The sequence below is a fragment of the Ipomoea triloba genome, chromosome 4, assembly GCF_003576645.1.
Source record: "Ipomoea triloba cultivar NCNSP0323 chromosome 4, ASM357664v1".
Lineage (NCBI taxonomy): Eukaryota > Viridiplantae > Streptophyta > Magnoliopsida > Solanales > Convolvulaceae > Ipomoea > Ipomoea triloba.
In genome coordinates, this window is record NC_044919.1 from 10,142,675 (window position 1) to 10,212,273 (window position 69,599).

The window sequence follows — 69,599 nt, forward strand, 5'->3', positions numbered from 1 at the left end:
CGAATGGAAGAAAAGTGATCCGCGTGAATATTATAGAGTAGAATTTTATTTTTTTTGAATAATACGTAGAATTTAGATCAGTCATGAAAACCTAATTTTGAGCCAATATAATCACAAATATATATATACTAAGTATTAGGGCAGGGCTGGATTAGGGACCCCAAAAATTTTGGGGCCCTGTGCTGTTACACGTCTTGCACGCCCTAAAATCCGGCCCTGATGAAGTGTAAGATCGACTTTTCTCATACAATATATATTATATATGGCTGGATATTTACATTGCATCCGCCCACTACTACGAGGTTAGGTTTCTAGTAGACTTTACTCTGTATGGTTAGACTATATTTTAGATCTAACATGAAGTATTACATACAACATATATTTACATCCTAAGAGTAATGTTATTCTCATACACACACACACACATTAGCATTTTGTACGTGTAATGCTCAAAAATTCATGTCCAATATTAAAATATTACTAAATAAAAATAATTTAAACAAATTTAGTGTAAATTATATTTCACAATTTCTTAAAATGATAAATTTTAATTATCATATTTTAATAATATAAAATAAATAAAGAATTTATTTTTTTGTTTGATAATATTGGACACAATTTTCATAAATTTTATATTTACAAAAAAAAATCTATAATACTAAACTAGCACAAACATATATACATACATATATATATATACATATATATATATATACATATATATATATATATATATATGTATGTATGTATATATGTTTGTGCTAGTTATCACACGCGTGTTGCGCGATTAAACCAATGCCCAATGCGTAGTTTTAAATTAGTGTTCCTTAATTGGTTAAAGTAGTCATATAATAATGAGAATGAAAAAAAATGTTAAATTAATAAAAATCAAATAAATAGTCTCGATGCTTATATATTTTAATAAAACATAACAAAATTGTAAATAGCTAAATTACCACTAAAATAAGTAGAAGCAAATAAACCACTAACTATAGATGATTATCTATCATGATCAACCAATGGAAGAAAACAATTGGATAAAGAGTACGAATTTGAGCAGAGTACATTAATTTTTCTTAGTGCGCATTTGCTAAAACTCAGAATTATCTTCATCTTCTCTATCTCTATCTTTATAACCAACATGGTTGGCGTGGTGGTTCAACACCTTGTCCCTTAAGCATGAGGTTAGGGGTACCTTGGGAAAAAACCAAAAAAAAAAAAAAAAAAAAAAAAACTTCTCTATCTTTATGAAATTGAGTTTCCTTTTTGTTGGTTGTGTCTTTATTGCATCTTGTTTACTGGAGGTAGTGAATGAGAATGATTCGTGCAACGATGTTATGGTATAGATACCATGTTTTTGCGTTAGCTTGTTGTGTATAAGATTGATAACTCAATTGTATTATATATTCTTCATCTTGTAAGCGGTTATTGATATGTGAAATTCTTGGTTGTTAAACCCGCAACTAATAATGATAAAAATATAATAATAATAATAATAATAATAATAATAATAATAATAATAATAATAATAATAATAATAATAATAAAGGGAGAATTTTTTTTTACTATTTACTTACAGTTTCATCCTCAAGGACAATGAGCATATATTTTTTCTCATGCGTACAATAGCGTTTTTTTGGTTTGTTTTTCTTAATGACACGAACTTTACAATTCTAGCACACAGTTTGTGTGTCAATATCAATTAACTTTACTGCATTTGCCATGACTAATATCTTCGTGCCATTGAAAATATGTACATAAAGGATGTTATGAAATAATATAATGGGAACCACAACATAAATTCAAAAACCATAGATTAGAGAGTAATGAGTAACTAAAATGTATAGATTATAGAGGAATATAATGAGAACCACAACATTACATGCAAGAATACAAGTATAGATGAACAGATTATACAATAGATATATTTAAATAATGATATTGAAGTTATACGAATTAATGAGTATACCATCATTGATTTAAAAAAAAGCATCGTAATCATTATGAGTACAAATATAAACAATAGAATCAACATGATAAGATTTTGACAATCATACCTATAGAATGTCACGAAGGTTTAGTTTTGGGTGAATACCAGTGAAAAGGGGATGGATTTATATACTGTTGTTTTGGATAGAATAATGGTTTAGTTAGGAATCTATACAAAATTGTATTATAGAATCCTATTAAAACTTCAATATTCTAAATTTTAAGTTAGGAATCTATACATAATTGTATTATAGAATCCGACTTCAATATTTTTTAATGTAATTATAATTATAATAGAAAATGGATGTAATTATAATTATAATAGAAAATGGAAATTGGAAGATAATTTACAATACAAATCTATATAAGTATTCGGTTATAATTGTATATTGTGATTATTAAGAAATAAATTGTCAATTTGTTTGAAAACTGCAATAAATAAACAAATTGCCTAAAGAATTTGACGCTTCCGTTATATTTAAAGGAAAAAATTTGGTAAAATTATAAATGATTAGGATATATTAGGAATTTAATTGGAAGTTACACAATAAGAATAACACAAAGTACAATATGTTATAGCATACTATTACACCAACATTTTTTTAGTTCCAGTTAGGGGTCTAACATTATTGGCTCTTATAATAATTGTGTGTGTGTGTGTGTGTGTGTATATATATATATATATATATATAGGCTTAGGATCCAGTGCAAAGTATTCCTCTGGTGAAAAATAGGGTGAAGTAGCAGTCATAGATCTATCTTGATCCAACGACACACAGATGGAGTGTGTTTTTTATTTTTTAAAACGTCAATAAGGGCTTTATGGTCTTTTTCTTTCCATAACGGCTTATGTTAATCATCTTCTACTCAATAGAGTCTTCGCCATTGTTTTCTTTTCAAATCTCTATTTACCTTTCGGACAAATAAGTTTCGATTTTCTTCACGTATCAATTACAGATAATATGCACTTGTAGGCAGGAAAATATGTACTTATAGGCACAAAAATGTGCACTTGAAGGCTAAAAATTTTCACTCGGAGGCTAAAAATAAAAGACATTTACTTTTTCTTTTTTTTTTCTAAAAGAGTTTCTCTTTTGAATTCATAGAGTTTATCATAAAATACACATTCAATAGGTTATATAAAATCTTGTAATACATTCCAAAACAATATTATCAATTTGTTCTATGTAGTTTTGATTTATTATCAAGATAATATGCACTTGTAGGCAGAAAAATGTGCACTCAATGGCACAAAAAAGTGCACTCAAAGGTTAAAAATAAAAGGCATTGATTGTTTTTTTTTTTTTTGAAGACTTTCTCTTTTGAATTGATAGAGTTCAATATGAAATGCACATTTTGTAGGCTATATATAACATCTTGTAATACATTTCATGTCCAAAACAATATAATCAATTTGTTCCATGTAGTTTTGTTTCATTCAAGATAATATGCACTTGTAGGTAAAAAAAAAAAATGCACTCAAAGGCAAAAATAATAGGCATTGATTGCATTTTTTTTTTTTGAAGACTTTCTCTTTTAAATTGATATTCTTCATTATGAAATACACATTAGTAGCTTCTATAACATCTTGTACTACATTTTATGTCTAAAACAACATAACAAATATATTCCATGAAGATTTGTTTCATTAGCAAGATAATGGCTCTGTTTGGTAAATGATTGTTAGCTGATTGGGTTGGCTGTTTGGGTCATTAGCTGATTGTAGAAAGTTGTTTGATAAATTAGCTGTTAGCTGATAGCTGTTTTGTATAATTTCTTTTCTCAAAAAGCTAACTGAAAAGACTACTTTGAGTAGCCTTTTGAATTTTAGCATTTTGGAGTTACATAAAGCTTATTATTTACCAACTAATAGTAGTCAAATAAGCTAAAATTGGCTGATAGGCTGATTATTTACCAAACAGGGCCAATATACACTTGTTGGCACAAAAATGTGCACTTGTAGACACATTTTATGATGACTAATTTGATCCATCCATCTATAATGATCAATGGCTAAAAAATTACGGGATCAATTTTATAAATATTAGTATAAGGGAATCAACTTAGGGAATCTATATATGCATCTATTTCTTTAATGTAACTAAATTAATTTCGACCAAATCTAAGGGGCGGACAAGCAATGAAGACGAAGATAATGACGACAATCATATACAAAAGCGAATTAACAAAACTTAGAATAATTCCAATTAAAAGTAGTATCTAATACCTAATACTCTACTAACTACACAATCATATACAAAAGTGGATTAACAAAACTTATAGTAATTCCAATTAAAAGTAGTATATAATACCTAATATATATCATACCAACTACAATAAGTATTTACTGTGACTTCTCATTTGAGATAGCCATAAAAATGCTATTGAGCTACAAGTTACTTGGCATATGCACAAATTTTTAATTAGCTAATAACTTATTATTATTTGTTGATACTACATTTTCATATTAAAAGCACTTCCTACCATTTTATTGTTGTATTAAACTATTTTTTGTATTTGATTATTATGTTAGTTATTGTTATTATATATCTCTTTATTCCTTTTTTTTTAATCAAAAAGAGAAAATCCTGGGTTGATCAGCGTGCTCAGTAACAACCACTTTACGCGAAATGGAAACTCTCATCATATCCTCAGCAATGATTTCTGCCGGCTCTGGAGGAAGGGTATCGTGCTCTTTCCAGTTCATCTCCTGTAAAGCGCCAATGTTAAAACTAACTAATTCACGTATGATATAAAAAGTTTTTTTTATTTTTTTTTTTTTAAAAAAACCTTATTATCGATCTTGTCAAGAATATTAGGGAGTAATTTTATAAGGAGAAAATATTAATTTTTCTTTTGTATATTGAAAATGCCATTTACACTAAATGTCTTAACTAACATGCGATACATGTTATATTTGATTTGCATCCATGGGTTACTTATGAATTAACTAATTATATCATGAATTAATTTTATAAAGTCGTGCCAAACAATTAAAACATCAAGTTATATAACATGATCCTTTATATTTTGTATTAGACTACTTTTGATATTTTAAACTTAAAATAAACATATATTAATTATTGGTTTGTCAAATGCCAAAAATTTTATTATTATGTCTAACATGTTCATTTCTTTTTTTTTTCTTTGCATACTACGCTATTTTATGATATACAATTAATCTAGTCAAGTCTCATTCGGGGACTCAATCTCATACTTAAACAATTCAAATCTCTTTTCTTCTTTTTTTTTTCAAATGAAAATAAATAAATAAATATGCTAAAAAAATCAATGAATAGTTCCTTAAAATTGCACAATAAAATGAAACAAGATAAGGAAACAAAATATATTACATCTAGTACAGTACCAAAGTAATACTCCGTGTATACACACACACACACTAGTGAATAAAATATAATCTTCCCCATTATCTTCTTATCCATATATTTTTACAATTTATATATAGATTTTATTATGTGATTTTAAATTAACTTTATTTTTCAGATTTTCTTTAATGCAAAAAAAAAAAATTCATTTCCCTAATAATTTATGCATCTTATTTTTTGCCTAACCATATGTTTTCTCAACAGTTGATTAGAACCACACATCCAGACTACTCTTGTTAATCTTAAAACTATAACCTTAAAAAGACCCGTGAAATCTCATTCACACTCTATGGGTTGTCCACTTTAACAACTAGGAAAGCTTCTTGTTCAAAGTGAAAAAGACTCTTTATGCACAGTAAATAAATATCATCAGTTAAATTACCTTGATTTACATTCTCTTGGTTTGGAGGTGTAAGAGGCCTTGGGTTAGGTATTTAACCTTTTGTGAAGAAAGAAAGGAAAATTTGTTCTAGAATTTTCCATACTTATGAAAGTGCATTTATTAATATCTTTAATATTGATTTTGTATCCATTATATATCCAAATAACCATCAATTAATATTATTATGAGTCTAAAATTGGTTAATTACAGTAGGGTCCCGTGTGAATTAAAGCAAAACCCGGAGAAGATGGTACTGAACAAGAGTCAAGATTATTCACCTAAAACGCTTTCACCTATTAAAAGATTGTAAATTGTTATTCCCTTTTTTTCTTCATACTCGTTTTTAGTCAGAAAAATATATATAATACCCTTATATGTAATTTCCGAAATAATTTTACTTTTAATTTTGTTTGCCTTTCTTTCTTACCTTGTCTTGAGCCATCAGTTTCTTGGATTTGTTGATCTGCTTTGTTTGTGTGTAAGAAGGGTGAACTTCTGATCTTTGCTCTTCAGTTCATTTTGGGGTCGCTGCTCTGTGGGTTATGGCTAAAAATCTCAGCTTTAGTGTCACAGAGAGGTAAAATTGGGGTTTTTTTTGTCAGATGGGTTTTCTTGGAAAGGAGAAGAAGGGAAGCTGTTGGAGGTGAATGAAGGAGGGAGTAGTGATATAGGCCTTGTATGTATAGCTGAGCTTGTGGGGTGGGTGGGTTTGGCTTGATTTGTGTAGATTCGATATGGGTGGGTGTTTCCCATGCTTTGGATCATCAAACAAGGATGGGAATGGGGTGAAAGAAGTGGCTAAGAAGGAGTCTTTCAAGGATGGCTCTGCTGCACAGCCTAATCATGTCAACAAGCTTAGTGCAGGTTTGTTCTCACTTCTCCAGATTGTTTTTCTCTTTATATGTACTTAGTTTTTTTCTTCTTCTTGAGAATGCTTTGGACTGTTGAATTCTAGTACTGTGCTGAATTTTTCTGTGATGGGATGCTTTTTGGCAATTGTGTTAGTGGTTGATCTGAGTGTTTTGATCATTTGCCTCATGGGATTTGAGCTTTTGATCAAGAATTGATTTTTTCCCCCATATTTCCTTCTTTTTTTTCTGTCATTGTAGCCCTGCTATAACACTAATGTAGCTGATAGATCTGTGAAATCTTTTAGCAGTCTAAAAATTCTTTGCCCTGTAATTGTTTGAGCAATGACAAAATTCCAGTGTACTACATGAAAGGAGATGTTAATAAATCCATTGACTTCAGGGAAGGAAACCATAGAGAATGGTGACTTGGCAATTTGCACTATTAGTCTTCAAAAATAACAAAATAGCATGAGTGTACTCTTAACTAGAAAATAGTCACTTCTTGGATCATCAATAGGATTTTTGTGTGATTAGAGTTGTATTTGAGTATGGAGCAAAGTTTTTAGAAACAGATTAACAGGAGGGGCATTGCTAATTATTGGGATGGAGCTTCATTCTATGGTTTTAGAGATTTTAAAGGTTGAAATTTTACCTCAGTACCATGACACTGTTATTACTGGTATGCAAAAGACAATACTAAATATCATTAGCCATTCCAGTGATATGACTATTTTTTTTTTTTTTAATTTGTGCAGAAAAGTCCAAATCTAAGAATAGTAATGATTCCAAGAAAGAACCAGCTATTGCAAAAGATGGTTCCACAGCCAATATTGCTGCACAGACATTTACATTCCGTGAGCTTGCTGTTGCAACGAAGAACTTTAGGCCAGAGTGTTTGCTTGGTGAAGGTGGTTTTGGGCGTGTTTATAAAGGTCGGTTAGAAAGCACTGGACAGGTGGGTACCCTCTGCTGAAATTCAACTATGCAAGAACATATTAAATGGCCTTTGCAATATTTAGGTTATGGATTTTGATGTTAAGGGGTTAACTTTATGTGCTTCTCACTTGATTCTTAGGCTTAGTCTTGGAATTCTAGTGATTCTTTATCATTTGCACGTCAGTGATGTCTATTTGGGTCACAATGGTTACATGTGCAGGTAGTTGCCGTTAAACAGCTTGATCGGAATGGTCTTCAAGGGAACAGAGAGTTTTTGGTGGAGGTTTTAATGCTTAGCCTCTTACATCATCCAAATCTTGTCAACTTGATAGGTTATTGTGCAGATGGGGACCAACGGCTCCTTGTTTATGAGTTTATGCCTTTGGGTTCTCTCGAGGATCATTTGCATGGTTAGATTGTCTCCCACCTTCTGATAAATTTTTTAAAAACTTATTCTTTCATGCAACCTGTGATTATTAGTCCTTAGATGCCCATTCCTCTTAAAAAGGCTCGGGTTTTTTAAATTTCTCTCCTAGCATATAGAAGAGCTATTGTCAGTGAAATTTCCTATTTCTCCCCAAGTGATAAAAACAAAGGATAACATATGCAATATAGCCAAATTACAAATTGAAAATGCTGCATTTCGAAGTTCAGAAAGGACACAGGAAACTTTTCAAATATTCTGAATGTACTATATGTTACAAGGACCTTGACTCTTTGTTTTGTATGTGCACATGTTAACTTTTGTTAATCAGGTACACCCTTTTGTTTTAATACTAATAATTATACAATGGTTATGAAATAAAGAATTAACGAAATATATGAGATGAGTACAATTCCTTTTCTTCATATGGCTATATATCCAAACTCTGTGCACTATTATTCTATTTGGTAAATCTGTTTTTTTGACTGTTTAGTTGCTTGGAGTGTGTGATTTCTTCTAGAACTGATTTGCATATGCACAATAGAAGAGATCTCAGAGGAACCTTATGCCTGGTATAGGATGTCTAGAATCACACGCATGGTTTCCTTTGAGTTAAAATTCAATATTTCTTTTGGACTATAGGTTGTATTTTTTTTTTTTGGGTACAACTAAGGGGGTTGGGGATTGAACCATTGACACCATAATCTAAAGTGAAAGACGGTGCCACTTGGGGGCAACCCCAGCCAAGTTGGTCAGCCTGATGACTTGGTAACCACAAGGTTACAAGTTCAATTCGCCGCGAAAGCGGCCTATTGGCCTTCTTGGTTTGAGCCAGTCCGCTATAGGTAACCTAGGTTGGTTTACCTCCTTGTAATCCTTTGCCGGCTAGGGTCACAAGGTGGGTTTACTCAGTGTGCACCTTCAGGTAGTGGTTGCGGGTTTTCCTCGTCACCCAAAATAAAGATTGATGCCACTTGACCATAAGGGCTTGGGCGGACTATAGCTTGTATATGCGAAAACATTTGTCACACTGATTTGTTGATGTTTGAGCACGGCAATCATCAAAGTGTATTTATCAAAGTCAAATCTGCAAACTCTTTCGTGGTAGGATATCATCTCAATTGTATGAGATGGAAATGATATTTGCGTTTGGGATTGGAATGGGGCTTGATGCAATACCAGTTGAAATTGCAGTGATTTGAGCCAGGACCGTTGAATTTATTGCATAAATCTTGTGGCTAGTATGTCTTGTTAGCATCACTTTTTTAGGGGTTAGACGCCCTTCATTTTTGTCTATGCAGTGCATACTGCAGTTATCGGTTCCTCTCTTAATATGTTTAGGATATGAAATTCCTCTCAGACTACTCCTTTTAAGAGACTTTGCACAAATGTATTCAGCCAGACAGTATTTTCATTATCATACCATTAACTTGGAAATCATTCTTGCATTTGAATCATATTAATAGGCTATTGCAAGTTAGACCAGATCCCATTTTTTATTACAGATCTACTGAAATGTTTGCCCTCTATGACCTTACTTTATATAGTTTTCAGTTTTCACCCTTGAATACTTTCATGATATATATTCTGTCCTCGATTTGTGACCTACAATTGGTCAATTATGTTGGCGAGAAGGAGCATAGAACTGATGGAAATGGTCTAGTTTATACCCACTAACCACACAACTCTCCCAAATCCCAGCTAAATTGCCCCGGGGCTAAGAATCTTCAGTCTAAGATTGGGATTATAATAGGCCTCCTGCATTAATCATGCATTTTTGGTCCTTTTAAGGTGTGAACAGTTTTTTAGCAGTTATTCAACTTCTCACCTTATTGTCATTGTCTTGCACTTATCATTCCGGTCAATCGAACACAGATATAGCAACAAACAAAAACAAAAAATAAACTCTGAAATTAAAAAAGTGAAGAATGTTGGGGCTTGGGGATAGTTTACACTGGGCTTGGGATAGTTTACGTGGTAAATATTGGCCTAAAGGATAATTCTAGTCTTCTTATTAGCAAAATAACAACAATTACCACAGCGAGCTAGAAATGCCTTCTGAAATACACACAAATGAACAGCATAATTAACATGGAAACCAACTTTTTGGATTAAGATACTGATGTAAGGAATTGTAATTTGAGACAGCCTGAGATGGAAAGCTATATGCATGCAAAATCCCGCATTTTTTGTCATCCAACCTGTTATTTGGTTTTTACAGTTATTTTATACTTTCTAGAAGCACAATGAGGAGTTAAAGTTGGATTTTGTCCCTTTTTGTCTTTATAATAAGTATTCTTTGAACCTTCGTATTAACTCCATGTGGAACACTTGTCAGATCTTCCACCAGATAAAGAACCTTTGGACTGGAACACAAGGATGAAGATTGCTGCGGGTGCAGCTAAGGGATTGGAGTATTTGCACGACAAAGCCAACCCTCCTGTAATATATCGAGATTTAAAATCTTCCAACATACTTCTTGATGAAGGGTATCACCCGAAGTTGTCGGATTTTGGGCTTGCAAAACTAGGCCCCGTTGGTGATAAGACTCATGTCTCTACACGCGTGATGGGCACGTATGGTTACTGTGCCCCCGAGTATGCTATGACTGGTCAGCTCACTTTGAAGTCGGATGTTTATAGTTTTGGGGTTGTCTTCCTCGAACTCATTACAGGGCGCAAGGCTATTGATAACACGAGGGCTCAGGGAGAACACAATCTCGTTGCGTGGGTATGTTGTGGTTTTTTCCTAAAATGTGTAGAGAGCCATTGTTTAATAATCTTCGTTGGTGTGTATTGAAAAAGATTTAATTTTTTTCTCTGTTTTTAGGCTCGGCCACTATTCAAAGATAGGAGGAAGTTCCCGAAAATGGCTGATCCGCTACTGCAAGGCCGTTATCCTATGCGGGGACTTTACCAAGCGCTAGCTGTGGCGGCCATGTGCTTACAGGAACAAGCTGCAACGAGGCCTTTGATTGGAGACGTGGTGACCGCCTTGACATATCTAGCCTCCCAAACTTACGACCCTAATGCAGCGAGCGCGCAGAGTAACAGAGTCGGTGGTCCGTCTACCCCTCGGAGCAGGGAGGATAGACGAACCATGTCTGATGGAGTTGGAGTGCACAGCCCAGATGATCCCGGGCACGGTGGTTACCACGGCTCTCCTTCCATCCACAAGAATTCTCCTGACTACAGGAGAAGAGATTCTGGCAGGGATTACAATAATAGCGGTGCGGAGTTGAGAAGGATCGAGACGGGAGGGGGTTCGGCTCGGAAATGGGGGTTGGATGAATCAGAACGGCCTGATTCTCAAAGAGACAGTCCCATGAGTGCGGGTAGAGGGAAAGATACTCCGAGGAACCGGGACCTTGAGAGAGAACGGGCAGTTGCGTTGGCGAAAGTATGGGGGGAGAATTGGCGAGATAGGAAGAAGGGAAACAACGCGATGGGTAGTTTTGACGGTACGAATGATTGAAAGGGGGGAAGATGGAAGTGTTAGGTATTGAGAGAGATTGAGAGAGGAAGTGGTGACACAATGCATTGTTAATTGAGTGTTGATGGAAATAATATTTTATCCAACTTTCAGTGTTGTTGTGGGTTTGAAGTGGATGGTTGAGTTATGGTGAAAGAGAACACTGTAAAGTAGGAGGATATGATATGCATGATGTATTTGGGGTGGTGGGCGATTGCAGTTTGCAGACACAAAGTCAAGAATACACATATGCTCATGCATGCTTGCTAATGCTATGTATTTAGGGGTTACCAAAGGAGAAGATGGGAAGAAATCTTTTATTTTATTTTATTTTATTTTATTTTGCTTGTCTTTTATTGTTAATTGCTTTCTTTGACTCACTCCGATCCTGTCCTGTTTTAGGTTTGTTCATGGTTTTTATCTTTTTGTTGCATACAAGCATTTTACCTCTCCCCTCCCCTCCCCTCCCCAATCGCTAGTGACAGAAAATTGATCTATTCTCAAATAGGTCATTCAATGTACATCAAACTGCAATTATATTATTAAACTCAAGAAAAATGCAATTGGGTCTCTAAACAATACAAATTCATGCAATTCAACTTAAAAAAACTTCTTTAAAAGTATATTGACATGATAGTTACCGGTTATAGAGATGAAGTTGATCCATTGTTCTTATTTTTTCAATTAATTATTTTATTTAAAATTATTTTTAAAATCGTTATTTTATTTAAAATTATTTTTAAAATCGATAATCGACATGTTAACTCACTTTCAACTACTGAAACAAGTTAACCCTTATTCCAATCATCAAAACCAAAATATTTGATAAACCTTCCCTGTCTACCCATTTTGCAATACTTGATAAAACTGCCCTGTCTACCCATTTTGCAATATTTTAATATTACATGTTCTCTTAGGATATAAGTTTTAAAAAATCAAACATCTGTAATAAAATATTACTATTTGCATATATAGTCAGTTACAGTATCAGTGACAGTTAATGACAACAAAATTGGCCTTACACCAAAAATGCTACTCCGTACTAGAGAATAGGGGATGCGAGATAATTTAATTGTACCCCATTAATGTCAAGTCTTCTAAAATGTACAAAAATCATTTTAGTTTTAAAATGAAAGGCCCGCCCAAGGATCCACCACAAAGAATTTCACTTTCACCATCAATCATTTCCTCTTCCTTCCCGAGTTGACATAGTCATCCATTGATGACTGTTTCCGCTTCTTTGTTGAAGTAGGAGGGCTCTCTGTAGCCTGCCTTGCTGATGCCCGCTTTGATGGCGTATTCATCTGCGTTTTGACAAGGGAAAAACACGGACATAATAAGATAAGTAGGATCATACACAGCACAAAGTAAAGTAGTGTGTAGTGCACAATATCCAACCCAACCTTGGCAAGTTTCTTTTCCTTGCGGGCTTGCCTCTCCCTCTCATCAAATTCTTGGTTTTCCTTCTCAATCAGCCGAATAAGTGTATCACATCTCCTTGCCAGTTCCTGGGCAGTTCGAGACTTGACAAACCAATCAAACCGAAACAAAGTTGAAGTGCGGAAAGCTGCTTTCAAGTCATCCCAGTTTCCATACCCTATCTTGTGAACCATGCACACCTGGGGGTTGAGTTGGGTTGGGTGGGGGGAGGTAAACATCATCAATCAAAATTATCCAACAGTATTTCAATATAGAAATACAACATACCTCTGGGAACATAAACTTACCATAAAACGATCGCATTCCTCATTGTAAAACTTGCCCTTGTTCTGACCATATTGGATTTTTAACTCCAACCATGGGTTCTTGTAACGATCCAATTTTTTCCCAATTGCTTTCATGATCTCATCTCTCCGGGAAATTCTGGCCTCTCCTCTCTCAATGTTCTTGATGATCCTATCATAATCTGGGGGAAATATAGACATTAAATCAAGACTTGAACGAACTAGTGTGTCAGAAACACATATACTAAACCAGGATTAAACAGATTCTTTTACCATTTAATTCTTTGTATCTCTCTTTGAAAACTTTAGCATATCTTTCAACTTCCTCCTCTGTTTTCCCTTCCATTTCCGTAGCAATACTTTTTATATCATTACGGCCATATTTCTCACAGGCCCTGATGAAAGTATTGAAGTCTCTTCTGCTCCATGATGAAAATCCCTACACAAAACAAGTGTCCCAAGTCAGCTGGTGGGAACACAACTTTAATTCAATCATCAAATATGAATTCACTTGCCTGTTCCAAGAGGTGTTCTTTTTCTTCCTGTTCTTCAGCAGTCAAAGGTTCTCCCACATCTGGGCAAGAAATCATTGGTTAGGAAACAAAGGACTGGTGGTTAGCATACCTTATTTTGTTAAACATACCTTCTGCTTCCTCCATATCTATTGTGTCTTTCAATTGGTTCTTCTGATGTGTTTGCTGCAATCAACAAAAATAAATGAGTCAGGCATGGCAAAGAGGGGGTGAGGTGGGCATTAAGTAGTTAATTGAAATGGAGAGAAGAATCATGACCCACCATGAGGTAGCGAACTTCCTTCTCAAACAGCTCACTTAGTCTCTGTGTGTTAAAGAACTGGAAGTCATGCCTGCAAGACACAGAAAGTAGAAGAAAATTAAAAGGTTTAGGTACAAGTAGATAAAAAAATCTAAAATAACATATCACAGGGAGGTGCTTACAACTGAGGCATGCGAGGAATTCGAGGCTCTTTGGGTCTTGCAGGACCATTCTGTCGCATTGTTTGCTTGAAATATTCCGACTCTGAGTAACTATTGACAAAGAGAAGGGTCAAAAAATCATTCAACAAAAAGATAATTTTATTAGTCAGCTGGCAATTAGCATACTTGCGCTTTCGCTCTCTTCTTGGTGGCTCAATCCAATTTTCACTGGCAATCTTCTTAAAATCAACCTTATTTTCATCCTTAATCAGCAACAAGTAAATATCAGAAAAGGCAGCATCAGAAAAAAGAACCCCAAAAAACAAAAGATCATAGACCAACTAACCTTTTCATCATCAAAGTCATAGATATCAGCAGCTGCATAAAATGAGATCTTGATTAGCCCACAGAGAGAGAGAGGAGAGAGAGAGAGAGAGAGAGAGAGAGAGAGAGAGAGGGAAAAAAAAAAACTAAACAAAACAAAACAAAAGATAGCATACGGTCATCCATCTTAAACTTGATAGCATCTTCTGTAAACTTCTTCATCTTGGCATCAAGTTCAGCTGTAGCCTCTTCTCCTTTAGCAATGATCCTATCTATATCTTCATCTGTGATTGTGCTATCCTTGGAACTGAAAACCATCTCAGCACCAAACCTCACCATCTGCAGTAGCTCATCCTTATTTACAGCTGCAGTGAGTCAAGACAAGGATCCAAATTTAGTTATTACAGATTACAGCTATATATCAAAAATGGCAAAACCATGAGAAACCTTACCTTTTTGCTCTGCCAGCCTTCCTTGCTGGATAACCAAAGCATCAAGTGCAAGCTTCTTATAAGCTCTTTCAATCACCTTTTCCTCAATAGTATACTGCTCATAGAATTATAATTTAAAAATATTAATTTATGTCTGCTGAGTTAAAATATTAAAGATAAAACTGAACAAACCTCAGTGCAAAAACGGAACACTTGAACTTCCTTCTTCTGACCAATCCTATGAGCACGATCCTGAGCTTGCAAATCAACCTGTGGATTCCTGCAATGTTGATGAACACAATACCATCGGGTTATAAAACTAATAACATCCAGTGCCAGAAACATGAAATGTTGAATATCCTACCAATCACTGTCGTAAAGTATCACAATATCGGCAGTCGCCAGATTGATTCCGAGACCCCCAGCCCTAGTTGATAACAAGAAAGCAAATTTCTCACTTCCTGGCTTGTTAAAGGCTTCAATGGAAGCGTCACGGTCCTCCCCACCAGTATTTCCGTCAATCCGGCAATATAGATGACCACGGTACATTAAGTAGTCTTCAAGGATGTCTAAAAGTCTGGTCATCTGCATTACAAGATAAGAGGAAATTGCTCGGTCAATACCACGCCACAAACTTTACAAAAGGGAACAATAATATCATTTATAGATCTGAAGACCTGTGAAAATATTAACACCCTTGAACCACGCTCCTTTAGTTTTGGAAGCAACTTATCCAGAAGAACCATTTTGCCTACAATAAATAAAGGAAAGCAACAGCTTCAGCAATCAACTGTAAGCTCAACAGTCTACACAAATATAGATACATTGAAACATTACCAGCATTCTCTATCAGATGCTCTCCCGTAGTATAAGGAGGTCCTGGTTCAGCACCTTGGAACAGATATGGATGATTGCAGCATTTCCGCAGTTGCATGGCTATATTTAGAAGACGCTTGCGCTCTCCACCAGAATTAACAACTTCTAGATCTTTTTGCAACAAAGCTTTATAATATTGCTTCTGCATCTGGGACATACCAACCTTGAGGATAGTTTCCTTCTTGGGAGGAAGACCTTTCTCAACATCAGACTTCAGTCTCCTGAGAAGAAACGGTCGAAGGACCTTGTTTGGACAAGTCAAAACAAATTAGTAGACAGAACCAAAAATCGGTAATGCGTTAATTAATATCTTTCTATGACAAACTTGAGATAGCAAATACACTGTACAGGCACAAGCTTGTTTAGCAAGGAAAATCAGACATTTGAACTACTTAAATAAAAAGATTCTCCCCCTGATATAACAAAAAAAAAAATGACATATTATACCATGTGCCACATCCTACACAAAATACCTTGTGAAGCTGTTGAACAACCTCCTGCTGGTCATTCTCACCAGAAATTTGGAACCATTCATCAAAAGTTTCTGCAGAGCTGAAGATTTCTGGGAGCAAAAAGTTGAGAAGAGCCCATAGTTCATGAAGATTATTCTGCATATAGAATGTGTGAGATTATGAACAGTTTTAACATCCAAATTACAAGATTCATTAATTGCATTAAATAGAGGAAACAAATTGCCTTATAACAAAGTAACTAAGCTTTCTTCCCTACTTTGAACTCAACCATTTATATTATGCAATGGCATAGAAACTTTAGAATAGAAAATAAAATTTACCTGCAGAGGTGTCCCTGTGATAAGAAGTCGATAATTAGTATTATAAATCCTCATTGTCTTTGACAGGAGAGAATTCTCATTTTTGATACGATGAGCTTCATCAATTATGATGTAGCGCCAACTAAAGCGACGAAGAGCAGACTTCTCTTTAATAACCATTTCAAAACTAGTGACACACACATCAAACTTTCCAGCAACAAGTAACTCCTCACGTATATACCTCTGAAAAGTAGGAGCAATTTTATAAGAACATTGAAAAATAATAGAGGAAGATGAAGCCTAAGCAATCGTAGAGGTTACCCTTTCATCTGGGTTTCCAAGAAATTTGACAGCACGCAAAACTGGACAGAAACGTTTTATTTCATTCATCCAGTTGCCCAGTGTAGATTTTGGAGCAACAACCATATGAGGGCCAGTTATTCCTCTAAATTCATGTAGGTATCCCATTAAGGAGATTGTTTGCAATGTTTTACCAAGCCCCTGAAACATTCAAAACCGTTAAACAAAGCTGGTTATACTAAAAAGGACATTTAATAATGCATAGACCACACTGAAGTGACATTGCCCAGACCAGTTTCCAAGCTTACCATTTCATCAGCAAGTATTCCATTTATGCCATTTTCATAGAGTCGTATAAGCCAGTTCAAACCAGCAAGTTGGTAGTCACGCATCTTTCCTTGAATACCTGTAGAAACAGAGAATCAGGACTTGATATGATGGCCTTACATAGAAAACTTCAAGTATTACCTTGGATAAATATTATAAAATAAAAATAAAAAGGATTTGACTTTCCAATAAATGAACTTAGAGCTCGAGAGTACAAAGCCCCCATATACTGCCATCTCAGTAGTTTTAGGCAAGTACAAGCCTTTCACTCTTTAATCGAATAACCATAAGAGCAACATATTACATATATTTGTGCAGAAAATATAGCAAGTCAATAAAAAATATAAAGCCACTACTTCAAAATGTTTACTCCGTATATTATTTTTTAAAACATTATCCTTACAAGAGGGTTGTGTCAAAAGCCGTGTATTTCCAGAAAGCCCATCTTCTTCATCTTTGAGATACTCCTCATCTTCTTCCTCTTCAGTGACTTTAGATGCATGGCGACCCCTATGGAAAGTCATTATTGCGAGGTTTATCAGACAAAATATTTGGCAGTTTAATGCTAACTATTTATGATTTCAATAAACCCATAGTCTATTCTATCAGTGAAATAAAGTGGCCATTAAGTTTGCAAATCAGAGTAGCTATAGAGAAAAGCATTGGTAATACCTTCCTTTTGCTTTCTTCTGAGAAGGTTGATCCCCTTTTGCAAAATGAGCAAATAACTCCGTTTGCTGCAGGAGGTACTTGAGACGGCCCTTCCCTTTGTTGTTCTGCCACAGAAAGGACAAATTAATAAATCTCTACACTCAACACAACCTCACCTGCTATAGAAACAGCTGCTAAATATTACACACCATGTCAGCATCAATAGCCGCATTTTGTGCATCCAATATTTCTTGTATCTTATTTTTCTTAAGCTTCTGCATTTCTTTCAGTCTGGCCTTTTCACGTTTCCCTGTTTCATTAGCTGCATCATCATCTTCCTGCAAGAATTACATTAAATAACAAAGATTACTAGCGCTAAGCCTTACCAGTTTAGTTTACCAACAATTGCAATAAAACACTCATGAGACAAACTTGATCAGCTGTTAGGAACACAAAATGATTTACACTCTAACTATGAAAACTTAACCTGAATTTTCAGAAGCCTACAAGTTTTCCATCTACATTCCTAGAGCGTCATACGAACTAAAATGACCTAAATACAGTAAGTTCATCTAAAACTAAATGCCTATTTTTCACACAAAACTACAAGCTTCAAACTAAAAGTTCAAGTAAAGCAATCACACTTGCTAACCATGAGCATCTACCAATTTACTACGGAAATCATCAAAATAACAAACTACAAAAGCATACAGTTCGAAATTCCAAAGAACTTCTCTCAAACAACCCTAAACACTTCAGATCTACCACAGTCCACTATCCCGCAGCAACGACTGAGCATCAAAGTTAAAAGCAACGACAATACACAAGTAAACACACTCACCTCGTTCTCCTCCTCATCCTCCTCATCCTCGTCAGCGGCGGCCCCGTCATTGTCCTCTTCCCCTTCCTGATCCTCCGCTTCCGAGTCCTCCCCCGCTCTACCCACGGCCTCGAGCTCCTCCTCGTCCACTTCGTCGTTAACTTGATCGTTAACTCGCTCGTCCTCCGAACTGTCCGATAAAGGCTCCGATGACGATGATTTGGATCTGGAGTGCTTCGCCATTTTGGCAATCGAGGGTTTCGTATCCCAGACAGAGAATGCGAGAATGTGCTCTTTGTCGATGCTGTTCCTTGTGTCCAGGGGATTTGTTAGCCTCTTAGGTCTGTGGCATTTATGGATTTCGGGTTTAATCGGTGACTGGTTTACGCTTCCCGCCTTTTCGGTGAAAGATGAGATTCCCGCCATTGGGCCTGCTTTTATTGATTTGGACACTTTTGCTAACTGGGCTTTACCCTAATGGGCTTTCTGGGCCTCACTTTCAGTCAAACGAAAGGAATATTATTACATTTCTAATTTTTTTAATAAGCCAAAAACCTTGTGAATTGTGATAAAGCAGCCTTTTTAATTGTCGACTATGAACTTAGTTAATTTTAATTCTTTAATTTTCAAATTGATCAATTTTGGTCCGAAATGACTTAGATTCATCAAAATTCACCTTTCTTCATAAGCCCTTTCAAACATTTGTCAAAAGAACCAGACGTTTGTGTATATTTAATTCTCAACCCATCTGCCATTTGGGTGTAGAAATTTGTTACTCCCCTCGTCTCATTTTATATATCTGATTCAGTTAATGAGATTTAACTGAAGTTATTTTTAATCAAATTTTTTATAATATTAAATTTAGTATTAATATACAAAATTTATATATTTAAAAACTACACTAAAAGTAATTTTAAACACAAAAATTCAAATTTTGAAAATAAATAAAAAGTATTTTAAAAAATAAACAAATAATAAAGTATTGATTTGATTAATGAATAATAAATAAAACAATTAAAATGAGACAAAAAAGGTACTTTTTTTACCCATTTGTTTCTTTTCACTTCTTTTTGCACTCATATTTTGTTTTGTATTTTTACATTCAATTATTTAATACTTCAAAACTAAAATATGTATTAGTATAAACAAATTATAACATTTCAAACATCTAATTAAGATAATTAAAAACCATTGAATAGTCTCTAAGGCCACCTTCAACTGCTTGAGTTGACTCCTCAGCCGAGTTGATTAGCTCTCTTTGCAACGATTTTTAATTGTGTATTCCTAATGAACTCACGCCTCATTGGATCCATGATGGAATCCAAATTTATGCATAAGATTTTGTTTTCTACTCGTCATTCGTTCAATTTTTCTTTCTTTGCTTCAGCTCGAACTTTGTGTTGTAGTCGGTGTTCTTCCAACTTTACTTTCTTTGCTTCAGCCTGAACTTTTAACAACTGAACCTCATAATTTTTTTGGAGTAGATCATGAGTTTGTTGGAGCATTTTTTTGATTTGTTCATTTTGTGCTTTTATTGAGATAAGAAATTGATTAAATTCTTGATTGAGCAGTTTCTTCGCCTTCTTCCTCCCAATAGAATGTTCCCCTGCATTGTTTTCTCCACTACTTTGATCCTCACTCTCAAATTTGTCATTTAAATCACCAGAAAAGGAGGATGAACCTATTGACTCCACCATGTCAGCATCCATAGCTGCATTTTGTGCTTCCAATACTTCTTGTGTCTTACCTTTCTTAAGCCTCTGCATTTCTTTCAATGTTGCCTTTTCCGGTTTTGCAGTTTCATTAGCTCCATCATCGTCTTCTTCCTGCAACTATCACATTAAACAACAGATCAGAGATTACTTGGACTAAGCCTTACCAATTTGGTTTACCAACAATTGCAATAAAACACTCACGAGAAAACTTTAAACCAGAATTTTCATAAGCCTACAAGATTTCCATCATACATTTCTAGAGCTTCATGAGAACTAAAATGCCCTAAATATAGTAAGGTCATCTAATTTTCGCACAAAACTACAAATTTCAAACTAAAATTTCCTTGCAGAGCAATCACTTTTGCTAACCATGAGCATTATCCATCTACTACGAAAATCACCAAAATAGCAAACTACGAAAACATTCAGTTCGAAATTCCAAAGAACATCTCTCAAACAACCCTAAACACTTCAGATCTACCACAGTCCACCATCCCACAGCACTGAGCAGCCAAGATAGAAGTAACGACAAATACACAAGTAAACGCACGCACCTCGTTCTCCTCCTCGTCGTTGTCTTTTTCCCCGCCCTGATCCTCCGTTTCCGAGTCCTCCCCCGCTCTACTCACGGCCTCAGGCTCCTCCTCGTCTACCTCGTCGTTAACTTGATCGTTAACTCGCTCGTCCTCCGGGATGTCCGATAAGGGCTCCGGCGACGATGATTTTGATCTCGAACGCTTCGCCATTTTGGCAATTGAGGGTTTCGCATCCCAGACAGAAAAATGCGAGAATGTACTCCTTGTCGCTGCTGTTCCTTAGGTCTGTGGCTTTTATGGAATTCGGGTTTAATCGGTTCTGAATTACGCTTCCCGCCTTTTCGGTGAAAGTTGCGATTCCCGCCATTTGGCCTGCTTTTAGCGATGAACCACTTAAGGCTAGTTTGGTTCGAAAATATTTTAAAGGAAGTGGACTTAAAATTCCATGAAAAAGTAATAAGGCATAATTACTGTAGAGATGAATTTCATTATTTAGTTGGTGGGAAAAAGAAAAATTACTGAGAATACTAATTCTGTTATTTGGTTGGATTTAAAATTATAAAGACCACAAATGATAAAATAGTCCAATCATACCCATTTTTCTTTATATGGAAAACAAAATCCTTCCTGGAACCAATGATTTTGTTTTCCTCAAATTTGAAAAATGTTAAGGCATGTTTACTAACAGAAAACTGTTTTCTGCTTTCTTTTTTCTAATTTTTCAATTTTCATTCTCTGTTTTCTGTTTAGAAAACTTGTTTACTAACACTTATTTTTTTCAAAATTTTTTAGATTAACTTTATAAAATTAACAATACGTTTAATTTCAAGTGATTTGTAGACTATATATTTAAAATATTTTAAAATATATTTGATTTAAATATAATAAATACAATTTTTACTTCTAAGTCCAATATATGTAAATTTTTTACATTTGATATCCGAACCAAATTTAATTTATATATGTATATAACATAAATAAAAATATATCCGAACCAATAACCTATTAAGTTCACATAAAATTTAGTTTAGATAATATTAATATTCTTTTGAGCTAATATAAAACGTGGTATATATTTCAATTTTTAATTTTGATAATGTGAATGAAGTATAATTTTAAGCATAAGCAAATAAGTTGTGTTTAAATAAGTAATGTAAGTATACAAAATAGAATATGATGATAAGTAAAAGAATAAGATAATGAATGTAATCATAGTAATGAATAAATATGTAAGTAGATAATGATTAAAATGTGGCTATAGTGATATATAGTCTAATAGATGATAGCTGATTCTGTTTTCCATTTAGAAAACAGTTTTTAATAGTGTTCTAGTTTTCTAGGAAATTGAAAAAATATTTTCTGTTTTCAAAATGGAAAACTATGCTAGTAAACATGTTTTCTGTTTTCTGTTTTCCAATTTTCTAAATTTCCAGAAAACTTGAGAAAATTTTCAGTTAGTAAACAAGCCAAATTTTCCAATGAAAATGAATTTCATTAACCAAACATCAAAACTCATTATTTTCCCCGCTTTTAAGGAAAACAAAAATCCATGGAAAAAAAAATTCACCCAACCAAACATCCCCTAATTATATTATGCACCGGGCTTAGCTTAGTTGATTTCATCACTATACTTAAAGGTTACGATTGGAGGAGGCAAATTTAGATTGAATTCTTTGCACGCACATGAATATTAAGATATTATCAGTGATTGCACGACTCACAATTTACCCCGCAATGACTCACAATATATATACTTTTTTAAAAATAAATCTATAGATATATAAAGTCATTATTTTAGTGTAATGTTTAGGCCAATCCCATTAGCCATTTGGACACAAAAATTAAGGAAAGAAACTGATCCATTGCATTTTGAACAAATGGGAAGGGGTGCTTTATTATGTGATCTTTCTCATGCAAATGGAGATTTTGCATGTAAATGATGGGCCCCACCATTTAAGGCAGCTGCGCCTCACGCGTGAGGCGCGGAATTCGCGCCCAGGCGGGCGTGTGCAGTTCACGCGCCTGCCTGGGTGTGTAATATTAATATATATTTTTTATTTTTTTTTTCAGATTTTGTTTTCTATTTTTTGTTCCTTTTCTTTTTTTCTTTCACCTCATTTTCTCTTTTCTAATCATACTTACAAAATCTCTTCAAAATCTACACCAAAATTATAACTATTGGAGAAGGCCTTGTGCACATTAATTTTGTTATTATTAACATTTATAATTAACATCCTTACTTTAAAATAAATAGAAAAATATATATGATATACATCTAATTTAATATTTATGGACATTCAAGTTTATGTTTATAAACATATAGAAGATATATATTTTGTATGAGTAAGAGTGGTTGTAAAAGGGACACTGTGACAAAATAACAATGTCAAAGCACCAAAAAAAGGTTGCTTCGATTTTTCCAAGCAATTTGGTTTGTTTAGGATATAAAAATATGAAAATGCTATTTTCTATAATATTTTCCCATTATGTGATTTATAATCATTAGGTACATAAATTGACTGATCTCACATACTTTTAATTAAATATTAAACTAACCATTTAAATAGTGACACAACATGAGAAAAAAAAAGTAGGAAGGATGCGTACAATACATTACCCTAAAAAATAAAGTTAAATTAATCTAATTTCAAATTGACGTGACATGCAGAAAGAAAAGGCCCTCACCTATGTGGTAATTTGGAAAACATGCAAGTGTAATTTTATTTTATTATTATTATTATTATTGTTATTATTATTGTAGTTTAAGGCTCTGAGTATATGGTTGAATTAGTAGTAATAGCACAATTAGTCTTTTAAACTCGTAAAAGAAGTGCAATTCGTACATTTAGTAGGTTACACGATATGTTAACCACTTGTTAATGACACTTCTATTCGTAATTATTTTCTCAAGTCAATATCGCAACTTGTTAATGACACCTCTATTCATAATTACTTTCTCAAGCCACTAAATCACAAGGTGATTAGCTATTTTTATTTAGAATAATACTAACAACAACATCAACAACAAAAATAGCAATATGTTTATTATTAATATTAGTATTACTAAAATTTATATTTATCAAGTAACTTTCAAAATTTTAATAATTCATAATAGTTTTTAAATAATAACAACAATTACTACTAAAGTACTAATATAATACTTCATATTTGCACTAATCTGATGTCAACAAACGCTAACAAACACTAATGAATGCTTAACAAACGAACACGAACAAGATTTTCAAAAACCTTAACAAACGAACACGAACACTCGAAAATCCTTAACAAACGAATACGAACATCCCCTGTTCGTTTATGTTCGGTTCGTTAAAAGCCCTAAAAATCTAGAATTATAATTGACACAAAAAATTAAGAAAAAAAAAAGAAAGAAAGAAAGAAAGAAATTTGTTTTACGAAACAAAGTAACGTAGCACCTTGCATTCTTGCCTACCATATTAAAAAATAATAATAATAAGATAAAGTTGATGTTATTAATATCCGAATAAACGAATACTACTTGGGAATATTACTTTCCTATCCTCACGCCATCGGGTCACCAACCAGTCCAATTTCCAACAAACCCCATAAAAAAACTCAAAATTACCAACCCTCGTAGAACAATCCTCCGTAAATAATTCCAACACTGGAGGGCAATTCCGGCAATCGACTTAGTGGCCCATCCTTTTCATTGGCTCTAGAAAAACCTCATTAGAATTCAAGCATGAATGAATTATTCGTCCCTTTCGAATTGATATAATTCTCGATAATCGTCGGCCGTTCTCCCCGTCGACCTTGCAACTCGCCGCCGGTGTACTGACATTTTGATAGCATCACAGTCCGGCGGCAATTGGAGAATTTCCTTCAGGTGAGTTGAGCTCCTCAACCTACAATCTTGATTTTTCGTTTTTCTTTTCTTTGAATTTTTCCGCTTAATTTGTGATGAATAATAATTTCAGGTATTAGAATTTTTGTGAATTGTATCTTCTTTGTTCAGTGTATGCAGATACATACATGGAAGGGAAAAAATGGTTAGAGGTGGTTATTTTAACATGCTTATTTGCATTCTCAACTGGTAGAGGTAATAATAATGATAATTAATTTGAACTTCTCATGTTATTTATATTTTTCTTTTGGAAAGCATTTGAATTTCAACTTCGATGCTCTGTGTTTTGGCATGAATGATCTAGGTCTATCATCTATCTTTCTCAATGCACCATCCTTGAATTATATATATTTTCCCCATGAATAAATAATGATTAGCAGCTCAACCTTTGTATAGCTATAATATTTGCAAATATCAATGTCTTTATGGCTAGAGGAGTGGGTCTAAATTAAATTTTGACAGGTAGGAATTAGGAAGTGAATGTGATGCACTTTAAAGATTTGTTACCAAGCATAATGGTTATTTCTGGTAAGAGCGAGTGATGATGATGATAGACGTAAGATTTTTACTTTGATTGTAATCTAAAGTTGGCACTTTGTACTCTTAAGCCTTAAACTAATTATATTAGTCAAGAGGGAGAGTGAAAGGTTAAGTACAAATAGCAAGAACAATAGAACATTTCAGCTGCTGATATTCCTATAAGGTGGATTTTGCTTTGAAAGGGTAAAGAAATAAGAAAAAGGGGAAAGAGTGATACAAAATTCAACATTTGCAATTCCGTTGTACTACAAGTAGAGAATAATGTTTGCAATCCAATGCTTTTGAGGATAAATAAGCATTGATTTCACTTCAGTGATGGTAATTGTCCAATGTTCCACTCAAATATTTTCTATAGAAAATGCCTTTTGCTTGCTGTTGACTTTGGTCTGAGTAGTAAAGTAACACTTATAAAGGTGAAAGGTGAAAGGTGAAAGGGGAGGGGTGGGGGTGAAGTATGGCCATAAGCTTTAAGTGTGTATGTTGGAATTCATTCATATTATTGTGTCGAATGTAAAAAAATTTCCAAGGCTAAGAAAATTTCTCCCTTTTTTTTTTCATGGTTTTATTAAGGTTGTACTTCTTTTTTTTTGTTGGATTGGTGAATATTGTGATTGATGATTTAGCTATCAAAATAAATTTATAAGTTGTTAATGACTTAACATATACTTTTGGTACAGAACTCAATGACAAAGCGAACAACAAGTATCGATCACCAGTTTACAATCACACACTAGCTACTATATTGGTGGAATATGCTTCGGCAGTAAGCATTAACTTTGATTAAATTGAAAGATACTGATTTGCAGTTTATCCATGCCAAGTTTTCCTGTCATCTACTGGCATTTTCTTTTTTCATGTTAATTTGCACCTATATCATGAATTCATAATCATGATTATATATTCCCTTTTACTTGCAGGTCTATATGAATGATGTAACAGAACTATTTACTTGGACATGCTCAAGATGTGATGGTTTAACTGAGGTATTGTATTTGATTATCATTAAGAGTATTCAGCTTACAGGTGCAAAGTTTTTGAGTTGATTAGGTATATTATGCACTTGCGGACAATAATGCCTGTTTCTTCAAGCAGGGGTTTCAAATGATAGAGCTGATTGTTGATGTGCAGCACTGTCTGCAGGTATGTGTCATATAGCATAAAGCCAACTCATAATTATAAGTCCTAGTTTAAGTTCTAACTGCTGGTATCTTGTGCAGGCATTTGTTGGAGTGGCTGAGAACCTTAATGCCATTGTTGTTGCATTCAGAGGAACTCAGGAAAACAGGTTTCACTAGTGCTGTATATACAATTCTCCTGCAGCTACATTATATATGTGGTTCATGGGGTCACCATTTCTGATTCTTTTGATTACAGCATACAGAACTGGGTTCAAGACCTATATTGGAAGCAACTTGATATAAATTATCCTGGAATGGATGATGCAATGGTGATTGCCATATCAAAATTTCTTTTATAAAATACTATATGAAAAATTTATTTGAGGATACACATATATTCATGTTCTACAATCTGTCAGGTACACCATGGTTTCTACTCTGCTTATCACAATACAAGTCTACGGCCTGAAGTGATATACGCTGTGAAAGAAGCACTAGAGTTAAATGGAGATTATCAGATTATGGTGACAGGGCATTCAATGGGAGGAGCTATGGCTGCTTTTTGTGGACTAGATCTCACTGTAATTATTATCCAGAGCTTCAGTCTTTTGAAAATTATTTGTTATATTTTCATCATCTACATATTATGGTTTTCTCCATGCCTTTTACAGTTAAATCTTCTTTTACCATGTACCATATGTATACACTATTTTGTTGATGAATTACTTTGTGATGCATCAAATACTTTCAGGTCAATTATGGTTTTGAAAATGTTCAAGTCATGACATTTGGACAACCTAGAATTGGCAATGCGGCTTTTGTTTCCTACTATAGCCAGCTTGTGCCTAATACTATTCGTGTTACACATGATCATGATATCGTGCCTCATTTGCCCCCATACTATCACTACTTTCCTAAAAAGACGTATCATCATTTCCCAAGAGAGGTAATGGGCTTGCTGGAATTGCTGACCTAAATTGTTTCTTTTATTCGTGAACAACCCACATGAAATATAGGCTGGTTAGCTATGATCCTATGAACATTAAAAATGTTGGTGCTGTATTGACAGACTTTTTATAAGGGCTTATAAAAACAGATAATTATCAAATTTACTTGAGAATGACACAAAATGATGGAGATGAAATGTTTAGTTGCTCGAGTTCTTTCTACATTCTGATCAATCTTGTTATTTCAATCAAATTTCCCAGCGTTGCATTCTTACCAGCAGTGAATTCTTATTTGAGCTGTTGACTCTGTTTGGCTCTGACATTTTCTATGCAATCACTGAAAGTTGGCTATTGTGTAGGTTATGCCTTATAGTTTGATGCCCTTGTCTCTTAGTGTCTGCCTAACATTGTTCATGAAAATTAACCTAGAGTCTTAAAGAAAATTAGCTATAATTTTTCCTTCTAATTTGTGGCATTTCTCGTTAAGCAATGAATTTTCTGATATTGTAGGTCTGGCTGTATAACATTTGTCTGGGAAGTTTAGTTTATCCAGTTGAGAAGGTTTGTGATGGTTCCGGGGAAGACTCAAGTTGCAGCAGGTAAGATTTCTATCACACGTGCTCAATTCTGTAATTTATGGGTGTTCAAGAGGAAGAAACCACATTGTAAATGCAAAACCATCATTCCCCCATAAGTACTGAACACATCGTGGAGAAAATTGGTTGCACTGAAATGTCTTTTAGGCAGAGGATAATTATTTAAACTGGTCAGATTTCTCAAGAGTGCTACTCATCATTGGAAAAACCTTTCAGGTCAGTGTCGGGGAACAGCATTTCAGATCACCTGACATACTATGGTGTTCAACTAGGATGCGAGGAATCAGCATCGTGCAAATTCTTTATGGATCCTCGTGTTTCCTCTTACGGGACTCAAGATCCTAATGGAAATATTGTTTTACATAGAGATATTTCTGCCTCTATGTTAATGATGAACTCAAAATCCACTAAACAGAGTGCATCTTTGTAGCTATAGATACAAAGTTGCCCTTATGGAAATTAGTTGTCTTTCTTTTGAGCCATGCAGTTTGAAAATGTATAATAGCCTGGGAATGATGCTGCTGAGCCCAAACTGGAAAGCAGTTAATTTATACTGTTCTTTGTATATCCACCACTATTTTTCACCATGTAAATAACATTACTTTTTTACTGTCCCATAATTGTCGAAAACATGTTTTTGGGTCTCTTTCATCTGCATTATTTGTGATTAGTGTTGTAAACACTAAAAGTTAATTATATAGCTTGATCATATAAAACCATATCATGGATATAAGTTTTGATGCAAAACTTTAAAAACAAATAGTAGAAATGTTAAATGTATAATAGTATTGTTCGAAAGAAAGCAAACCTTGTCTCGGGTTATAACGGATTTATAATTAGATTATTCTAAATATTTTGATTAGACAAATTCTTTGAGGCTAAGGCGAGATTATTTCCCGCAATCTGTATATTACAGTTTTGTTGTAAAGTATTGCATTTATTGCTATAAAGTACTGCATTTATATTGTAAACTCGTCAAAGGGTTTAAAGTATTGATTATATATGCAATTCTGTTAATAAGCTATTTTTATTTGATTCAACCCGTCACACGGATTATGAGATGCTCAGGAGACCAGACCATTTGATTAAATAATCAAACATTATGGATGAGATAAACATCTATATTTTTTTTTTGAAGTACAGCCCATAAGAATGGTGGTGGTACACAAAGTTTCATGAATCATCATATCATCTCTTAAATAGAATCACATTCCCAGATGTATAGAGAGTGAAATTCCCAGACATTTGAAAAGAATTGGGGGGAAGCCAATGTGTTTGGAATGAAAAAGGTAACAACTTCACATACTTAACTCTATAGATATGTCTTTGATCCCAAATTGGTTATGTTTATATCCATAGATAGTCAGATTTCTAAGCTTGAAATGCAGCAAGTCTTCAAAGGCTTTCTTTTTCATTAGCCCTCTCCTCTGTCACTAAGGTCTCAGGTTTTTTGTCCTGAAAATACACAAGAACCACATTTTAAAGATTTATACGTGACAGAAAACTTGGCTAGTTTAAGAAGATGCAAAAAAGGGAACTCTTTTGTGTATATATTATACCTCTTGTGGTGGAGTTGGAGTTTTGTCTTCTGGTTCTGGTTTGGCTTCAACTTCAGCTTTTGCTTCAGTAGCAGCTGGAACAGCTTTTTCTTCTATCTTCTTTCCTTCTTCATTTGTCTTGGTATCATCTTCTGTGGGTAAAAAATTAAAAAAACATAACAATTATAGAGGCAATCCCAGTCAAGTTGGTTAAATTGTTGATTTGGACGATGAGGCCTTCTTGGTCTGAGTAGATCAACTATGGGCAAAGTAGGCTGATTTACCTCAGTCCTTTGCCAACTAGGGTCAAAAGGCAGGGGTTTACCGTGCACACCCTCAAGAGGGTAATGGTTACGGATTTCCTTGTCACCCAAAGAAAAGAAAACAGAACAATTATAAGGCCAAAAGGCGGGATTGACCAATGCACGGGCAGTGACTACGGGTTTTCTCGTCACCAAAGAAAACATAACAATTCAAAGAATCCCAATTAAGGCTGCTATCAAAGCTTCAATCTTGATAGAGCAGCATATGCATAATGAGAAATTGTTGAAAGAAAGAGACACAAACCTTTTTGTGCATCTGTTTTGTTGTCTTCAACAGATGATTTCTCTGCAGGCTTTACAACCTCTTGAGTTTTGTTGATCTCTTTTTCATTCTCATCCTTAACAGGCTCAGATTCCTCTTGTTCCTTAACAGTTTCCTCCTCTTTTACATCTTCCACAGCCACCTTAACAGCCTCAGCATTATTCTTGTTTTCCTTATCCTCCTCGGCCTCGGGTTGTCCATTCTTGTTTTCTTTTCCTTGATCATCATCGTTTTCCTTCACCTCGAGGGCCTTTTCGACCTGCTTTCCATGATCATCACCACCTTTCTCTCCTTCAAGAACTTTTTCACCCTTTCCTTCTTTTACAACATTGATTTCACCCTTTCCATGGTCATCATCGCCTTTCTGTTCTTCGAGGGCTATTTGGCTCTTGCCTTCCTTTACAATATTAATTTCACCCTCTACAACAACAACCTCAAGTGGCTTCTTGGGGTCATCTTTTGCAGCTTCTTGTTCTTGTTGTTGCCCCGCCAATGATGGAGCCGAGGCACCGGCCTTCTGGGCAGGAGCGGTTTCTGAGGCTTTCTGTTCTTCAAGGGCTATTTGACTTTTGGCTTCCTTTACAATATTGATTTCACCCTCGATAACAACAGCCTCGAGTGGCTTCTTGGGGTCATCTTTTGCAGCTTCTTGTTCTTGTTGTTGTTGCCCCGCCAATGCTGGGGCCGAGGCACCAGCCTTCTGAGCAGGAGCGGTTTCCGAGGCTTTCTGTCCTTCGAGGGCTATTTGGCTTTTGGCTTCCTTTACCGTATTAATTTCACCCTCTATAACAACAGCCTCGGGTGGCTGTTGTTCTTGTTGCCCCACCAATGGTGGGGCCGAGACATCGGCCTTCTGGGCAGGAGCGGTTTCCGAGACTTTCTGTCCTTCAAGGGCTATTTGGTTTTTGGCTTCCTTTACAATATTGATTTCACCCTCCATAACAACAGCCTCGGGTGGCTTCTTGGGGTCATCTTTTGCAGCTTCTTCTTGTTGTTGCCCCGCCAATGGTGGGGCCGAGGCACCGGTCTTCTCGGCAGGAGCGGTTTCCGAGGCTTTCTCCCTCTTGGAACTGGATCTAGAAGAGGATGATCTCTTGCTTTTGCTGCTGATGGTGGAATTTTCTGTTGAAACAGCATGCTTTGATTCACCACAACCCATGATTATTGGTATTGGACCACCTAGCCTCCTCTGGGAAAATGAAAATGAAGAGGATGAATTCTCCCCTTCTCTCTCTTCCTTGTTGAAAGAGATCAGAGAAAGAGGAAGAAATTTGGGAATGGGAATGGAAATTGTCTCTCTGGCTTCTCTGTCCCTTTGGTTTCAGAAGGTTGTTTCATGTTATTAATATTTGGCTATGCAACAGTTTTTTCGGTTATTTTCTTGTGAAGGGTGTACATGTTGCCATTTGTCTTATTGTTAAAATGTTAAGTATCCCCTTAATTCCGACCTCTCATAAACATTTTCACAAAATTACAATTTCTTAAATTTAAGGGGAGTAATTTATGTAACATAAACAAGTAAAAATGTCACTTCAATTCTAATCATAGTATAAATTTAGTCTATATAATTAGCAAAGTAACGAATTTAGTTCCTAGAGTTTTTAACGAAATCTTAACTGATAGAAACCAAACTCATCATTTTTATTGCAAAGTTTAAAGACTAAATTGACACTATATATATATATATATATATATATATATATATATATATATATATATATATTATTTTTCTTGTAAAGTAAATATAAAGAGAAGATGAAGAATCCAATGCATGATAAGAAGACAAATATGAGAAAGGGTTTCTTGTTGCCGGCAAATGAGGAGGTGGGCTGTGTTTTTGTGATTGTCATTGCACTCTATGGAAACTTCGTCACTGCAGTCTCATATGTTGCTTTCAATTTTTTTTTTCTTTTGAATAACGGAAAAACTCGTAATCTTCCTAAAAAAAAAAAGAAGAGAAAAACTCGCAATCATAACTCAAAAGTATATACTTATATATTCATAGGCGCAGCCTAAAGTATCACTAAAATTAGTGGTTTAAGGTTCTAGACGGAAGGTTCTAGATGGCTGACTAGGCCGCCTGGGCCTCCATGGCGTGCTGGCACCAATTAGGCAACCTAGACACTGGCTAAACCGCCTAGTCAGCCGATTTGCTATTGTTCTCATTTTTTTAAATAAGTTTTTTACTCAAAATGACATTATTTTGAAATAAATGACACTAAATTGTTCAAATTCTAAATATTTTTAGATTAATATTTAATATTAAATAGTAATTTATAATTATTACGTCTTAAAAAAAAAAAATTTACACGGGCATCTAAGCGCTCTCCAAACGGCCGAGAAGCGCCTAACAATTTTTTCAACCATATTTGTAAATCACACAGAAAACAAATCATGAATGAAAAACTCTAAATTTTCAGTATACGACACCCACAGGCCACAACCGTTTGCAAATATCAATTGTTGGATGGCATGTGAAGGAACATAAAAAACTTGCAAGTTAAGAGTAAGGAAATGATGCCAAAACAAGTATTGTTACAATGATATAACATTCTTACAAAGATTAAAATATTTGTGTTATTGCATTACATACAATTTCCTTGTTTAAGGAAAAAATGTAATTTGGCTAGAAGAAAACAATCATCATAATACAGTAATTGGGGGTACAACAGCAGGTAATTTACACAGAGAATGAGGAAAAAGAAGGGAAAAAAAGACAACCTTTTCAGTTTGAACATGGTGATCTGCATATAGTCTGCAATCCTCTACCAAAAACAAAATCCTCCACCGACCTCTTGTTTCCTCGCCTCTAAATTCCAGGTTGAGTGTTGTTGTGTCGACCGAGAAAACGCCTCTAGACCCTTTTCCAAATTTACCAAACTTTTTCGGGTGATGTTCGTTTCACCTTGCACAGTACTAAGATTACTGGTTATAGCATGCCGGGGGCATATCACATCAATACCAGAAATTGACCATTGAACCTGCAAGAATAGAAAGGCTTCGTTTTGCCCATCTTCATAATAGGTCGTTCTCCTCCTGGTCTGCATCAGGATCCTCGACTTCATTCTCCTCGTCTTCTTCAGGGGCATCGGGATCTACTCCCTGCAGAAAATACAGTTTAAATATTCCTTCGTAATGGCATTCTTAAATATGGTTTGTCGTGTGAGAATGTATTTCATTGAGCCCAAAAAGGAGGGGTTTTTAAGAAATGGTCGGGAATTGAACCTTCATTTGTTTCTCCAAGCGTTCTAATCCTTTTTTTGCTGCTTCATTTTGGGGATTTATCCTGCAATAAATATCCAAAGAAAAATGGCGGTTACATATAACTAGAGCTAGCTAGGACCATTGATAAACAGCCCAGCAGATTCTGGAGTCGGATACTATAATACCCATCCGAAAAATGTATCTTCCAGATTTTGATATCATAATACTTAAAGACTAGCCGACTAGGAGATGAAAACAGAAAAGAGAGCCTACCTCAAAGCTGCCTGATAATGTGAAAGTGCGTCTTGCAGCATATTTGTGGCAGCAAACACCTGGGCAAGCTTAACATGCAAAGAATCATCAGCCCAATCTTTGAGATACCGCTCAAGGAGAGACACAGCATCAGCATTTCGACCTTCAATTACATGTAGCTCAGCCAAAGCTAATGCAGCACCAAGGTAACCGGGTTCCAGTCTGAGGGATGATTCATAAAATTTCTTTGCCTGTTGGAATAAAACCAAAGCCATGCTACAATGAGAACTTGGTAACTATCCTCATACAAAAATGAATCTATTATTTAAAACCATACATTGGGGGTTGTTTTCCCCTTTACAAAATACAAACTAAAGAATCCTCTTTCAACTCCACTACCTTCTCCCTGCCACTAGTGTTACTAGCGTGTACATCCCCCACCAATTTTAGAGCCTTCGCTGACTGAGGCATGGCTTTCATTGCCTCCCTTGCAGCATGCAATGCTTCTTTGGTCTTTGAAAGTGCCAAATAGGATCGAACTAAACCTGCAATTATTTCTGAATGATGAGTAGTAGGTCCTAAGATTTGTTTATAAATCAACAAAAATAATAACCATATCCAGGCACCAGACGTCAAAAAGCATCCAAACTGTCAAACTTTTAATTTTAAACCTAGTTTTTGCCTACAACGGACCTTGATACGAACGAAGATCAGGTCTCAATTCTTGTGCTCCTCTAAATGCAATGACAGCAGCTTCAGGACGATTCATTGACAAGAACAAATTTCCCTACTTGTTTGCATGAAAAGGTAACAGAAAGTTAAGAGATGGAAAAGGCAGGGAGTGGAACTTGATTTGACCTCCAAGAATAATAAGGCAACCCAGAAGAATACCTTCATTATATATCCTGGTATATGCCTCTCATCAATGCGGATGCTCTGGTGAGACAAACATAACGTCAATGGGAGTTAAAAATTCTATTACTGTCAAGTATCAACAGTAATCCCACAAATTAACAATTAAAGAGCTTAACCTTCTCCGCATAAGATAAAGCTCCCCTCTCATCTTTCCGTTCCCACAAGACTGACAAGGCCACAAAGACCTCAGGCCTAGTTGGATCAATATTTAGTAGATCATGCACTAACTTGTTCAACTTTGAAAAATCAGACTTCACTTTTAAAAGCATGGCATACTCATCCATATAAGTCATCACATATGGATCGATTGATCGAACCTGAAAGTTAAATAAATAAACAAAAGATTAAAAACTAAGTATTATATCAAGTATTCTGCTTACCCAAGTTAGTTTCATCATGGTTTTCATGCTAATATCAAAGACGTTTGAAGTTTAAGATGCAGTATGATATTAAGAAGTATTTTACTAACCTTCTCAAAATCAGTTATAGCTTCATCATCTTTACCAATAATGGCCTCAACCTAGAAAAGGAATTTACACAAAAAAATAAGCCAAAAAAAAAAAAAAACGGATAACTCTTAGGGTGCGTTTGGTTCACGTACTATGAGATTACCTTAGGTCCTCTTGAAAGGTAATGTGAAATTTTGGGAATGTAAGACTACTTTATGTGTTTGGTTTGGATTGTGGAAATATAATATTAATTTGTTGGGTTAAGGGTTATATTTTAGGTTATATGGATCAAATATATATATATATATAACATTTATTTGTATGTATGTCAATGTGTAAATATTAATAAATAAATATATAAATATACACATACATGTATGTATATTTTATTATATAAACATATATTTATTTTATGTATGTTGTTATTATTATATATATAAGGGTTAGTTAACAAGGGCAAACTTGAAATATTTCAAGGTAATCTTAGATTACCCAAGAGGAGAGAGGTAATCAAATTACCTTGAAATATGGCCGCACATTAGCTTTGGGGTAATAATGTAATATAACAAGGTAATATCATTAACTTGAACCAAACAAGGTAATATAAGATTACCAAATAAATAAACATTGCACAAAACGTAGCATGTGTATATCACGGTTGGGAGTGCTCTTATAATCAAATTCTAGTACACAGAAGAATACGAAAGATGGAAAAACATGAAAATGAATGTCCTATTGTCTTCAAAGTTAAAGGCAGATTTAGTAATGGAAAGAGCTTTCCATTTTCTACAGTTTAAGGCAGATTTAGTAATGGAAAGAGCTTTCCATTTTCTACAGTTTTCATTCTCCAATTGGAAAACAAAGTTGGAGAACTGTGAAGGTGGACTAGAAAAAAAAAATGCTGCATCCAGAAAGCCAAAAGAAGATCTGAACAGTAATTACTGTTCACCCACTTGAAAAACAAATCGAGGTTGGAAAGAAAGTACAATAGGAAAAATTGAAATTTTGTTTCCACTTTTCAGCTGGGAGAATATTTCACGTGAAAACAACTCCATTTTTCCATCTAGAAAAACGGAAGTCTCAATTTGCTGAACAGGCCACAAGGCAGAAAACAAGAAATGAAAATGTAACATATAATTATGAATCTTCTCAAATGCCATTTACTTCCATGTTTCTATCTAAAAATGGAAAAAATGAGGGGTATTTTGGTTGTATCAACATAGTTGAAAAAAGAATGGAAAAAAAGTAATATCTGACAAAAATACCCCCTTATTTCATTTTCTGGGAAAAAGGCATATAATTATACACACATTTTGTTTGTTGACAATTATCCTAACCTTAGCCATTTCTAGCAATAAGTGTACATTGTTAGGAAATCGTTGCAACAGTTCTGTAAATAGTTCCAGGCCACCTGCAAACAGAGAAGCTGGGATGTATGAGAGCATTAAATTTTAAAAAATAAAATAAAAGAACAGCATGCATGCCAAAGTTAAAAAGTGAATGCCTGATAATAACCAATATTTCCACAGTTAAAAGTAGTCCAAAGTGCCTTTTACATTTTTACATAAAACTGCAAGATGGTTTTTCCTTTTTGGCCAGTATTTCTCTGGCCTGTAAAATTACATGGAGGGTATGAGAAGTTAAAGAAAGATAATGAACCTTTGTAATCATTTGAAGCAATTAAGCATTGGGCTTCAACATAACGCTGCAAACAAGTAAAATATATTAAATAACCATTACACTGCAAATGAATTTTTACCAAAAGCACCCAATATGGTGAAACCTAAATTAGTAGGCAAAAATATACAAACAAACAGACTACATTAATGAAATCTAAAATGACCAAGAAAACTTGGTAGAATAAGTATAAACAAGTTCAAGGCTACTAGGGTGGTCTAAAATCAGATTGAGCATTATATGTATAATCAATTTTACTAAATACCAATTAGTATGGATCATTTATACTTACCATCAACCAACGACTTGAATCAAAATGATCCAAAGGAGGCCTGCCACTTCTATTTGATGTCTGAAATAGTAAGAATACATCAAATTATTATGCTATCTTGGATTAATAAAAAGCTGGACAGCTCTACAGTTAAATTGGAAAAAAGTAGTTAGACAATAATATATATTACAAGGACCCTTCAATAAGTGTGTCAGTGTGTGAGACTGTGAGTGAGAATCAATCTACCTTTGGAAGTGAAACTTTGTAACTAAAACTTCAAAATATTAAATAAGTGGCCAAAGGAATAAATTATCCATTGGTATGATTATCACAAGTGTTTTAGGACCTTTAAAATGACTAGCTACTAGCTGAGCAGAAATTTACAACCAACAACCCAAGAAGATTTTTAGATTTGGAGAGGCTTGGTTTAGGATGCAGCGCACACTCAATAAGCAGCCATTGCAACTATGATCGAAGTCTAAGACTTCCACTTTTTATTGACTCAGCTAGTTAACATTTCACAGTTATAGTTAATTCAAAAATATTAGTTAAAAAATAAGGGAATCTATTAATAAGGGAGTAATTTCAGTAACCACAAAGGCACAAACCTGAGGAAACAATGAAATAATATCCTTTGCTGCAACTCCTAATTCTGCCAATGCTGTGATGGCCTCAATAATATAAGGACAATGCCTACCAACAACAAGCACAAGTGTTATCCCAAGGATAATAGCATTTCTAGCAGTACTGATAATGATTAATGAATAATGACCATCCTTGCTAAATGAAATACAAGAAATTTTGGACAGACTAGCAGCTACAATCTAATTTAGTATCAATTCAAAACAGAAGTACAGTATGAAAATGGGTAGCACACATCAAAAGGAAAACAGTTATACCCTAAAGTTTAAGACAAATGAACAATTCAGTGTAAACAACCTTAGACACTCCTTATAACAGGTAACCGATGCACGAGTATGTCTAGAATTTCGATAAAGTTTCCCCATCATCAGATTCATCTGCAAATTCCTTACTTTGCTTGGGATTCCCTCCATCTGTAAATTAGTGTCAAAAAATGAGAAAGAAAATAGAACTTGCAGCAAAGTTTGACAAATAGAGATTGATTAACTAAGATTACAGGACACTTAGATCTCAAAACAAGCTCTTAACTAAAGACATATAAAGGAAATCATTCATTCAAATAACAAAGGTCAACCAAGGCCATAATTGCAGTAGATAAATGAAAGAAATTAGATTTTAGATTACAAGTAATGTTGACATATTTGGACCTCAAGAAGTGCTGCTCTATTCTCATTCAATGCACAATGGGATGACGCAATTTTGAACTTCACCTGCAATGAATAGAATTGAAATATCCAACAGAATTAACTACCACGCAACCACTGTCTTACAGAGGATTCAAATTATCAGAAAGGGCTATTGTAGCTCAAGGTACCTCATTTTCATTTATAGCTGAAATATTGAAAGAACTTGGGGAACCCGACCTGTTCGATGCAGATATTGAACTTCTCGTTGCCACAGTACTTTGCTTAGGGATTGTTTTATGAAATTGCAATGCTTGCTTATAAGTATGCTGCCAAAAATAGTAACAAGCATTGATTTTTGGATTTTGGGAAAAAAAATAGCAAGACTAGCTTGAAGCATGTATCATCATCTGCATTTATTTACTCACAATAGCTCTTCTGTATTCCTTTTCTCGAAACAATGCATCTCCAAGTAGCACCTGAATATCCAATTCCATCACTAATTTGGGAAAAGTTCAAAGCAAATGCTAACAAACAAAGCCAATAATGCATGTAAATTCAAAATCTCAAAAAGTAAAGAACCACAAACCAAGTTTTCAGCTTTGAGATGCGGGCTGGTTTCAGGGTTTATCGAGGACGATGAAACAAGAAAACACCCCTGTTTTAAATAAATAAACCGAAAAACGAATTCTCAGTAGAAAATCCTAGCTAAAGAACTGGAGTGCTGAAATGCAGTAATGCAAATTAGAATCCAAAAACCCTAGAGAGGGTTGAGATGAGTTGTGGGCGTTTACCAGCATCTGAGCGGAGGCGAAGAGGTTATTTTCGAGGAGAGTGGCCATTTGGTCCTTCGGCACTTCCATCGACGATTTCCGAATCGGCGACGGCGAGGAGAATGTAAGCCGCGGTGGCAGAGGAAGCGGCGGTTGGTGACGGTGGTAGAAGTGAAGGTGGAGAGAGTGAGAGAGAGAGAGAGAGAGCGTTAAACCCCGACCCGCTCTTCCTTTTGAATTTCCCTTTCGGCTTCTGATTATTCTGATCTAAAGGCCCGTTTGGTGAGAGACACCATTACAATTTGAAAATAAAATCTATCAAATAAGAAAAGAATAAGCTTAGAGGTCTTGCTTCAATATGTTAGAGAAAATATGTACGAACAATTACTATATTATAATAGAGTTAATAGTATTAAAAAAAAAAAACAAACAATTTCAAGTCTTCATTTTGATAAAATGACAAATGTTAGGATTTATTTTTCTTTTATATCATCATATTTTTAATTTGTTAAAATATAATATTAATTTGTTGGATTTCTTACATTTTTCGGGTACTACTATTAAAAAACAACACGCTTTTCCTACTATTATAAAGGATAACAACACTATTTATTGACAAATTTTGTCTTTGTCAATCCTTTTTGCATATGCACTATTTTGTATTTTGAATATTTTTTGTTGCATATTGAATTTTTGACATATGATTTATTAATTACGTATTTTTTAATGTTTGTATGTAACAATGATATATTAGAGATTTACACAAATTTATTAGAAAAGCTTAAGCGAAAACTTGTCTAGAATAGCATTAAGCATGTTAATTAATTTTTTATATGCAAGTTATTCATATCAAATACATTCATTAATTTTTTATTTTTTATTTTTACAAATTTAATGGATAGAAAGGTTCCAAATACCCTTTAAAAAATGAATAAATTTCACTTTTGGTTAAATGAAATTTTATATTTATGTGCATGACTATGTAATTTGTATCACATTTGATTATATCGTCCAATTTCTTGGTGAACTAATGCCGGAAGTGCTCATTTCGGAAAGAACATTACATTTGCTTCTTCTAGAAGGAACAATTTCAACAATAGTTGGCCAGAAAATTGAACGACAATACGAAGTGTAATACAAATTATATAATAACATTTTAATAGTTAATAATTAAATATAATTAATGTATAATAGTCAATCTAAAAAATAAGAAAGGTATCTATAACAAAAAAACATACGAAACACTCCATTTCACGATCCCAACACCATCATTTTTTGCGCAATAATGAGCTATCTCAATTGTATTGGTCGCTTCCTTTCGCCATTGTTAGGATAGTAGTACAATAGATGCCCAAGATTAAGTCCCTCATTTGCTTATTAATCTCTTCCCGTATATATGTTCTGATTATTTGTGCGAAAGAATTGTTTGACTAATTGCACTTAGCCTAGTTGAATTTTGTGCGCAAAAACTGTTTGATTGACCATTCGGTTCATTTTTTACACGTGTCATGTAGATATTGTTCTATTTCATACATCAAAGACAACTAGTTTCGGAACAATCATTTTTTACGAAGATAGTTATTTCAAAGCCACCATCACTAGCCCCATTAACTACATGCAATACACCCTCATTTAGCCGAAACTATTGCTTGTAGGGAGGCGTTATCCTGACTTAAGAACCTGAATTGCGACAAAATCTACTTACAATCTGACTACATCAATGTCATAACATCTATTTTCAAGCGTAACAGTGACATCTTCTATGCTGGACCTATCATAGACCAATGTTATTCTTTACTTAATTCTTTTTAAAATGCAACTTGTCGATTGATTCATTGTTCAGCAACACATAATGGCCTATACTCTAGTTAGGGAAATTAGTTCTCTAGGTCTTACTTGGGAGTAACCTCAGATTATCTTTTTTAGTTCTTGAATTAATCAAGTGATCTTTCATTAAAAAAATACCGTTCTTTTCAATTTCGATTTTTAGAAAAAATATTTGGAGTGTGTTTGGAAACACTTGAAAAATCCAGTCAACCGGAAAAAATGAGGCCGGGTCACAGGCTATAAATCAAATAAGTTTTATGGTTTCCGCTCCGGAAACTAGAGGGGGGGAGGTTTTTTTTTTTTTTTTTTTAAATTTTATTACTTAAAAATGTTATTTTTATCTTATAATAATAATTTTAATCTTTGAAATAAAATAATAAAAATATATAATTATACAATTTTACTCATTTTCCAAAAAAACGAACCAAACACACAAGAAAGTTTTTCAAAATACATCTAAACACGAAAAATAAATTGATTTTTTGGAAAAAGGCTCATTCTTAAGAAGTCCATTTTTCTGCTTTTCATACACTCATAGATTACAGAAAACAACTGAACTGGTTTTTAAAAATTAGTACATATGTAAACCACTGAAACCCTACCCAAAATTCATCGCCAGATGCCCAAAGTCCAAAAAATTGTTACCAAGGATAGTCTTCTTCGCAGGTTCGCCGGAAAAAATGGGACGCCCAACGCTGCGGCTGCGACTACGACCTCCTACTGCAGCTGCGGCCTCTTGCTGCTGCTGTGGCATACTATACAATTGAATGTCTACGTAGTGCTGTGAAGCCGTACTTGAAATCCCTCTTGGTCCAAGTGGTAGGATATTCGATATTTTCTCTTAATTTCATTTATATCTTTCTTCTTCTGCATGAGCGGTAGATAGGGGACCTGCAGATAGGTGGCTCAAAGCCTCAAACTGAATGTTCTTGTTTCACCTCTTGGCATTTTCTCCCTTTTTAATAATAATTTGCCATTGTTTTTAAAATTATTGGATTTAAGGTAATTGATCATAAATAGTGTTTATGGAATAAGTTGTTTTAAACTATTTGTTGGATTTCACAAATGCAATTTTCTAGTTATGATACACGATATGTCTGAGTGAACAGGATGTTGTTTTCTTTAAAGGGAATTAATAGGGGTGCCTTTTTACATGATTTAGCTTGATAATCTGGAGTTTAGGACTGTTTTGACAAGGTAACAAGAGCCAAGAGCCAAGAAGTGAGAATCCTAATAGATAGAATATTTATAGGCTTAATCTCTTAAATGCTGGTTTGTGGGATACTATACTGGTTAGGAACTTTACTATGTTTACCCAGATCAATGTGTGAAACTTGAATGATAATATAGTTTTATAGACTTATATACCAGGTATATCATATACGGAGTATAATTATATACAATGTTTTATACCAGGTATATCATATATACAATGTTATGATCCTCTTACTGTAAAATGTGCTAGTGTGGTAAAGAACTAGGAAATGTTTGGGTTCTCAAACCGAACCAAATCCAAGCCGAAACCGAACAGTGATTAAAGAATAGTATGCATAGCCTAGTGAGTCTTTGGATTCTTGGAAATAAAGTTGTCCTTTCTAAATACTAAGAACTTACATTTAAACATTAAAATATGGACATAAGACATTCAAGATGTAATGTAACTAATTGCAATATTGGAACAGAGAAGCACTTGGTGAGCTAATGTGGAGAGGGTGCATTACAACAGAGATATCGTTAAAAGGGTTGCTATTTATTTATTAAGTATATATATATATATATATTTTATTTAAATCAAACATCAAATATGTAGCTGCTTGTTGATTTTATTCACCTCAAATTTTCTCTGCAGGATGTTGGTAGCCTGCATGGTAGGTATGTTCCAAAGACTTGGCCACTCTTTCATGTCCATCACCAAACATTTTCAACAAACTAGAAATTGCATTTGGGTATCATTGAGTGGTGTTGAAAACAATATCGAAGAGATTGAATATAAACTCCATTCTTGTACTAACCTCGATATTGCTAAACGCTTGCATGCCCTTCTTATTGTATATGGAAAGGCTCAGAGTATTTATTTTGGCACTAAACTTTTAAAAGTTTATGCCTGCTTGGGTGATGTTTCTTTTTCTCGTAGTAGTTTTGAGCATATAAAGAAGAAGAATACCTATACTTGGAACACAATGATATCAGCTTATATCCATAATGGCAGATTCCATGAATCTGTACACTGTATATATGAAATGTTGTCATCGTCAGATGTTCGGCCTGACTTTTATAGCTTTCCTCCTATTTTGAAAGCTTGCCATAATATACTCGATGGAATAAGGATTCATTGCTGGGTTTCAAAACTAGGTTTGGAATGGGATGTATTTGTAGCTGCCTCTTTGGTACATATGTATTGTCGTTTCAAATCTTTCGAAGATGCTCTCATGATTTTTAATGATATGCCCTTCAGGGATATGGGCTGTTGGAATGCTTTGATTTCTGGGTTCTGCCAAAATGGAAATGCTGCAGGTGCACTGACTATGTTGGATAAGATGAGGTCAGTTGAAATTAAGATGGATAAAGTGACTGTTGCAACTGTTCTTCCCATTTGTGCACAAATGAATGATATCTTATGTGGGGTGCTAATTCATCTATATATCATCAAAAATGGGCTAGAATGGGATATCATTGTGTCCAATGCGTTGATAAACCTGTATGCCAAATTTGGTGAGTTGGGACATGCAGAGAAGGTCTTTAATCAAATGGTGATAAGAGATATAATAACTTGGAACTCGATGATTGCTGCATATGAACAAAATAACCACCCAGATAAAGCACTGGCATGCTTTTTGGCAATGCAGTTAAATGGGTTTCGGCCTGATTTGTTAACGTTAGTGAGCTTAGCTTCAAGTATTGCTCAGACTAAAAATTTTCGATATAGCATAGCTATTCACGGGTTTATCCTGAGAAGATGCTGGATATTGGATGATGTTGTGCTTGGTAATGCAGTAGTAGACATGTATGCTAAATTAGGTTATATTGATTATGCACGTGAGGTTTTCAATAAGGTCCCTTTCAAGGATGTGGTTTCGTGGAATACTATTATCACAGGTTATGCACAGAATGGTCTTGCAAGTGAGGCTATTGAAGTGTACTCCATGATGAAGGAGTGTGGGGGCATAACACCCAATCAAGGGACATGGGTGAGCATTTTGACAGCTTATGCTCATTTAGGATCCTTGCGGGAAGGGATGAGGACTCATGGACAGGTATTCAAGGTAGGTCTCCACTTAGATGTCTTTGTGGGTACTTGCCTAATTGACCTCTATGGCAAATGTGGAAGACTTGGTGATGCTATGTCTTTATTTTATGAGATTCCCAAGGAGAGTCCAGTCCCTTGGAATGCCATGATATCATGCCAGGGAGTTAACGGGCTTGGTGTAGCATCTATTCAATTATTTAGAGATATGCTGGATTGTGGGGTTAAACCAGATAATGTAACCTTCTTATCACTTCTGGCTGCCTGTAGCCATTCAGGTTTGATTGATGAGGGTAAATGGTACTTTCATGTGATGCAGCAAGAATTTGGGATAATGCCTAGTCTAAAGCACTATGGCTGTATGGTGGATTTATTTGCTAGGGCTGGGCAACTAGAAATGGCTTATAATTTCATTAAAAGAATGCCTTTACCGCCAGATGCTTCAGTTTGGGGTGCTCTTCTCAGTGCGTGTAGAGTTCATGGAAATGTTGAGTTGGGTAAATTGGCTTCAGATAACTTGTTTTTAGTCGATTCAGAAAATGTCGGGTACTATGTTTTGTTGTCAAATATGTATGCAAATTCTGGAAAATGGGAGAGGGTGGACGAAGTTAGATCATTAGCAAGAGTTAGGGGTTTAAAGAAGACTCCAGGATGGAGCTCAATTGAAATGAGAAATAAGATTGAAGTTTTCTATACAGGCAACCAGTTTCATCCTCAAAGTAAGGAGATAAATGAGGAGCTGGAAAATTTAACTGCTAAAATGAAGACCCTTGGTTATATTCCAGATTTCAGTTTTGTGTTGCAAGATGTTGAGGATGATGAGAAGGAGCGCATCCTTTCAAGTCATAGTGAAAGGCTGGCAATTGTATATGGACTTCTGAATACTCCTTCTAAAAGTTCCATATGTATTTTTAAGAATTTACGCGTTTGTGGTGACTGCCACAATTTTACCAAATTTCTATCAAGGATGACAGAGAGGGAAATTGTAGTGAGGGACTCTAATCGCTTTCACCACTTCAAGGATGGGATTTGTTCATGCGGGGATCATTGGTGACATACATCATAATTTCATGGTTCAAAATATAGAATGTCCACTGCAAGAATGATTTCACCACTCCATAATTGCTGCATAAAAGAAGCACGCTGTCCTGGTTTAGTGATTTTGAATGCAGGTAGTTTCCCTCTTATCTTTGAACATAGAGATCTGTATATTGTCTAAGATACTGATGTAGGATAATTATTTCTAATATCTTGAAGTGAAATTTGATCTCTAAGATCATCAATTGGGCACTCCTCTTTGATTCTGAATTAACTCAATTAAGAAACACTGTTCTTTAGTGAACAATACACATTTAGCAGTACTAATGCTATACAAATCTTTTATCTGTATCTGAAGTATTGAACCTTTTAATGTGAGATAGGAAAGAAATACTCACTTAAGTGATACACTGAGACTATTACAATGCTCCATCACTTTGCAAGTAATGGCTGTAGTTATTTATGTATTCATTTTTTATGACTCGTAAATAATTGTGCCCTTTTCTTGCTACAGACAATACATAATTAGAATTGCAGGACCTACCGGCCATATGCTCAAGAGTTGCATATCTCTAATAAGTAAAATTAACTGACAATTGGTGTATTGGGCTGGGTCTAGTTGCATTTGTTCTTTTTTTTTTTGCCTACCTAGTTATAATCATGTTTAGAATCTGATAATTTAAGAAACCTTGTTTGTTTCTTTAATCATTTATGAAGTGCAAAGCAAGAGGTATTAATATTTTAGGTCAAAGGTTCTTGTTTGCTTTGTGACACTTTCTTTTGCAGGGAAGTCACTTTACTTCACTTATGTTGACTGCAGTTGGATAATTTGTTGTTGATCTCTATTCTCAAGCCCACTTTGCCATGAAAAACATCCCCCCAGTACCCAGAAGTACAACAACAAGAGATTTGATCTGCAACTTTATGCTTCTGTACATCTTCGGACCCGTGAAATCTGCAGCAAGAAGATTGACTAAAGCCATGTAGATTGGAAGGCCAGCAGATGATGCATCCAGCAGCCCCACGGTGATCAGAGCACGCGGACTGTGTTCTTTGTATGTGGTTGACAGTGCTATGCGAAGCTCAATCCCAAACGGGGTTGACTGAGAAGAAAAATGCCATGATCGCGGATCGCCTTCAGTAATTTGTACTCAGCCTGGTTACATCAACAGTGGTATGAGTAGCATACACATGTTATACACTTTATACACCACACCAAATAAGCTTTATTCATCAATAGTGCTATGAGTATGAAATGCACACACATGTTATACACCACGACAAATAAGCTTTATTCATCAATTAAACTTCTCTTACCTTCCCAATTATAATTATCTCTCTACTTTCTTCGATATTCAATGCCTCTACTCCATAAAAATTTCTCTATAGCTCTATGCAACAACATTAACACTCAAATTTAGCCATTTGTCTTGGACAAGAGAACCAAAGAAATAGGGATTACATATAAATATTATGTTGATTCAACTAAAATAATGATTTCAGAGTTTACCATAATAGAAATGAAAATTTGTCAAATAGAAGAAAAGAACTTCAGACTTTTAGTTAGTGGCAAAGGAACATTCTTATATTAAATATATATAATACAGATATTGAGGTTTCATAAGAAGCTCAGTGATTCCGATTTCTACATTTTGTAAGATGAAGTTCTGTTATTTGTTACTAGTAGGTTGAAGTTTCCATATTGGTTTCAATTATTTGTATGAATGGTATTTGGATTTGTTTTGTAATTCATTTTTGGTCTACTCCTACATGTTGATTAAAGTATGTTCACTTTGCTGCTAATGGCCTTATTTATTTTTATGATTGGTAAATAGTTGTTCAGTTTTCTTGCTGCAGACAATACAGAATGAGTATTGCGAGACCTATTGCCCATATGGTAGAGCGTTGCAGAGGTATTAATGTGTATTAAAACTTTCTATGAAAAACTATTTTTATGCCTAACATAAGACTTTAATGAACTGTTCTTAGATTGCCAACACATAGCCTTATATACATTTTTTGTTCGATTTGATTGGGCTTTCTTGTGTGAAGTTTAGCTGTAAGTTTATGAAGGTATAACAATATAAACTAATCACATTGATGGCTAAAGCTCATCTTGATGATTGAAAATTGGAAGTAGAACATGTCAAGCTACTTTCAAACAAACTAATCCTTTATCATCAGATCAGCCAATATTATATTGTTCTAATGATACACTTGCACTTCTATAGCCTTTCATAAATGTGGATAGTGCCTTTTCATTTACAATATGTAGAGCAATGCAAATGTTTCTTGTCCACTTGACGTCTTTACATGTTCCAGACTATTGAACCAGGGGAGAACTTAACTCGGTGAAAGACAGAAATGGGACTCTTTTCCCAATCATTGATAAAAATAGGAATGTTATTGAAATTGAGACAAAAATAGGAAAAGATTGTTTGGGACATGCGTTTGAGGTCAGAAACGCATGTCCCATTTGTGTTTTAATATATTTTTTTTTGAAATACCGAAGCCAGACGCAGGTGGGACTTGCGTTTGACATATAATCAGACGCAAGACTCACTTGTGTTTTGACCTCAAATGCATGTCCTAAACAATCTTTTTCTATTTTTTGTCTCAATTTCAAAACATTCCTATTTTTTCAATGATTGGGAAACAAGTCCCAACTTTCACCCGAACTTAACTATACTTACCAACAAGGTAGAAGATCTATATAATTTGGTAGGGTTACCTGTATTTTTAAGGTTCCTGACAAAATATCCGCTGCTAAGAAATTACGAGTTATGGATACTTGTTGGTAGTTATGTCGGAGGTTCAAAAGTGACAAAGACAAAGTAATTGAGAAACTAATATTGGTCGTTTCTATAATCAATAAATAAAAGTCACAATACTGCTAAAGACAAATGATTGTGTAATTAGCCATATTTTGTTTTATGTTATTGTTGAACCTTCCCTAATGTTAGATATATGGCTCCTCCGCCACCCATCCACTAGCCTCCATTACCAACTCCGATCATACCGGAGAAGCAAGAAGGGACAAGGCCGGGAATTAGATGAGGCCAACAGCTCAAAATGGCATAAATTGACCATTGAAAGCCAAGAGATAGCTAGGGGACCAAACACCCTTCACAAATCACAATGCCATAAATTGACCATTGAAAATGGACACGATAAGACAAGGACATCTACAAGATTTGGTATTACTTTGTTTTGTTTGTTTGTTTGTTTTTTGTTTTTTGTTTTTTGTTTTTTTTTCTAGTGCAAGATTCAATATTATTTTTTTTGGGAAGGAGTTTAGCAAAAAAATTATTGGGTGATAATGATGATAGGGTTTTAATAGGAATAAATTTATGTTACTATAACCAGTTGTCATTTAGCTTAGAGCAAACCCATTAGTCCCAACAAGGAAAGAAATAGAGGAAGGAGAAAAAAATAAAGAAAAAGAAAAAGAGAAACATTTCAAAGGGTAAAAATGTCGTTTTTCTAAAAGAGAAAAAAAGTCAGGGTGGTTGCCAATTGACGGCTACCTTGATGCACTACTGGTTTGTGAAACATGCACCAACCAGCTAGCTATGTTGCTTTCTAATAATTAGTCAGAACAACAAAAAAACTCCATGCTTTTTAATAATTAGCCAGACCCACAAAAAAACTCCACTTTCAATTCGACAAGAACCCAAATCCTCTCTACCCTCCACCTCACTAAAAGACCCACCCAATACTACTATTGATGAAACTCTCGTACACTTGCAAAGAAAAAAAGATTAGACCCTCAAATAAATAAGTACAAACCCACAACAAAACTAACTTTCAATTAGATTTCTCTATTGTTCCTCTTTCCTTGATGAAAAGAAGACTTATAGTGATCCTAGGAAAATAATCACATCCAGTCTCCAACGTTCTCATCAAAAGCAACATCAATCTCTTCCTCCACAAAAGTCACACCATCACCGTCAGTGCCTTGAACATCCTTCTCTAAAGAACCACTTTTGTTCGCAGTCATGGTAGAGTCTTTATTTTCATGGGATTATATTTGCATGTTGCCACCCCATGATTATGCTTAGAGCATTGACTACAATAAGTAGAGATTTTCTCGTACTCAATCCGTTGCCAAACGCCTCTTCCAAATTAACATTGTTGGGCATAGGTGTACGACCCAAAGAATAATTAAAGTGAGAGGTGGACTTGACAAGGGGAATCCAATTAGAAAAGTAGAGGTGGATTTTTATTTGTATTTTTTTTTAAAGAGGGCTAATGACTTGTTTGCCTGTGCAGTATGGAGCAAAATCCAAGAAAATGAACACCAGGAAAGAGCGGTCAGCTGGCAACCCCGACGCTATAGATCTCGGTCCACATGCGAGTGGCGGACCGCCGAAGGTGGACCCTATCTATTAAAAACCATCAAACATCATTATTTGCAAAACCAACCTAGTGCTCATGCAATAAAGATACTTAAATCTACCTTAAGCTTAACATTGGCAACATTAGGTTAAGTACAATGGAGGGTGGAAGCATCCAAAGCAAGCAACCCCCAATTAACCAACAAATGTACTCTAAACTCTCAATATCTAAAAGGTGATGACACGGGAGTCACGATAATACAACCCAAACCATAATAATGAAAAAGTTTTTCATCTTTTTTTCCAGTCTAAAGACCACTGAAAGAATCTCACTAGTTTTCCACCCAACATAGACTTTCCTTGTGCAACACCATATTTCAGTCTTCTGGCATGGAGAGAACCTCACCAACACATACCTGCCATCACATCTTTCATCTTTGTATAGTTATAATTTTTTTCTTTCTAATTTTACATTTCTTTCATGTTCATGATGTTTAATTATTTCTATTTTCATTTCGATCCCCTTATAATTCTACTAGTATTTTCTATGCACAATGGGCAAAAAGCGATGCCCAATATTATTATAAATTTTTTTTTATTAAAACCTACCTTAAATTTATTTATATTTTAGATATTCATATTATTGTATAATAATAATAATAATAATAATAATAATAATAATAATGTAAACCATTTTTATAAATTTGCTATTGTCTCCGCTTTTTCCACTCATGGGTAGGAGTTGTTAGACTGTTACAATCACCCAAACTAGTAAACTACATATGTTAGATGGTTAGTTGAGTACATGGCTGGAGAAATATAGAAGAGGAGTAGTTGAGCAGGCAAAAAAAAAACCACTCGGGCACTCGGCCGAGTTGGCTTGTTGGCATCGACTCGGCCAAGTTAGGCGCCCAACTCGGTGCCTAGTCGGCCGACTAAAAATTGCCTAGGGCTGAAATTGCCTTGGCCTAGGGGCGCCTAGGTCAATTTTTACAACACTTCTTGTAACCATAATATAGTAGTCAACAACCTGACCAACTTAACTAGGGTTGTCCCAATTTACAAAATTGTTTACAACTTATATATTTGAATCCCAAACTTGTGCTTCTACTCTAAAGATTGATGGAGAAGCTAAGGTAAATCACAAAATGTGTCTCTAACTTATACTCCGTATTTAGTAACACCTGATACGGACTAATAACTCATTTCCAGTAACAATTATTACATATATTTGATTTGTTTATATGATAATTTTACTCAAGAATTAGTATATATTCAGTGGTAACTAAAGAGTAAAGACAGTCATACAGGTCGACAACACATTTTTCATATTTTTTCACTTGAAGTCTTGTATTTTTTTATTATTTTTTTATTTTTGGAGAATTGTATTTTTAGTCTATGAGTGATAAGGTAATAGTGGTCTAGTGGCATCTGATTGCACTCCCATATCTCTATAATATAGATGCCATTGCATTTAGTCTTTAGAATTGAAGTCAAAGTGGGGCTTTTAATCTTAACAATAATTTTGATGTTAAACTTATTGTTATTTTATTTCATTCTTATTTATTTTTGAAATTTTGGATGACAAGAGAAACCCAAAGTCACTACTCCAGACATAAACTAATCTAGGTTACGCATACCTGACGGACTCAAATCAAGAAATTTTAGTTGATAAAAACTAGTAATAGAATTTTACATCCAATTTCTCATCTCCCACCGAAATAATAACCTAAGCGCAACATGTGGAAGTCGCGAAGATTCGAATTCATGAGCTTTTGCATAGCTCTGATACCAAATTAAAGCATGTGTTCCATCTCAACTAAAAGCCTAAGCTGATAGTTGGACTGCACATATTATATTTATGCTCACCGGATAGATCTTGTTGATCCACTATTTGCACCTTAACTGGCCCTTGGATATATGCATGGAATATGAGGTCAAAAGGGGATAACAAATTGAAGTATGTCCATCGACTAGCCTGCACAGAATGGGAATGTATCTATATATATATATATATATATATATACCCTCCTTCATTCACTATATTCAATACATGCATTACATGACAAATACAATCAGAATCAAACTGAACCCATCCAAATGGTGATGTCTCTTCCCCCATGCTTTCTGGATATATACTGGATTTCATGAGATTGAAATAACAATATATTATATTATTATAAGAATAAAACTATATAATATAAAAGGTCTCTTAGATGTCTTTCTTATCCATCCCCCATATCAGTGGAGAAAAGATAGTGTAGAAAGCCCATACAACAAGGAATGGCCATGGAATGTCAAGAATATGAAGAATTCTACTTTTTTCTAATCCAAATAATGAATAAGATATATATATATATATATATATATATATATATATATATATATATATATATATATATATATATATATATCATTAACTTAAATTGGCAAAAGTTATATATATATGATGATACCAATTTAATAAAATCATAACTTTGAAATATCACTTATAACCAATGTTTTTGAGAAAAATGGGCAAAAAAAACATGTAGTAATTGGAGAAATTTTAACTAATTTGTCAAGAATATTGAAATGTGAAAGATATAACATGTTTTAATTTATAGGGAGAAAAATAGGGCAGCTTTGGCTGTGTTTTCAGGCTTTCTCATCAACTTATTGAAGTACAAAAGGAGCTTGAATTCATGACCTCTCATGTGAGAGAGCCACTAGACCACAAGGTCATTGGCTAGTGAGACATAGTTAATTGTTTTTCATGGTGCACGTGAATCTATCCTCTTCTTTTTTCTTTTTTTTTGTGTGTAACTTCATACAAAGATTAATATATATGCTCAACTTTAATTAATTTTTAGTTTGTAGAATCCTCAAACAATAAAGTCATGGTCTTGAATTGGATGCCCACCAAAGGGTATTCATCCTAATTGTATTAATATTCATTAAAATTCTCATCAATATTTATCATGACTAAAAGGTATTCATTATCATACAATTATAAATTAAAGTAGATGCTATATATTTTCATTCTTTTTTTAACTAAATGTTCATTAATCATATCCATGTCATAAATCACCCATCACCTTTAGTATTCAGTATAGAAGCTAGTTACTAAGCTTGGTAAGCTGGACTCCATAGGGTACCAATATAATTGGTACATGCAGATCGATATGGCTCTATATTGAGCATTGCAATTTTTTTATTTTTTATTTTTGAAATATTCACGGAGTATTTACAAGCTGGACTCCAAAGAATCTAAGCCTAAATCTATAACCACCCATTTGGAATGGTACGTAATAAAGATGTCATCATACTACATGATAGTTGGCATATCAAGCATTACATTAATAATTTAAAAAGAAAAATGCTCATTTCATCTCATGATTTTTACTTCCAAACTTTTCCCCCATGATGTGACTTTCATTTATTGAGTGCGAATGAATGTGATAACCCACCACTAACTAATAAATAATTTAACTACCAATCACATGATGACATCTCAGGAAGGAAAATTTGTAGAGAAATTTTGTAGCATTGCTCAAAAATTGAGCATAGTTTATCACCAACAAATTGACCTGAACTGGTACCCTGCAATAGTGTCTTTAATGACACATGACTCCTTTTGATTTACAGGAAAGTCCACAGTGCTATTTGAAATTGTGCTTTAGGTAAAGTCCTCTCTGTGACCACAACCAGTAAAGGATCACAGTACAAGCAAGCTAAGGGAGGTAAACCAATTTAAGTTGTCCATAACTGGTCGACTCAAAGCAAAATGACCAATAGACAATTATACATGGCTCCAATATAAGTAAATATTGAGTATTATATGTTACAAGCAATCGGCCTGTAAATTAATATAACTTAACCTACACTTCAAATAAAAAGAGTTCACCATCACATTCAAAAGTTAAAAATAAAGTAACATGCATAATATTGTTGAACATGCACTGCACTCTAATAAGATTGAGAATTTGATAGCTGGAATTTATGTGTATATATGAAGTAAAGAGGGTGTTTTTCTAAAAATTGTGTGTCAATAACAACTTTGGAACTCATAAGCACATCAATGTATATATATAATTTCTCAAACAAATGGTTGTATCAATACAATTCCAATATCTTATACACCACTTTAGAGATAATAGAACACCACTATTAGTAAAAATTAAATAAAACTTCATATATATATATCATCCCAAACCCTTTTGATCATTAGATCAAAGTTAGTAGAATTCAATTATATATAGTGGAGAAGTGGAAGCCAATCAATCTTCATCAACTACGTACACATGATGATTATATATCCCTAACTTCAAACTCGTTTCGATTCTTGACAACAATGTCGTACATGTGCATGGACCTGAACTTGTTGAAGTCCCTGGGGAGAGAAATGAGATGAACGGTGGATCTCTTGTGGTACTGCAGAAGCTCAGGCTCATCATAGTACCTCTCCCATCCCAGCGCCATAAGCTTCCTTTCTAGGACGGCGTACGAGGTAATGGCCTCGTTGGTCCGCACATGAATCAGCATTTTCCGGGCAGCTTGATACTCCCCCGGATTCTCCACCAGCCGGACCACCCCATTCTTGAACACCCAAACGCCCGACATATATCCACTTGTGAAGTGGCCGGCCGGAAATCAACTTGTACTTTGGGTTTGGGATGATGACTAGCTCAGCTCGCTTCAAAATGAGAGAAGAGAGTGCCTCTCTATATATAGAGGTTTTGTGCCTGGTTCTGCAAGGATATGATGTTGGAAGGTCTAGATTGGATCTTTTATGTGGGCAGGTGCATATAAAGACTAGGATCTAATCATGGACTAATTGCGTGACTGGCAATTTTATCATCGTAGTGCAGTGGCTCTATATATATATATAGAGGTTTTGTGCCTGATTCTGCAAGGATATGATATTGGAAGGTCTAGATTGGATCTTTTTATGCGGGTGGCGCATATAAAGACTAGGATCTGACTATTGACTAATTGCATGACTTGCAGTTTACCATCGTAGTGGCTCTATATATATAGAGGTTTTGTGCCTGATTTTGCAAGGATATGATATTGGAAGGTTTGGATTGGATCTCTTGTGCCGACGCAAATGAAGACTAGGATATGACCCTGGACTGTTTGCGTGACTTGTGGTTTACCACCGCAGTGACATTAGGGGCAGAGTCATGTGGGTTTAAAGATTATTAGTCCACAAAGTTGAGATCACTTAAGTTTAAAAAATATTACTTTTTTTTAATACAACTAACTCTATTACATTATAGTATCTGTTCAAAAAAATATTACTTTAATAACTTCTATAATTTGAAACTGAAGAACTCCATTTGTAAGAGCAACCCCATTAGTTAATAGGTTATTTGTGCATGGGTCTAGATTTTATTAAAATAAAAAATTAAAAAGAAGTTAAAAATAATAATTTTAAAAATTAGAGTGGCTGTCAGTTGATGACCGCTACAATTATATTGCTCAATAGGCATACGCCTGTTGGACAACTATCACATGCAAATCACTCATTTCTATTCTTTTTCTAAAAAATTATGAGTTCTTATATATGCACGAACCCAAGCCCACATTAGATTCTCTTTCTTCCACAATACCCAAAAACTGGCCTCCATTATTAATCGAGGTTTCCCTATAGTTTTAAATTTTGTTTCATAAATATAGTATTGAGAGTTTAGTTTTGCAAATGGAATTTAACTCCAAATTAGTTGAAATTTAAAGTAATTATTTTTTTTAACCAAGACAAACACGACGAAGAAAGTAAAGAAAGACTAAAACAAAGACCTAATCCTTAAAAATAACCTACACAAACTTGTAATAACAAAATCAATTAACAATATTTTCCTTTATCTTCAATGGTGGATACATGTCCAATTGGCAAAGGGTATGTGGCACTAACTTGCTTGTTATGCATAATATATACCGATTCTTATTCATTATTAATGGGTGACTCGGTCTTATAATCTATTGAAAACTTTATTCTTATTAGTGGTAGTGGTACACTTATAAGTATGGGTGCGCATTATTAAGTGCTTATTCCCATTGCTTTAGAACTTATAATTGTAAATCATATCTACTCATGCTTGATACACAAAATATTACACTTATATATACTCAATAATCTTCTATCGATTAATTAATAAATTAAAATTTTAATATATGAAAACACTTTTAATTTATGGATGGATTCATATTTTTTTTTCTCATTCTAATATTCTATTTTTAAATTGATATAATCTAAATGCCTTACCTTAAGCACAAACATATATTAGGCTTAAAGTTTAAAATCATGTTAGAAATGTGCAATATAATAAATAAGATAGAATAAAATGTGTATATTAGAGATGAAGCCTTAATTGCTTTTATAATGGTGGATGGGGACAGCAAATATGGGGCAATATGTCGTATCTTGAGATAGTTCAGAGCCAGCTAGCTTAGCTTAGCTTCATTATTTTGATGCATGGCATAGTGAGGGTAAGGGGAGTTTGGAGGGAATGGACCCCAAAGAATTTGTGTCCAATACCAACAATTTTACTTTTCAATTTATCATGCTATATTTTTGTACTTTATACCGCACTCATATTCATATATTATATATGGAAAAAGTAAATATGGATTGAGGAGAATCCACGTTTTCATTATCCAAAGCTACATTGAGGGATTTTTTTTTGCATTTTTTTATGCACTAGTCAAAAGCTTTTACATACTTATATTAAACTATAATTAATTTATGATGAATCATTTTTTTCCTCTTCCAATGGACCAATGCTTGACCTCCTAACATGGCATTAATTTTTGTTGATACATTAGGTTTTCGGGATATGTCAAACTAATTCGAAACTCTCAGAATTGAGAATTCTATTCAAGAATTGCTGGTGGAAGTAAATCGCGAAGTATTGCCTCCACTGAGGTTCGAACCCACCACCTCCCGTATAAAGGGAAGAGTTTGATGCCACTGGATTACAAGGTCCTTGGCAGATTATCACCCTTTGCTTGTACACTCTAAGTACATTTTTTTTTCTTTTCGTACATTAAGTTTTCCAACTTATTATTATTTGTTATTCATTGACTATTGTGAATTGACCAACCCCACCTATATATTGTTTACAAAAAATATACTTATTACTCTAATATAAAAAGAATCAATCAAATATTGACATAGAATGAGATAAAAATTAGGAGGTGAAGATAACATGATTGAGTGTTCGGTTTAATGGGATGTTTGAGGAAACGTAACATTTTTTTAGAATTATACATAATCTAAGAATGTAGGAGAATGTGATTCCCATTAAATACTACCAAAAATTAATTAAAAACAAAATTTGAGATTCTCATCACATTTTGATTGATAATTTTATAAATATATAGTCATCGCACGTGTATGAATTATGTAGTTATAACACTGTGTACGAAAGCAAGGATCGCTCCCACGAGAAATCACTCGTAATAAAAATCAAATTATTTAAATAATGTCTCATAAGCAATTGATAAAGCAAATAAAAGATGAACAATATAATTGCTCAAATTATTTTCTCAATTATATCACTCGAATCATGTGTTCATCCTTCTTTGTAGAATATTTTGAATTTTGATAACAACTTTTTAATGAACATTATTATTTCTTATTTTATATATGAAATTATATAAAAAGAGAGTTCATTTTAAATTATTGCACAATTTCTTCAATATCGACACTATCTATGGTAATCATTGTTCTGAACAGAAAATATATATCGAGTAAATACTTTAAGGTTTCTATAAATCATGTGGTTAGATAATTTCAGCTAAAATGCGGTACCAAAGAAGCGCATCTGGTGTAGTGGTATCATAGTACCCTCCCACGGTACTGACCAGGGTTCGATTCCCTGGATGCGCACTTGTTTTAAATCTTTTGATTAATTATTTATCTTGCATATTTACCCAGGGGGTCATGCATGTCCCTTGCAAATTGCAATTGCGGAAGACTCAAATTGTACTTTAAATCATTGTTAACTGTGCTAATACCGTTTAATCATGTACTGATGTACTCCTGTTACAAGTACTTATTATATTTTCATTGTACCTATGTTATTAATAATACGTAGTACTATATATCCTGATGAAAATCCATAAACCCTCTCTGTGGAAGAATTGGATCAGTTTGCCAATTCGGTTCAAAACATTTATCTAATGCTTCAAAGATTATCTAACAGAATGGGCTATGCTTTATACAAGATGATGGACCAGAATTTCTATTGGTTATTAGGTTGCACATTCTAATCACATTTACACAGCGTAACACACAAATTATACTATAGACTACTGACATAATGTAATTTTAATTTTAATATACTGAAGGTACATTATTTGTATACTGAATGTTTATTATTTGAAAATATATCATTTGAGTGCTATCAAATAATGAATCTTCGGTACACAAATAATATATATTCAATATTAAAAATATACCTTATGCAATTATGTGTAAGGTACGTGGACCATGATCCATGGTATAACGATTGACATTTGTGAAAAAAGGCCCATTGGAGAAGCTAAGGCCTGAGGGTTAGAATACAAAAATCAACAAATTATACAATGCATCTCGACATCTACCTTGCAAGGTGAACGTAAAACTAATATATGTTTATTTTAAATATATTACAAATTCATTTTTAGTGTAATATATATTATTTTTTTTTTGAGAAAATATATATTCATTTTTAGATAGTATATTTAAAATGATCCTGCAATACACTTAAAATGAACTTTCAGAAAACAAACTTATGGTACACAAAAAAATGAACTTTCAATATATGAAAAATGAATATTTATTAGTGGTCCACCTTATAATATAAACAATAATTTAGTGTAATGAGTGTTGTATTGGGATCAACTTTTAAATGAACATTATTAGTTCTTATTTTATATTTGAAATTATATAACAAGAGAGTTCAATTTAAATTATTGCACAATTTCTTCAAAGATCGACACTATCTATTGTAATCATTGTTCTGAATAGAAAATATATATGGAGTAAATATTTTACGCAGCTAAAATGCAATATCAGGGAAGCGCATCTGGTGTAGTGGTATCATAGTACCCTCCCATGGTACTGACCAGGGTTCGATTCCCTGGATGCGCACTTGTTTCTTTGATTAGTTAATGATTTATTTTCCATTTTTATTCAGGGGGTCATGTCCTTTGCAATTGTGGAAGACTCAAATTGTACTTTAAATCGTTGTTAATTCTACTAATACCGTTTAATCATGTACTCCTGTTACAAGTACTTTCTTTTTGAAAACAAGTACTCCTGTTACAAGTACTTATTAATCAATTTGCCTGGTTGTGACCTTCTCCTAAACTTTTTTTTAGAATGATGTTTTCAAACAAAACCAAATTTTTGTAATTATAATCACCTTTTTGTCATTAATTTAATTTGGTTTTGTAAAACTATATTATATAGAAATAATTAAAATATAGTGGGCAAAATGGTGGGTACACAAAAAACTAAGAAAAAATCTCAAACTAATGTGGAGAAGGGTTTGTGTGATTGAGTGAGATAGTAGATAATGAGGTGGATGTTGGGACCCACAAAAATACTTGAAAGAAAAAATCTCAACTAGTATTGATGCTCTAAGGTGGACCATGATCCATGGTATAACGATTGACATTTGTGAAAAAAGGCCCATTGGAAAAGCTAAGGCCTAAGGGTCAGAGTACGAAAATCAACAAATTATATCATGCATCTCGACATCTACCTTGCAAGGTGAACGTAAAACTAATACTCTCTCCATCTCATTTTATGTGTCTGGTTCTGTTAACGAGGCTTAACTGAAGTTATTTTTAGTTCAATTTTTCATAATATTAAGTTTATTATTAGTATACAAAATTTATATATTTAGAAACTACATTAAAAGTTAGAGAAAATAAACAAATAAGAAAGAGTTGACTTGACCTATGAATAGTAAGTATGACCAGAAAATGGGACAGAAGGAGTATATGTTTATTTTAAATATATTATAAGTTAATGCAGTCTTGATGCCTCCTTTAAAAAAAAAATATTATAAGTTCATTTTTAGTATATTATATATATCCATTTTTAGATAGTATATTTAAAATGATCCTGCAATGCACTTAAAATAAACTTTCAGAAAATAAACTTACGGTACACAAAAAATGAACTTTCAATATATGAAAAATGAATATTTATTAGTTGTACACCTTATACTATAAACAATAATGTACAGTCTAATGAGTGCTGCATTGGGATCAATCTTACTACATGAACCCTTATCCAAGGTATAAGCATTGATGGAAACCTCATTGGATGTCAAATAGAACTAGGAAATGTTGGACCAGTCCCAAGAAGCGCATCTGGTGTAGTGGTATCATAGTACCCTCCCACGGTATTGACCGGGGTTCGATTCCCCGGATGCGCACTCCTTTTGCTGATTAATGATTTATTTTCCATTTCTACCCAGGGGGTCATGTCCATTGCAATTGCGGACGACTCAAATTGTACTTTTAATCATTTTTAATTGTGTACTAATACCGTTCCTGTTAGGCCCTCCCCAATAGTCCTCTTTGGCACAGGTTTTAAGGAAAAAAACTGATAGATGAAATTTTAAAACAAATGGGGATGGTGTAATTTGGAGAAATTGTTCTCCTGCAAGAAATTGGCGTGTGTCAGGATTTTGTATAAAAAATAAAAATAAAACAAAAGTTTTGCTTGATTTATTTTCCATTTCTACCCAGGGGGTCATGTCCATTGCTGATTTATTTTCCATTTCTACCCAGGGGGTCATGTCCATTGCAATTGCGGACGACTCAAATTGTACTTTTAATCATTTTTAATTGTGTACTAATACCGTTCCTGTTAGGCCCTCCCCAATAGTCCTCTTTGGCACAGGTTTTAAGGAAAAAAACTGATAGATGAACCTCTTTGGCACAGGTTTTAAGGAAAAAAACTGATAGATGAAATTTTAAAACAAATGGGGATGGTGTAATTTGGAGAAATTGTTCTCCTGCAAGAAACTGGCGTGTGTCAGGATTTTGTATAAAAAATAAAAATAAAACAAAAGTTTTGCTTCTCTTTTTCTTTTCGTTACCTGCGTAACCTGCTTTAGTTCTCCACTTTTCCTTATTATTATTTTTTAATTATTTGTTTGTTTTTATTGTTTTATTATTTTTGTTTTAAAATTTTAATAAAATTTAAATATGTAATATAGTTTTAGAATTAAATTTTGAATGATTTAATTATAATTAAAATGAAGGGGAAATGGCATCTTTAGTCCCTGAGTTATAGGGTAGTGCCGACTCAGTCCCTATGTTATGACCGTATCCGAGTTTAGTCCCTCAGTTATTCACGAAGTGGCGAGTTTAGTCCCTGGTCATTATTTTTGACGAAAAAATTAAAAAATATTTAAAATTTGAAGGGTAAAATAGGAAATTCACATTTTATTCTTCTTCTTATATCAAAATAACTTTTAGAACATTATTTTTCACTTCTTAGCCTAATTATTTTTAAGATTCTTCAATTTTAAAAGCATTTCAATAACTTTCAAATGACTTGTTAGGAACCTGGCTCTCGTATAATACACTTAAGACTTAGCACAAACAAAGAAACACTTGATCATTGTATTTAGGTGTATGAAACACACTATCCTAACAAGTTTTGATTTTTTTTTCTAAGCAACAAATGTAATCAAACTAGAAATTTTGAGATACAAAATGATGTCAAATTTCTCAAGTTACTTTTATGACAAATTCACCAACGAAATAACTTGAGATATTTAGTATGTAAAAATTCTTTTGTATGCAGTAGTTTAATCAAATATTCTTTTGGTGAATTTCTCATAAAAGCAACCCGAGAAATTTGACATCATTTTGTATCTCAAAAGTTTGAATTTGATTACATTTGTTGAGTAAAAAAAAATCAAAACATGTTAGGATAGTGTGTTTTATACACCTAATAAATACAATGATCAAGTGTTTCATTGTTTGTGCTAAGTCTTAAGTGTGTTATACGAGAGCTAGGTCCTAACAAGCCATTTGAAAGTTATTGAAATGTTTTTAAAATTGAAGAATCTTGAAAATAATTAGGCTAAGAAATGAAAAATAATGTTGTAAAAGTGATTTTTTGATATAAGGAGAAGAATAAAATATGAATTTCTTATTTTACCCCTCAAATTTTAAATATTTTTTATTTTTTCGTCAAAATTAATGGTCAGGGACTAAACTCGCCACTTCGCGAATAACTGAGGGACTAAACTCGGATAAGGTCATAACTCAGGGATTGAGTCAGTACTACCTTTATAACTCAAGGACTAAAGATGCCATTTTCCCTAAAATAAATAGAGAAACAACAAAAATGAATTTAAATATTTGTAGTTATCTTAATTAAATGTAATTATGTTTATTTAAATTAATTTTCATTACAATTAAAATTTATAATTCAAATAAACAAAGAAATAATTAAAATATAAGATAGTTAATGGTGGGTCCACAAAAAACTGAAAAAAAAACTTAAAACTAATGGGAATATGAGTTTTTGAGATCGAGTGAGATAGTGGATGATGAGGTGGATATTTGGGCCCACAAAAAACTTGAGAAAAACCTTAAACTATTGGGGAAGGCCTTACAAGTTGTTACGAAGTATTAATTGCCTGATTGTGACCTTCTCGGTTTCTCCTAAACTTTTTTGACAATTATCTTTTCAAATAAAACCAAATTTTAGTAATTATAATCACCTTTTTGTCATTAATATGAAACCTAAGATAAATAGGCTCATGAGTTTTGGTCATGGTTATTATTATTATTATTATTATTATTATTATTATTATTATTATTATTATTATTATTATTATATAATGAATTTTGGAAAAGTCTAATTTTGTTTTATTTTATGTTTGAATGTATCTTTGATTTGTTAAAAAAAAAAGAGAGGAATATAATGAATATAATTAGAATGGCCAACCGATTATAATGAATGCATCTTTTATTTTTAAGCACGATCTATGGTTCAGATTTAATCACACAACCGCACGAAAGACACCAATCGCACGGAAACTGAATATATATATATATATATATATATATATATATATATATATATATATATATATATTAATTAGTGCAAGTTGTTTAGTTATCAGTGTTGGTATTCAAAAAAAAATGAGTGCACTGTGTACGCAGTTCACATGACTACACAGTACTAAATAATTTTTATTTTTTGGGGGTCAAATCCACCCATTTTTAATAATAATAATAATAATAATAATAATAATAATAATAATAATAGTAATAACAATAACAATAACAATAATAATAATAATAATAATAATAATAATAATAATAATAATAATAATACGGAGTAATAATTTTTATAATTTTGATGTTTGAATAAAGTTGTAGTGTGCTGTGTACTGTGTACGCATGAACCACCTAGCTTTATATATATATAGGGACGCATCTATAAAGTTATCTGAGTGAAGGCAAAGTTTAATTGATTTTAAAAATGTTAATAACAAAATATCATTAGAGGTGGGCAAGCTGAATCGGACTAGTAATACAAGTCGAACGGTTTAGTAAAAATCGAACTGAACCGAACTTTGTTAGGTTTTAATAATAATAATAATAAAAATAATAATTAATAGTAATGAAGTAAATCTAAGTCCCTTATACCTGCTCCGTCGTTTAATTTATATTCTCACTGGTATCTCTCTTAAATTTTTTATTTGACTAGTGTTTTACCCGGTGCGATGCACGGAAATAATTATTATGAATTTAAATAAAAAAGTTTTAAAATGAAAATATATTAAAATGTACAATATAATAATATAGTTGAATTTTCATATATTTGGTCAAGTATCTATTATCATAGCATACAAAATTAAAATTAAAATTAAAATTCTGTATGATTAATATAATCTCTAATCATGTACATATTTAGATAGATTTACATAATTAAATTGAATTGTTCCTAATCGTATTTCATATACTTCGTATCTTATAATTCTAACAATATGAATAATAACAAAGAAAATTTACTTCGAAATTAAAAACATGTAAATTTTAAATTTTGTAGATGTGATTTTAAACTCTGATCGGACGCATTTTCTTATATGATTGTGTAATATAGTGTATATACAAATAATATTTATTAATATGTATACCTGCTCCGTCGTTTAATTTCTATTCTCACTGGTATCTCTCTTAAATTTTTTATTTGATTTCTTTCTAGTTTGTTCTCTACTTTGCGTTTTTGTTGTTTGCTGCAATTGTTCTTTACCTCACAATTAGTACTTAGTAGTATGTTTGGAATTTGAAATTTGAATTGCTATTTTGTTATATAATGTTTAGATTTTGGATATGGATAATGTGACAGTATGTTCGAAAAATTATGAAACACTGAAATTTGGGGACTTAAACCGAATGTTTTAAACTTTTTAAAATCGAAAAACCGAAACCGAAAAAGTCGAACTGAAGTCCGAAACGCCCACCCCTATATCAAACACTCATAATAAGGTTAAAATATAAAATACATTATAAATTACAATAGAATATTTTGATAGATTACATAATAGTTAGGGATAGAGCCAAAAATATACTTGAGTGGGTGGAAATGTGAAAAAAAAATTATGACAAAATATCAAACATAATCAATTAGATAAAATAATTTGAATAGAAAAAACACTATATTCATAAATACTTTTTAATTTTAAAATTAAATTGATTCATTAAAAGTAGATTAAAAGAGCATTTAAGAGAAGATATGGTAATTGGTGGTAGTGAGATTTGAATGTGTGACATAAATAATTTAACATTAAATTTAGAGTTCAACCAACTAAGCTACACAAACTATTAATAATTTATACATAAAGATATGTTTTATATATAATTTAATGCTATATATATAAATGTATTCAAATGAGGACACATGTATTATAGAGGAAGATGAGGACAAATGGTCTGAGTTGGATTGTAATTTTGATCATTGTAAAAGTGGAGAATATTTAATAACGACTCAAGACAAAGCCAAGTGAAACACATCTTTTGAAAAAGAAATATTAAATTGGTCTCCCATACCTTTGTTTTTATTAATCAAGAGAATTGGGAGATGATGAGGTTGATTCTTGAACGCCAACCCGCGTTGGGGGGGGGGGGGGCTAGGGTTGCATGAGCCCTAGCCCACGAGTCGACTTGTGAAAGTCGACCGAAAACTAGGCCCGTGGAGGAGTGGATTGGCCTACTTTCACAGTACTAAAATATACGACTTACCTTTATTCGTAGCCCTAGTCACCGGTCCTCGTTGCTTCGGGTTTCTCTTGTTTGCATTGGCCATCGCTAGGAGCACTACTAAAGCTACGAACTTGAAGAGGGAAAATTCAGAGTTTATTGGGAGGGTTGGGGACTAAATTTAAAAAATAAAAAAATTCCTATACTAAGGGTGTGTTTGAAAATCCGGAAAATGATTTTTGAAAATGATTTTTTGAATTTTTAGTGTTTGGTAAATAGTAGAAAATGTGAGTCAAAAGAAATTGAGTGCTTGGTCAATAAAAATAACATTATTTTCTTGGAAAATGACTTCCATTCTTTTTTGGAAAGTCATTTTCCAACACTATACCACCACCACCGTCCACCGCCACACTACCACTTATTATTATTATTATTATATAACAAATAACACCACCAACGCCACACTACCATCACTATCACCACCACCACCAACACTTTAGTTAGTAATCTTTGTTACTAATTGTAGATTGTAAAACTTTGGTTATTTTGAATTGCAAGACTTTTGTTCGTTATTTTGATATCTTATGAGTTTTTTATTATTATATTTAAAATTATTATATTATTATTATTATATTATTATTATTATAGATGTTATATTCTAAACAAAAAATTTAAATGTTTAATTATACAATTCTGCTCATTTTTTGAGAAATAAACAAAACACAACAAGACAGTTTTTTGAAATGCAACCAAATACTGAAAATGAAAATATTTTGTGAAAAATGAATAATTTTTTAGAAGTCATTTTCTTACTTTCCAAAGATTAAGTTGATTATACAAATAAACCAATACATAAAATGTTTTTTAAAAAAGAATTAAATTTGTAAAATTAAAAAGATTGTACACTCAATATCTACGTAAAGCATTAAGATTACATATGTTAGTTTAATCAATGTCATGTCAAAAGTGATTAGGATCTAATTCTATTATCTTGCTGATTTAAAAAATTTAATTAAATTTAGAAAAGATTGGACCAAGGGCCTTGTGGTCCAGTGGCATCAAACCTTCCCTTTATACAAGTTATGCTTCAATAGGTTGAGAAAGTAGTTATGAACAGATACTGCACACTCCTTCCCTTTATACAAGTTATGCTTCAATAGGTTGAGAAAGTAGTTATGAACAGATACTGCATTCTGATAAAGTTAGTACTATTCGAAAAAAAAAAAAATTTAATTAAAAGATCTAATTGTAATATTTATTAGAGTTGGGATTAATTTGAAGTGTTTGATATAAAATATTCCGTGTTTAGACAACATCCCGAGAAACGTGAACCGGCTGGTCAAATTATAACGGCCCCCTTAATTAATAGTAAATTACCCCAAAACCCACCAAAAATCTCTTTTTCTCTTTCAACTTTCCCAATCCACCGTCCAATTCTTCTACTCCTCCCTCTTAATCCCTCCGGCCGCCGCCTTTGAGCGGCGTAACCGTCTCCCCCGCCGTCGAGAACCCTAGCCACGCAAGCTCATCAAACACAAACACACACGCGCGCGTGCAAAAGCGTATGCTATATTGAAAATCTGGAATTGTTAATGGCTGCTTGCGTCTTTCTCTCCCAATTGTCCTCTCTCAGGTACCATCTCCTCTACTTACAATCTCTGTATTTGTATTCATTAGTGTAGTGGATAATTTTGGAGCTGAATTGATTCGTATTCGCATTTATATATGTGATACGAAGATCAATGCTCCCTTACTAAACATTTAGTGGTTATCTAATTAAGAATTGATTGCATATGCATATATTTTATATGTATTGCTGGGGACAGTTGCTCCAAGTGTAATCTGAATGGCGGTGATTGTTCTGGCTTTTCGGAGTCAGTTGGGGCAACTAAGGATAACTTTAACTTTAAGGATGGTTTTGAAATGTGGATGCAGGTAGTAGCAGTGTAATAGGGGAGATGGAAGAGCCAGGGGAGCTGAAAAGGGCATTCGTTCATGCCACGGCTGGGGCAATCTCTGGTGCTATATCAAGGACTGTGACATCGCCACTCGATGTAATTAAGATCAGATTTCAGGTAATTAATTGTTTTTTTTTTTATGAAAACTGGTAATAATTGTTAGGATCAAGTGTTTACCACTAGGCAAAAACTTATTTCCTTATGCCACACATTTTGAAGAGCCGGGTGCTAGACTTGGCCCTTTACTTGCTTCCGTCCAACAATCACTATAGTCTATAGCCACTTGGTGCTGGACTTGGCGCTTACTGGCTTCCGCCAAACAATCCCCTCTCAGCACCATACAGTCTTAACTGCTGTTGTTGGACCTCGAACTCATAACTTGGCTCTGATATCACTTGTTAGAATCAAGTGCTTTCCATTACACCAAAAACTACTACACCAAAAGTTATATAGCTTTTGGCGTAGTGTAAGCGCTTGATCCTAACGGTAATGTTGCCAAAGATGCTTCCAAGTGCATGAAGTTTTGCATTTGGTGTGTTATTAGTTGCTCTCCCTTTTATGTATGGATGTCTTGATCTTTGATTGATTGTGCTTGTTATTGAAGTTAGTGGACCTATTTGATAATGTTATTAGTTATTTGTTAGGTTCAATTGGAACCTACTGTTCAGTGGGCCCTGCTTCGGAAGGATTTATATCAATCATCTAAGTACTCTGGGATGGTGCAAGCAGCCAAAGACATCTTCAGAGAGGAAGGCTTGCCGGTATTAGTGCTTTTTCAGTTTTTCCAGTCTCCACTTAAATTGTTCTGGAATTATTTGGTTACCTCTTAGAGAACTGTCTATTTAAACTAATATTGGTGTGCCTTCTACTTCAGTAATTTCTAGCATTCAGTTTTTAATGAATAAGCGTGGTTTATGCTTCCGTTCCATGTTTTGTATGCCTAGATACAATCTTATGTTGAAAATTCATGATTAAAGTAGTCACAACAAAGCTGTTAAAACATGGTATTATAACATTTGTGATAAGTAAAAGTATTATTATCTCCCTCATCCCCGCACACATTCTGACAAACAATGTTCACTGAGACATGATGGCACTCTTGTGGTGCACTCAAGGTAACAAGCATTAAGAGTAGGGGAACAGGGGATTACAGATAGGAATTGGAAGTCCATCTGCTTGGATAGAAATCTGAAAAGATTCAGAATCTAGTGCTGAAAAGCAAAGATAAAACTGTTAAGAAATCAGGCTACAATGGAGAAATGAAAGGATCAATTTGTCATTGTTTTGTCTCCCTTGAATGTACATAGAATTCCCCTATTTATTCCTGTAAAAATCAGAAAAATAAGACTCTTAGGTAATAAATTAGTGACTTTGATAGACTTTTGGACTGCTTTGAATGGTTTGGACTCTAGACTTATTGATAGTTCGGTGAACTAATCAAGGCCATAGTACCATCACACTTCGGAAATGTCAAAACAAATAAATGTTATAAATTCTTATTATTCTGTCATCTTTTCGCTGGCATAATTCCAAATTCTCTTTAAACATGATGAAATGTTTGTCAGATTTCCTTTAGATTTGGAATTCCATTGCAGGGTTTTTGGCGTGGTAATGTTCCAGCCCTACTTATGGTCATGCCATATACTGCCATACAGTTCACCGTGTTGCACAAATTTAAAACCTTTGCTTCTGGATCTTCAAAATCAGGTTTCTAGTTGTAATCCTTATCTCCTCTCTAATTGTAGAGGCAGCAAAATTTTTACTTAGTTTTTCTGCTAAACACCCAACTCACATATGTACTATTATTTCCTTTTGTTCCATTGGCCTGATGTGCGGCATATGTGCTGTTGGTATCTTCAATTATTTCAGATGACCACATTAATTTGAGTCCATATCTTTCATACATCAGTGGGGCATTAGCAGGCTGTGCAGCTACTGTTGGATCATATCCATTTGACTTGCTAAGAACCATTTTAGCTTCACAAGGGGAGCCAAAGGTACCACTTTGAATTTTATTAATAGGATGCAGGAATCTTTCTAATTAGTCAAAGTAATATTTCTTTCATTATTTCCATACTTAAAAAAGAAAAACAATTTTACCTATACATCCAGTTCAAAGAAGTTGGTTGTACAAAACCTTCACATGATGTTCTTAACAATTGAGGTGGGTTGCCCACTTTCAGATTTACCCAAACATGAGGGCCGCATTTGTTGATATACTTGAAACTCGCGGTATTCGAGGTCTGTATTCTGGATTGAGTCCTACTCTAGTAGAGATCGTTCCTTATGCTGGTCTACAGTTTGGAACATATGATACGTTCAAGCGCTGGGCAATGGTATGCTCTTATCCTCGTTTTTCCCTGAATTTGTGTAGAACAGTGAAAGATACATATTTACATCTTGATTTGGTTTGTCTGCAATTTCTAGGCTTGGAACCATCGCAGGTCACCAAATACAAGCTACAGTGATGATGATATTTCAAGCTTCCAGCTCTTTATCTGTGGGTTAGCATCTGGGACATGTGCAAAAGCTGTTTGTCATCCTCTTGATGTAGTGAAGAAGAGGTTTCAGGTAAGTTGTTACTTGTTACTGGTATACCACTAGTTTTATCAAGTCTATGGGTCAAAAGATGGTCAGAATTAAAATATACCATTTAGGCATTTACTGCGCTTTCCAAAGTTTATATGGATCAACTTACCACATGGGCCAAAAATTTTCACCATCTGGTGTGACAATATATGATTATATGATATTTGATTAATAAATATATATATTTTTTAATAGAAGGTGGGGTTAGCCAATTCACGATAACCAATGAATAAAGAGTTCTATTGTCCCGTCAAACGATTAATAATTTTGATGGACAATTTTGGAGTGTGTAGCTTTATCCATTTTATATTTGCAACATCATGGACATCTGAATATTATTGCAGATTGGAGGACTACAGAGGCATCCAAGATATGGAGCTCGAGTTGAGCATCACGCATACAGAAACATGTACGATGCTCTTCGTCGCATTTTAATCCAGGAGGGATGGGCTGGCCTTTACAAAGGCATAGTTCCATCAATTGTTAAAGCCGCACCAGCGGGTGCCGTGACATTTGTTGCGTATGAATTT

The 69,599-nt window shown here is 33.8% G+C and overlaps 8 protein-coding genes and 3 non-coding genes across 17 annotated transcripts in view; 7 read left to right on the top strand and 4 right to left on the bottom strand.

Annotated features, from left to right (window-relative positions):
• The first annotated feature begins 6,095 nt into the window (after nt 1-6,095).
• Nucleotides 6,096-11,874, top strand: LOC116016674 (serine/threonine-protein kinase PBL27). Its single transcript, XM_031257037.1, has 5 exons — nt 6,096-6,621; nt 7,364-7,563; nt 7,765-7,954; nt 10,307-10,698; nt 10,798-11,874. The coding sequence occupies exons 1-5, from the start codon at nt 6,492-6,494 to the stop codon at nt 11,440-11,442; spliced, it is 1,557 nt and encodes a 518-aa protein (XP_031112897.1). The 5' UTR covers nt 6,096-6,491; the 3' UTR covers nt 11,443-11,874.
• Nucleotides 11,875-12,364: 490 nt separating this feature from the next.
• Nucleotides 12,365-21,097, bottom strand: LOC116016673 (ISWI chromatin-remodeling complex ATPase CHR11-like). Of its 2 annotated transcripts, none has more exons than XM_031257035.1 (24): nt 20,869-21,097; nt 17,989-18,117; nt 17,801-17,904; nt 17,532-17,638; nt 17,110-17,207; nt 16,823-17,002; nt 16,523-16,744; nt 16,203-16,337; nt 15,691-15,973; nt 15,531-15,604; nt 15,218-15,438; nt 15,046-15,133; nt 14,875-14,968; nt 14,599-14,787; nt 14,445-14,476; nt 14,285-14,361; nt 14,120-14,209; nt 13,959-14,028; nt 13,807-13,861; nt 13,679-13,737; nt 13,437-13,602; nt 13,167-13,345; nt 12,843-13,058; nt 12,365-12,743 (listed from the first exon to the last, which is right to left on the bottom strand). In XM_031257035.1, the coding sequence occupies exons 1-24, from the start codon at nt 21,058-21,060 to the stop codon at nt 12,621-12,623; spliced, it is 3,183 nt and encodes a 1,060-aa protein (XP_031112895.1). In that variant the 5' UTR covers nt 21,061-21,097; the 3' UTR covers nt 12,365-12,620. The 2 variants fall into 2 exon arrangements, with proteins under 2 accessions (XP_031112895.1, XP_031112894.1); XM_031257034.1 differs by lacking the exon at nt 20,869-21,097 and adding an exon at nt 18,621-19,025.
• A 3,461-nt stretch (nt 21,098-24,558) lies between these two features.
• Nucleotides 24,559-28,578, top strand: LOC116014806 (lipase-like). The gene is made up of 11 exons (XM_031254758.1): nt 24,559-24,715; nt 24,845-24,928; nt 25,951-26,036; nt 26,191-26,256; nt 26,366-26,413; nt 26,491-26,558; nt 26,648-26,720; nt 26,811-26,972; nt 27,143-27,337; nt 27,849-27,937; nt 28,151-28,578. Exons 2-11 carry the CDS (start codon nt 24,862-24,864, stop codon nt 28,362-28,364), a joined length of 1,068 nt encoding a protein of 355 aa, XP_031110618.1. The 5' UTR covers nt 24,559-24,715; nt 24,845-24,861; the 3' UTR covers nt 28,365-28,578.
• Nucleotides 28,579-29,014: 436 nt separating this feature from the next.
• Nucleotides 29,015-31,382, bottom strand: LOC116015626 (ABC transporter F family member 4-like). Of its 2 annotated transcripts, none has more exons than XM_031255750.1 (3): nt 30,040-31,382; nt 29,494-29,621; nt 29,015-29,389 (listed from the first exon to the last, which is right to left on the bottom strand). In XM_031255750.1, exons 1-3 carry the CDS (start codon nt 31,214-31,216, stop codon nt 29,330-29,332), a joined length of 1,365 nt encoding a protein of 454 aa, XP_031111610.1. In that variant the 5' UTR covers nt 31,217-31,382; the 3' UTR covers nt 29,015-29,329. The 2 variants fall into 2 exon arrangements, with proteins under 2 accessions (XP_031111610.1, XP_031111609.1); XM_031255749.1 differs by having other exon boundaries at nt 29,494-29,624; nt 30,040-31,381.
• Nucleotides 31,383-32,572: 1,190 nt separating this feature from the next.
• LOC116014776 (anaphase-promoting complex subunit 7) lies at nt 32,573-39,107 on the bottom strand. Its single transcript, XM_031254727.1, has 18 exons — nt 38,885-39,107; nt 38,680-38,748; nt 38,519-38,569; nt 38,282-38,419; nt 38,115-38,177; nt 37,765-37,880; nt 37,434-37,518; nt 36,847-36,906; nt 36,537-36,582; nt 36,215-36,288; nt 34,898-34,948; nt 34,545-34,745; nt 34,405-34,449; nt 34,207-34,300; nt 33,913-34,058; nt 33,535-33,764; nt 33,283-33,343; nt 32,573-33,159 (listed from the first exon to the last, which is right to left on the bottom strand). Exons 1-18 carry the CDS (start codon nt 38,951-38,953, stop codon nt 33,073-33,075), a joined length of 1,686 nt encoding a protein of 561 aa, XP_031110587.1. The 5' UTR covers nt 38,954-39,107; the 3' UTR covers nt 32,573-33,072.
• A 2,166-nt stretch (nt 39,108-41,273) lies between these two features.
• Nucleotides 41,274-47,004, top strand: LOC116016823 (pentatricopeptide repeat-containing protein At4g33990). 4 transcript variants are annotated; one of them, XM_031257250.1, is made up of 4 exons: nt 41,274-41,509; nt 42,540-45,106; nt 45,759-46,146; nt 46,816-47,004. In XM_031257250.1, the coding sequence occupies exon 2, from the start codon at nt 42,541-42,543 to the stop codon at nt 44,986-44,988; it is 2,448 nt and encodes an 815-aa protein (XP_031113110.1). In that variant the 5' UTR covers nt 41,274-41,509; nt 42,540; the 3' UTR covers nt 44,989-45,106; nt 45,759-46,146; nt 46,816-47,004. The 4 variants fall into 4 exon arrangements, with proteins under 4 accessions (XP_031113110.1, XP_031113109.1, XP_031113106.1 ...); XM_031257249.1 differs by having other exon boundaries at nt 46,830-47,004; XM_031257246.1 differs by lacking the exon at nt 46,816-47,004 and having other exon boundaries at nt 45,759-46,324.
• Nucleotides 47,005-53,599: 6,595 nt separating this feature from the next.
• On the bottom strand, nt 53,600-53,911 carry LOC116014826 (flowering-promoting factor 1-like protein 3). The gene has a single exon (XM_031254783.1). It carries the CDS (start codon nt 53,909-53,911, stop codon nt 53,600-53,602), a length of 312 nt encoding a protein of 103 aa, XP_031110643.1.
• Nucleotides 53,912-57,111: 3,200 nt separating this feature from the next.
• On the top strand, nt 57,112-57,182 carry TRNAG-CCC. Its single transcript has one exon. It is a non-coding gene; the product is annotated as a tRNA-Gly (tRNA).
• A 1,174-nt stretch (nt 57,183-58,356) lies between these two features.
• On the top strand, nt 58,357-58,427 carry TRNAG-CCC. Its single transcript has one exon. It is a non-coding gene; the product is annotated as a tRNA-Gly (tRNA).
• Nucleotides 58,428-59,653: 1,226 nt separating this feature from the next.
• TRNAG-CCC lies at nt 59,654-59,724 on the top strand. The gene has a single exon. It is a non-coding gene; the product is annotated as a tRNA-Gly (tRNA).
• A 6,173-nt stretch (nt 59,725-65,897) lies between these two features.
• Nucleotides 65,898-69,599, top strand: part of LOC116015026 (mitochondrial thiamine diphosphate carrier 2-like) — a 4,076-nt gene continuing 374 nt past the window's right edge. Inside the window, exons 1-8 of one of the 2 annotated variants that reach the window (XM_031255008.1) lie at nt 65,898-66,155; nt 66,458-66,597; nt 67,125-67,241; nt 68,076-68,187; nt 68,350-68,477; nt 68,664-68,816; nt 68,908-69,051; nt 69,414-69,599. The exon at nt 69,414-69,599 is cut by the window's right edge and continues 374 nt beyond it. In XM_031255008.1, the coding sequence (XP_031110868.1) occupies nt 66,481-66,597; nt 67,125-67,241; nt 68,076-68,187; nt 68,350-68,477; nt 68,664-68,816; nt 68,908-69,051; nt 69,414-69,599 (957 nt within the window). In that variant the 5' untranslated portion in view covers nt 65,898-66,155; nt 66,458-66,480. Of the gene's footprint in view, nt 66,156-66,457; nt 66,598-67,113; nt 67,242-68,075; nt 68,188-68,349; nt 68,478-68,663; nt 68,817-68,907; nt 69,052-69,413 lie in introns of those variants that run through there. The other variant, XM_031255009.1, reaches the window with a different exon arrangement.

Coding starts and splice junctions, on each gene's coding strand:
- LOC116016674 (XM_031257037.1), top strand. CDS start 6,492: ATGGGTGGGTGTTTCCCATGCTTTGGATCATCAAACAAGGATGGGAAT. Junction 6,622..7,363: donor TGTCAACAAGCTTAGTGCAG/GTTTGTTCTCAC, acceptor TAATTTGTGCAG/AAAAGTCCAAATCTAAGAAT. Junction 10,699..10,797: donor AACACAATCTCGTTGCGTGG/GTATGTTGTGGT, acceptor CTCTGTTTTTAG/GCTCGGCCACTATTCAAAGA.
- LOC116016673 (XM_031257034.1), bottom strand. CDS start 19,025: ATGGCGGGAATCTCATCTTTCACCGAAAAGGCGGGAAGCGTAAACCAG. Junction 14,210..14,284: donor AGAAGAGAGCGAAAGCGCAA/GTATGCTAATTG, acceptor CTTTGTCAATAG/TTACTCAGAGTCGGAATATT. Junction 13,346..13,436: donor GAGATACAAAGAATTAAATG/GTAAAAGAATCT, acceptor TATTTCCCCCAG/ATTATGATAGGATCATCAAG.
- LOC116014806 (XM_031254758.1), top strand. CDS start 24,862: ATGGAAGGGAAAAAATGGTTAGAGGTGGTTATTTTAACATGCTTATTT. Junction 24,929..25,950: donor TGCATTCTCAACTGGTAGAG/GTAATAATAATG, acceptor CTTTTGGTACAG/AACTCAATGACAAAGCGAAC. Junction 26,973..27,142: donor TTTGTGGACTAGATCTCACT/GTAATTATTATC, acceptor AAATACTTTCAG/GTCAATTATGGTTTTGAAAA.
- LOC116015626 (XM_031255749.1), bottom strand. CDS start 31,216: ATGGGTTGTGGTGAATCAAAGCATGCTGTTTCAACAGAAAATTCCACC. Junction 29,625..30,039: donor CAAAACAGATGCACAAAAAG/GTTTGTGTCTCT, acceptor TTTTACCCACAG/AAGATGATACCAAGACAAAT. Junction 29,390..29,493: donor CTCCAACTCCACCACAAGAG/GTATAATATATA, acceptor GTGTATTTTCAG/GACAAAAAACCTGAGACCTT.
- LOC116014776 (XM_031254727.1), bottom strand. CDS start 38,953: ATGGAAGTGCCGAAGGACCAAATGGCCACTCTCCTCGAAAATAACCTC. Junction 38,420..38,518: donor AGGAATACAGAAGAGCTATT/GTGAGTAAATAA, acceptor TATTTTTGGCAG/CATACTTATAAGCAAGCATT. Junction 34,450..34,544: donor CTTTATCTTATGCGGAGAAG/GTTAAGCTCTTT, acceptor TTGTCTCACCAG/AGCATCCGCATTGATGAGAG.
- LOC116016823 (XM_031257250.1), top strand. CDS start 42,541: ATGTTGGTAGCCTGCATGGTAGGTATGTTCCAAAGACTTGGCCACTCT.
- LOC116014826 (XM_031254783.1), bottom strand. CDS start 53,911: ATGTCGGGCGTTTGGGTGTTCAAGAATGGGGTGGTCCGGCTGGTGGAG.